This window comes from Pituophis catenifer, unplaced genomic scaffold, assembly GCF_029215685.1.
Source record: "Pituophis catenifer annectens isolate HBS135680 unplaced genomic scaffold, rPitCat1.0.hap2 SCAF_2, whole genome shotgun sequence".
Lineage (NCBI taxonomy): Eukaryota > Metazoa > Chordata > Lepidosauria > Squamata > Colubridae > Pituophis > Pituophis catenifer.
In genome coordinates this window covers 136890157-136952060 of record NW_027256882.1, presented here as the reverse complement: position 1 = coordinate 136952060, position 61904 = coordinate 136890157, and the positions used below count along the sequence as shown (strand labels likewise).

The 61904-nt window shown below is 41.8% G+C and overlaps 2 protein-coding genes across 2 annotated transcripts; both read left to right on the top strand.

Annotated features, from left to right (window-relative positions):
- The first annotated feature begins 1327 nt into the window (after positions 1 to 1327).
- Positions 1328 to 8175, top strand: MRPL12 (mitochondrial ribosomal protein L12). The gene is given in 6 exon segments (XM_070937656.1): positions 1328 to 1410; positions 1412 to 1500; positions 2539 to 2725; positions 2915 to 2989; positions 5716 to 5856; positions 7571 to 8175. Coding segments are annotated over 6 exon segments (672 nt in total). The 5' UTR covers positions 1328 to 1347; the 3' UTR covers positions 7688 to 8175.
- Positions 8176 to 10218: 2043 nt separating this feature from the next.
- On the top strand, positions 10219 to 28815 carry SLC25A10 (solute carrier family 25 member 10). Its single transcript, XM_070937655.1, is given in 13 exon segments — positions 10219 to 10257; positions 10259 to 10500; positions 10502 to 10634; positions 14688 to 14807; positions 15990 to 16104; positions 16193 to 16241; positions 16929 to 16970; positions 17334 to 17377; positions 19942 to 20012; positions 24599 to 24691; positions 26304 to 26381; positions 26625 to 26681; positions 27141 to 28815. Coding segments are annotated over 13 exon segments (1185 nt in total). The 3' UTR covers positions 27243 to 28815.
- Positions 28816 to 61904: the final 33089 nt, after the last annotated feature.

The following is a 61904-nucleotide window of genomic DNA, read 5'->3' as shown; positions in this document are numbered from 1 at the left end:
CTTGTGTTTTGAATGCTACCATTACTCTATAAGGAAGTGAATAAAAGATTCCTTCAGCCAATTCCTGACAACTTCATGTGATTCTTGACAATAATACAGAAGTGGTTTGTCGTTGCCTTTCTCAACTTTCCAGTTTAGCCTACAGCTTTAATCTACCCAAGTACTAACCAGGTCCAACCTTAGTTTTTTTCAAAGTCAGCGCTAGCTGGCTGCTGTTGGCAATGAAGAATCATTAGAAAGAATACTTTCTGCTAAGAAAACTTCCTGCTATGGAAAATAATTAGTTTAACTGTTTTTTAATGCTGTAATGAATGGACAGCGGCCATTAGTGCAATATTCTTACAAATCCCAATATATAAGTGTATCCATAAACAGGATATGCAATAAGGCAAAACTAATATTTATTTTTGTACCATGTTGGTGATAATTAGATGATAAAAATTACAAAACAATGTCTGGAGAAGGCAGACTGTGCTTCATGCCCTGATTTTTTTTTCTTGGTCTTCACCCAAATAGCATTTTGTGTATGAAACATAAACCTCTCTATATAACTTTTTTATCACTGTGTGCCAACAAGTACAGTAGGGTAACTCAAATGCAATGTGCTTCCAGAAATAAACCTTTGTTCCAAAGAAGACTGCTATAAGATGAACCGCAGGCAAACTGTGTGCCCACTTTCTCAAGATATTGTAACTGGTTTACTGCTAAACAAATCAAATAAAATAGAAATAAAATTCCCATCTACTTCACTATCTCGTGTCTCATTTGTTGACTTCACTGCCTCTAAATTAGTCCTGCATTGCGGAGCTGTTGAGAGGCTCACACAGTAAATCGTAAATTAGCCTTCCATCCTGTAGTGTAAACCCTTCGCGGAGCCTCACTCGTCCGCCTGCGCACTCAAACCCTAGCTTGGAGTTTTTTACAGCAACAGTAACAGAGTTGGAAGGGACCTTGGAGGCCATCTAGTCCAACCCCCTGCTCACGCAGGGAGACCTGTACTAGGGATTCGAGCCACCGACCTTTCTGATTGACAAGCTGAGTGTCACTGAGCCACCTAGTCAGGCTTTTTTTCCGCTTAAGCCTCCGAATTGCGGAATATTCTTTAGTTGCAAATATTACTTAGTTTCACTTTGTACGCCGAGCGTCGCAAGGTCAGCTGGGTAACTAAGTTTGGCTCTGTGGAAAACGGGCTTCCGGTTCCCGTAGTTATCCTTTCTGACATGGTACGCTAGACGGGCTTTGAATCGTCACATCCGCTCACCATCGAGACGCAAGGCTGTGTAAACGCTCTGTACATCACAGAGAGTCGAAGTCGGCGGAGATTGGACGTTTCGTTTAACCACAGAGATGCTCGGAGAGAGCGTCCCCGGCGCCCTTTGCGGTGTGCACGCTGCAGAAACAGGGGACCGTCGGTGTTTCCTTCCTGCCGCCTTTCGCAGCCGCCGATATGGCCATGTTTCCCGCGGCCGGACTCGGTACCGCTCTCCGACTGTTACTGCGGTACGTAGGCCTAGGCGACCGATGCCGCAAACGAAGGGGAAGCGGGTGGGGACGAACTAAGAGGCCTGAACGCCCAAATAAAGGTCATACGCCTGCCTCGCTTCTGCAAACGGAGCCCTTGCTTGGTGGTGCGCGTATAATTGCAGGGGGGGCAGCGGAGATTTCTTTGGCTCTCTCTAAACAACTCTTCAGCCCCCTCGATGCGTGGAGGGAGAATTTACTTTTTGATAAGTCTTGAAGCATCCCTGAAAGGTCAGCCCTGTTACCCCAACTTGCTAAGGGGGCAGAACCTGATGGTGGGTGGACTCCTGTAAGCTGGGGTGAGATCTGAACCAGAAACTTCGTGACTTGGGGCTCTGGCCAGTAGAGAATGGGTGTGTCCAGGTAATATCCATAAATAAGTCCTAATAGATCAATCAATGCTTGTTTGATATTGTTGCAAAAAATACTGAATTAAAGCAGGCCTATTTTGTCTGAGGAATCTCTTATCATCATGAATAAAAATGCACATTTAAAAATAAATTTACCCTCATTAATTCCTAATTATTAAAAATAGTCTGTCCTTCAACTTTGTCATGTTGAAGCATGCTAGCAGAACAGATTTAAGTTTTGTAAAATATATATATATATATCATGCAAAATTGAAAAATTTGACCTATGCTACAGTATATTATAGTTTATCTTTTGGTTGACTGTTTTAAACCACTTGAACTGTACCTTTTGCGGTCTGAAACTTAGTCATTATAAAGCTCCTACCATGTAATATTTCAGGCTATTGAAAATAGCCATTATTTCTGAAACTGAGCTATTTCTAAAATGGAATTTGTCAAAATTTGCTAATAAAATGGCTGGGGAAGACTTTTCTTTCTTTCCAATAGCATATGCACCAATTCATACTGTTGTTCTCCCCCAGCCATCTTGATTGGTCTTTCCTTGTTATCCGTCCATTCTTCATCTGTTCAACAGATATTTTTCATTTGCATGTACCTGTGTGTTGGGAAATGTGAACTGTAACTTTTGTTGTCTGATTTTCTACAGGCAGCATCGATCACAAGCTTGTGCTATCCGGATGCTGAAGACTACATGTTCAAAGTGTAGTGAAGTTTTAGCAAGTCCGCGTATGGATGATGCCCCAAAAGAATATTCACCAAAGATTCAGCAGCTAGTTCAGGACATAGCTAACCTGACTCTTCTGGAGATCTCTGACCTCAACGAGTTGCTAAAGGTACCATTTTTACATTAGAAACTGAGTGATTAATAGAGCAAAGATGAAAAAGTTGTAGTAGATGCTTCCTGTTGTTTGTAGCTTCTTTTTCCTTATAGAGATGGAGTGTGGTACTCTGGGTTATAATCCCTACTTCAGTATTACAAGTGATATAAAAGATGGATAAAAAGATGTTTTCTATGTTTACAGAAAACTCTCAAGATCCAAGATATTGGACTTATGCCAATGGCCGGGATGATGCCAGCAACACAGTTGGCAGCACCGGTAAGCTATCAGCCTTATATCTTGTCATTTACCTGAATCAAATGGTAATTGCTTTTGGACAAGGGTCTGAGTGCACCTGGTCAACAAATCCACATTGTTCTTGAAGAGGTGGTGATGAAACTTGCAAGCATGAAGATGAAAGGTGCAGACAGACTGCTTTCTTTACTTGGTATTTAAAAGAGCTGCTTCCATGGTATAATGAAAATAATAGCACAGTTAGTATTTGTAATGATATACAAATTGTAATAAGCTCCTAAACGATTGGCAGTATAGAATGGGGCAAAAAGATTTATAAAGGATGATCACAAGTTAAAGTCAGCTACTTCTGTATGCAGCTATAGTTTCAGTTAGCTGGATACTTTTCAGTCCTGAGGGTGATCCTAAATTAAGCGGGATAACAGACATTTTATTATAATGGACTTAGCAGCCATTTTTTCAGCTGTCCCTTTTAGATATTACTATGTCTCTATTGCTCACTTACTAGTTTCCTACATATTCTTGTATATTGTGATTTTCTATTAAAGTTAAGCTTTGCATCATTAAATATTGAATAAATATCTTTGTAGTGCCCCAATTATTCTGAGATTTGCTTCCTGACTAAAAGATTGTATAGATTTGAGTGAATCAAGTGAAAATATTTCTAAAGCTTTAAGAAATTCATCTCAAACTTAACTTTTCCAAGTGGCTGCTTAATTTTACTCCAAAGAAGTTCCCAAAACAATTGCCTTATAGCAGTTCTGGAAATCTGGCAGATTCAGTGGGTTATCTGTAGTAATTGTGAATAGATGCCTTTTAGAGGCTACTTCATTCTCCCCGCTGCCTCATATCACTCTCTTCAAGGTTGCTGTCTGATATTCTCTCCGTTTACCAAACAAAAAGGCACCATCTGCACTTCTTTTCCTTTTATTTTTTCTTTCACATTTTGAAAATATTTGGACTTATACTGGGGTGGGATGATGATAAAATTTTCAAAACATGAAGATGCAGTAAAAATTTGGCAAATATTAATCTACGCATGAATATTAAACCTGGATAAAACTATGGACTACAAAGCCTCCAGCAGACTTAGCATATATAAGAAGGAGCACACACTAGCTCCTGAATGAAATAATTCATTAACAATTTTGGGAAATATTTTAACCAGCTCCATAGAGAAGAAAGAAATGATCCTTAAAGTAAGGGGATTTTTCCAGAGAAAATAGCATGCAGGACATCCAACTTCTCAAAAAGGAAAATATATGTTTGCAATGTCTAGGTTAAGAAATTAAGAAAACAAGTTTTTTCAAGGATGGGGTTTTCTTATTCTATGCCCTTTCTTCCGTGACCTGACTCCCGAAAAGAAATCAATGAGTTTACTCTGTTTGGGAAAAAAACTTACTTCTTGCTAGTCAGAATTCATTTTGTAGCTCTTCTTTTGATTATTCCCATTGTGAGTTGTCATTTATGATTAAATTTAGGCAATTTGGTTGCAGAGCATAAAATCACTGATCAGTCAAACAAAAAAACAGTGTGCGATTTATTTCTTAATGTGGATGGGCAAATATGTTTTATTAGGTTTATCGGTGAAATGTGTATATCAAAGTTCTGGAGGAATGAGAAAAGGAACAGAAATAATAAAGATTTGTATTACTTGTTTAAAATATCCATTCCCACTTAGAAATTCAGAGGAATGTACTTGATATGCTGTGAGAGAGCATTTGATTAAAATAAGTTACAGAAGAATAAACAATATTATTGTCAATACATTCAGAGTAAAAAAAAAAAGAATCAGTATGCTAGTTACTAAGTGAAAAAGCTAAAACGCTAACAGGTAACTAAGGAAAGATGATGGTTAGCAATTATTTTGGCTCTCTTATCAGTGAAATGATGGATGAAGGGATAGGATTGAATTATGGGAAGTTGGCTATTAACTTCGAATGAGTTTAAATCTATACAATCAGAGGAATTCCATCTTAGGGTATTGGTAGCTAATGGTCCGGGCTGAACATTATACTAGCTTTAAAAATCCTAGAGAATAAGACATGTAACTGGAACAAAACAAATATTTTCTCTATGTTGAAAAAATGATCCAGCAAATTATGGACCAGTTAGTCTGAATACAATACCAGTATTTGGGAAGATACATTTTATTGGATAGTACCTTTATAGTGTAATGGCATGTAGGGATGACCTTTGGGGACATGTACTTTCAAACTTGCAAGATTGATGTCAGTTTTGCAAGATTGTCCAGGCAGGAAGCACACCACATGAACTATAATTGACAAAATACTATACTTCAGTTATTTTTATTAAATAAGTTAGATGAAGAACTGAATGCTTAATACACTTTCAGATCATACAAATTGGGGGCAGATAGCTAACACCCTAGAAGACATAAATGAAAATGCCCCCTTTTGATTCTATGATTATTAAGAAGAGATTATTGGATCTAGTCTAGTACTATGTTTTCTGTAATGGAAAGCTAAAAAAATTCTAAGACGTCCCCATGTAGAATATGAAAATAGTAACCATTTTCTATTTGTGCCTTTAGTTCCACTGTCAGTTTATAAAAACAAACAACACTGTTATAGTTCAGTGCTAGCTTTGGCCCCCCTCCCCCATCTAAATAAACCAAATGAAGTGCCTAAATAGTTTGATCCTTCCTTTACTGCTGTCTCCTTGGAGACAAAGGGGCAGGCACTACCTACTAATTGTCAATTTGTTTCTCTTTCCTCTTCATCGACTAGGCTGAAGAAGAAGAAGAAGAAGAGGTTGAAAAAGTAGAAAAGATCAATTTTACAGTGCGATTGACTGGGTTTAAAGCTGAAGACAAGGTGAAAGTTATCAAAGAACTAAAGAACCACATGGAGAACATAAACCTTGTCCAGGTAAAATGATTCTTTCCTATACTTGTTCAGATTATACTATTGAGGGGGAATATCTTTTTACTTGAAATGCTTGCAGAATACCTAGATGCTTAGAATGATGTGAGTGACAGTTCCCTGTATTGTAACTGTTCATTTAATAGAAATATATCTGCTGCTTTATGGAGCCTCAGGTGCCTTAAAGTGGTTTGCACTAATAATACAATTTCATTAAAACAATTAGGAAAATAAACAAAATAGTGATCAGCAAAATTAACATTGGATGGAAATATGCTTATTGCCTGCTTAAAAAACATCAACGAAGGACTGAATTATACATCTTGGAAGTAGGTTCCACAGCTAGATGCTGACACTAAAAATGCCATACCTTATGCTATTGATTCCCTTGATGACATAAACTAGTGGAAACTTTAGTGATTACAGTTAATTTCTTAGCAAGGTCTTGCAGGCAAACACTTTCCTTCAGATACTGTGGTCCCAAAAGATATAAAGCTTTATAGATAGAAATCAACATCTTACATTGTGCCTGAGAATGAATAAGAAGCTAATCCCAAAAAACAAGAGTTAGTATAATATGGTCAATAAGAGGGATATTCTAAAACATGTTACTTCCTTTAACTGCCTTAGTTCATTTCTAAACTTGATTTCCATAGAACTTCTATTGTAATTTTTTGATGTTGCCAGTTGGGAGCAAAAAGGGTAAGATTTGATGGAGAGTTAAAAAAAAAAAGATGTAGAATGAGTAAAATTAGGATCCTCAAATATAGTGGCAATTAGTGTGACACAGTCTGTCATCAATCATGCAACTCAGTGACATCTATTGAGAAAGCAGGGCTTAAAAAAAAGGCAGGTTGGCAGAAAGGTCACAGCAACGCAAACCCGGACCCCTTGGGTGTGAATGTATACAAAGGCACTAGACTTGCATTTCAACATCGCTTTCTCCTTCTTGCCTTTTTGACCTTGCATGCGTCTCCACCCTTCCTCCATGCAAATGAAGCTGGTAAAGCTCCAAAGACAATTTCCTCAGATCTTTGAATTCTGTTCATTAAACCCTAGAACCATAATTTAGGAAATGTTTCTTTGGAAAGATTTGGGGGCTGCGTTGTCTCCTCAAATTCAGGAGGTACCATAAGTAGAAAATATATAGAGATCAAGACTAGTATTAGCATACATATTCTAACAGCAGCAAGATTGGCTTTTGCACAAAAATGGAAAAACAAAGAGACCCCCACAGAAGAAGTGTTAGTTAAAATATTAATTTGTGCGGAAATGGACAGGCTGACTTTGGAACTTAAAGATAAGAACGAATCAGAGTATTATGAAATCTGGAACAAATTTTACTATTGGCTGGAAAGGAAGAGGAATGCTGGGATAAAGGACCATTGACGAGTAAAACGTTTAGAAGTGTTTATGCTAATTTGTTATGCTAGATAATCAAATTAGATATCAATATAACCTATATGGATGAAAGAATATATATATTTGAAATGTGATAATTAGTGTAAACATGTATAGAGATAAGGAAGTTTATCAATTATATGACAAAATTTGATGAAAACGTTTAAACCGGAGATATCACGCTATGTCCATTGTTTTTAATTTTATTATAAATAAACTTTTTAAATAAATAAATAAAAAAGGCTAGTATTAACTGAGGTTTCTCTTGAATGTTGTGCAATCCTTTTCATTTTCTGATTAAAGCCTTTCTATCTTGCAGGCAAAGAAGTTGGTGGAATCTCTTCCTCAAGATATCAAAGTAAATGTTCGTAAAGAAGAAGCAGAAAAGATTAAATCAGCTCTAGAGGCAGTTGGAGGCACAGTAGTTGTGGATTAAAGAATCTGCCTACCTGCCAAAGGACTTAAAGCAGAGCGGGGGAAGGACCCTCTGACTTGTGTCAGCCACTCCTGCTGACTGGTGGTGGAGTACTGTGCGGTTCCAGGAAAGTTGCTCTGCCCCATTTTTTTCTGCTGTGCAGTTTCCCATGGGGATGGCTCAGTGTGTAACAATTCTTTGGCACACCTTGCAGTCTGCTATGTGGTTAAAAACCTGTATTCATAACGAATATACGTGATGGATAACACCTGTAGAATATGTGTGATGATCCTTTCTTGCATGTTATAGGTGTTTTCACCCTCCAGCAGGTTCTTCAAGTTTGCATGGGTATTTGGACCGGTGTCCCTTAGTGGCAGATTTAATCATTTGTGGGAGGAAATGGGTGGGATCTTTGTAGATTTTGGGTCGTACTCTTAAGATCATCTTTTCAATAGAAGGTGTAAATGAAATCGATTCTCTTTTAATAAAGAAGGACAGCAGCTTGGAAATGTTAGCTTTTCCTGTTGTGACTTACTAGATTTAGTAGGAAAAAAATTTTTTTTCTTCCTGAAACATTTCCAAATCTGAGCAGGTTAAATTTAGGTAGGACAATACATTCTGCCAAGTTCCTTTGTTTATCCAATATCAGGGTAGATGGCTAGACCCCTGCCTTAGCCCCCTGATTGATGTCTGTTCTCTTCTGTGGGTGGCCCTTTTCCTCTCCCCTGCCCTTAGTCCCTTTTGGTATGATTTATATCAGCACGGCCTACAAGTATCTTTTCCTTGGCACTTGCTGTGTCTTGCGATACGGTAGTTTGCTGAATCTTGGCTCCTGTTTGAAGGTTTAATATAAGCCATTGTTCAGGTCAAAATGAATATTCTTAGTTTGGTTTAGATAGTTCACTCAATGGAACAAGATGTGGTTTTAGTCCAATGTCCATGTTGTTGCACTTTCATTTAAAGCCGAGCTAAAGTGAACCCTTGGCAGCCAAGATTGTCTAAAGGCAGCTTTTAAGGCACGCTGCTGAGGCTGATAGTTGGAATGCTGCTTTTGCAGTTTTAACTGTTCTCCAGCACCTGAGAATTCATAGAGGAGATTTAAAGTATGCAAATTTATGTGAGGCTTTAAAGACAGGAAGAATTTGAGACTTCTTTCTCTGTCATTTTTTCATCCTTTTCTCGAAGATAGCTTGGCAGTGGCTAATTTTTAAGAGTTGGGAAACAAATTTTACTGACCAATAAATTTATTGGGCATTTTCTACTATATTAATGCAATAAACAGTGCTAAATATTGCACCTCCTCCAAAATGTACCTACACAAATGTGTTTTCTGTGCTTGTACATCTCAAATATTTTCAAGATTGCTGAAGCCCTGTAAATAATATTGCCCTTTTACAGATGCAACTATGGAGACTTAGAACGAATTTCGGCAAATGAGCACACTTTTAGCAATTATTCTATCTGCAACAATCATTGGAAAGCAGCAAATACACCCTTCAAGACTGGAATGGTGATGATAAAGTATGGATGGAATGTTTCATCCTAAATATTATTTTCTGTTGTCTCTGATCAAGGCAGCAAGCTTACTCAGAACATGTAAAACTATCCATTTTTCTTAATGCATTTGAGGATGCTCTTAAAGCAATTTGGAATGGCATGCCTTCAGAAATTATGAGTGGTCCATTATTAAAGGTCTTTAAAAGATTGGACAACAATTTGTCTGAAATGGTACAGGATCTGCTTGAGAAGAGGGTTAGACTGGACCTCCAAGTCCCTTCCAACTCTTATTCTATTAATTGAGAGAGTGAGCAAGGTTTTGGGTTTTTGTTTTTTTTTCAAAGAAGGTAAAATTATAAATGGCATCCCTGGTTAAATTGAAGAATTAACACCCTGCTACTGGAAAAAAATAGAGCAATTGTGTGCAAAATGTTTCTAATGTGTATTGCTTCAAGTCTGAAACAGGTCAACATAATTTTGGAAGCATTTTGGACTTGAAACAGTTCTGAAATGATTGAGCCCATTTCAAAAGAATTGTTTCAGATGTAAAACGGTACAACTGTGGAAGTTTTGCACATCTTTATTCAGTACCAGCAGTAAATCATGCAAAATGAATGCCCTCTTAGGAGCCTTGAAGATGACTTTGCTGCAGGATATACAATGTTCAGATTGCTATGCCAAAGGCAATGCAGTAGGAGTTAGAAAAGCTATAGCCAGTAGATCTGAAGAACATCTGTCAAAGGAAGACTGATGTATACAGTACAACTATGTTAACTATCTAAAGGGAGCCAGCTTTGCAAGAGGGCAGCTTATATACACAAGAAAGATGGAATGGCAAGAAGAGGCTTTAAATTCAATAGTTTGGTGAAACAGCAATGCAATGCAAACTAAAGCTGAATTTTTAATTTCCTACCAAACATTCCCAGTAAAGGGAGGGGGAAGAAGACAGCAAGACTTGCTCCAAAACATACATATTTTATGGTACATTTTAGGATTACAAATCCTTAATCTATCTCATAACGTCATAAAATAGTCTTTAGGCGGCCGTCTTACAAATGTGCATAGGAAAAGGCGCTTTGCGGCTTGGTGAAAACGGTCTTCGGAGCCGCCTTAGACTTCAACGCCAATCCCAGAAATTCGAGTCCCTCTCGCGAAAGAGAAGCCCGGGCGGGAACCTGCACAGCCCGGGAAACACCTGGCCTCTCTTGCAAGCTGCGCACCTTTGGCCTCCCGGTTGCTCTTTTAAGCTCTCCCTCCTCCGTCGCTCACGGCGTTGCCCGTTTAAGGCCGCCTCATTCGGGTGTGCAGAGCAGAGGCTGGGCTTGCCGGATCCGAATAGGAGGGAGGGGAGGGATCGGCGAAAGCCAGTCTCGCCAGCAGGATGGCGGAGAAACGCGTGTCCCGCTGGTACTTCGGGGGCCTGGCCTCTTGTGGGGCGGCGTGCTGCACGCACCCGCTGGATTTACTCAAGGTGCGTCCTGGCAAGGGAGGGAAGCAGGGAAGGAGGACTCTTTCTTACTCGGCCGCTTGCTTATCCTGCAGCCGATGTACAGCAGGCTGCGGTAGGGCTAACTAAGGTCTTCCCGGCAGCTACTTCCTTGATCAGTCCAGGGCCCGGGAAGCCTGGTAGGAGCCTCTACCTGGGGCAAATGCGTGGTATGGCCGGAGGCGGATCTCCAACTGTTACCATGGCTGCAATGGTTGCCCAGCTGCCATTTTGGCGCCCTTTAGTCCTAGGAAGCGCTGCCTGACAATAAAGTCGAATATTTGTAGCTCGGGGTTGAGATGAGGGGGGTCCTTGGTGCTCCCTTGAGCTTGCTTGTTTCCTTGCAGACGTTTCATTACCCTAATTAGATAACGTCATCAGTGCTAGTAAGGAGGGCTGTTTGCTGTCAGTTTATATTCTACTGACTTGTCTGCGTTGCCTGCCTGCTTCCATTCATCTTTCTGCTGCCAAGAAATGTACAGAAATCCCTAATTGCCCGCCCGAAAGGCAGATGACCACAAGGAGAGCCAGACTGCCCCCCCCCCCTTGGCTTTGGTGTGATGCTGGGGCTGCCTCTTATTTGGCTATACAAGCTTTTCTTATAGGATTCTAGTCCAACAACTCTCAGGCAGTTGAAGCAAGAAAGTATTGCCCAATTTCATCGCTATTAAAGCATTGTGGGAAGTAGAAAAGCTACACAAATGTTAAAGAGGCCAGAAACACATTTCTTTGCCTTCTTTGCTTGACTTTGACGGAGAACTTGAAGGCACTTACAAATTCCTCTGAGGCTCCTTGGCCAAGACTTCCACTAGTGACTAGGACACTTCTGAAAGAACTTTTCAACTTTTCTGATCTAATTAATGTACAACAATATTTCTTCACAAAGCAACAGATCCTGATACTAATTTTAATGACTGCAAATTAATGACCGCAACTGAGCCCAAAATTTCTATTGCTAAGTGAGACATTTGTAAAGTGAGTTTTACCCCATTTTACAACCTTTCTTGCCACAGCTATTAAATGAATTACTGCAGTTGTTAAGTTAGCAACATAGTTGTTAAGTGAATCTGGCTTCCCCATGGACTTTGCTTGTCAGAAGGCCGCAAAAGGAGATCATGTAACACTGCAATTGTCATAAATGAGCCAGTTGCCAAGCGTTTGAATTTCGATCATGTAATCACAGGGATCTTGCAACAGTTTTAAGTGTAAAAAATGGTCAAGTCCTTTTTTCAGTGCCATTGTAATTTCAAACAGTCACTAAATGAACTGACGTAAATCGAGGACTACTATTTATTTTATTTTTTTAGTAATCCTCGATTATTTTTTTAGTTTGGAAACTTTATTGCTTGATTGTGAGTCATCTTTCTGTCTTTGCATACAAGCCTCAGTTCAGTCAATATACCAGAATTGCACCTGCAGCATTTCCCCTTGAAATACAGGTAGTCCTCCACTTAGAACAGCCACTAAGCGAACTGTTATAAGTTACAATGGCATGGAGAAATGTGTCTTATGACCGTTTTTCACAGTTACCACCTTTGCAGCATCCCCATGGTCCTGGGATCAAAATTCAGATGCTTGGCAACTGTTATGACGGTTGCTGTGTTCCAAGGCCACATGATCCAACTTTTGCGATCTTCTGACAAGCAAAGTCAATGGGGAAGTCAGATTCACTTAACAATCATGTGACTAACTTATCAATTGCGATTTGCTTAATAACTGTAGCAAGAAATGTCGTAAAAAGGGACAAAACTCACTTAACAAATGTCTCAATTAAGAACAGAAATCTTTAGCAGATGAGATGAATTTCAGAGCATGATAGTTTCTAGCCCTGTCCAAAACATTCTGCACTCCTATTCTTTCTACATGGCATTCTAAGAATGGTTGTTCTTAAGGCTGCCTGTTGCTGGATTTTTGGGCCATGCTTGCCAGAAATTCAGATAGTTGTAGCCCCAAAGCCTATGGAGGGCAACAGAACGCAGAAGACTGAGTGAACAACAAGTGGTATCCGTTGCAGAACATTAACCATGCTTGTAATAGCTCTGGTATATCCTTGGGACACTTATCAAGGTCAACCCATAGAAAAGAATAGAGGTGGCATAAATTGGTCAGGCTGCTCAATCTGTTAAAGGCAATTTGCTTTGGAACAGGTGCTTTGAGGGCTTTGCAAGTTTCCATATCCAGCCTCCAGAGCGTTTCCAGATCAAACCTGTTTTATAATCTCACTCATGCTTTTCTCTTCTCAGACATTTGGCACACTTAAATGTGGTCTATGTGGAGGAAAGTTTCCATTTGCTTGTCATTGCCTGGCTATTGGCACCTTCAAGTCAACACAAAGGTGCTAACTCCTGCAGAATTCCTCTTCCTCCTGCATGTGTTCCCTCTGTGACCTGCTGGCTAGCTGCTTGAGGAGCAAATTCCAATTTCATGCTTTACAATAGATCTTTGAACTATCATTAAAAAATTGGTACAATGCCCATCTTAGTCAGAGCTAACTTTTCATTGCCCTCCCCTGACAGCAGATACTTCTGTAGCTTCATCTAATATATATTCTCATCACAGGCTACTTCAAGACATTGATTAGTTAAAGACGATGTACTAGATATTACTCTTAATTGATGAACCACATTGATAGAAATCTGAGGGGGTTGCATTCAAGTGCCTGTTCCCAGCTATTCATTGGGCTTTTAGGACTCCTCTTATACTGGGTGGAATGGAAGAACGTTTGTGCTACTAGACTGAATGTTTGTGTTTTCTCCTGGCATCTCATACAGTACATTCCATATATTCGCCTCCTTGTCTTGTTCAGCTCTCCTCCTTCTACAGCAGGGGTCCTCAACCCCTGGGCCACAGCCCACTACCAGGCCGCAGCCTGTTCAAAACTGGGCCATGAGAGAGATTGGACAAGTGCGTGCACAGGCAAAGCTCTGCTCACAGATATGGAGTTGTGTGTATGCATGTGCTTGCGCCTGCCACTCGCATACACACACCATGCCGGTCCACCAAGCTGAAAAGTTTGGGAACTGCCGTTCTACAGGAGGAAGAGTAATCAGCAAGCCAAACAGCGCTACTATGTTGTTTGATTAACTTTGGGGGCCTTTCACCTAGAACTTCTGTGTGGTTGTATTATTATTAACTTGAGTTGCCCCATAGCAGCACAGACTAGAATAGTTATCTGGGAGCAACTTTTAAGTTGGATTTCCATGCTGCAGAACTGGATAGCTTAACAAGCTCTCAGTGTTGCCGAGTCCTGTGCAAACCTTGGGGTCTTTTGCACTGGCTGAAAGACGTGTTGTTTGCTTTTCACTATTAAAACATCCAAAGTTAACTGCCAATTAGATATACAGTGAGGAATGCAGGGCAGAGCTCTGTCAAAAGAAGAAGAAAGATGAAATTGGAATGGTTGTGGCTAAGAACTAGAACTTGGTGCTTCTGGCTAGATCAGGCATGTCCAACCCACAGGCTGGGTTGGACATGCCTGGACAGCTAGTAATATGGCCTCACAAGATGGTAAACTTTTAACACCATTACGTGATTTATATACATTAACTATAATATATATTTTAAATGCGGCCCAAGACAATCCCTCCTCACTCAGTGCTGTCCGGACAACCCAAAAGGTTGGACACCCATGGGATAGATATTTCCACTTGAGCGGTTAACAAACCCTATTAGAGAGGAAGGAAAGGAATCCAAATGTTTTTATCATAAATTTCTAGATCAAAGGTATTACCGGTGTTATTTCTTATGTGAAACTGGAAAGATCAGTCATAGCTACTGGGAATCTTTTGTCTTTAGGGCCAGGGCAAAACGTTCTCTCTAAGGATGAGCCAGCGGAATCCAGCCCTGTTACTCCTTGAGTACAAGGTTCAAAGTGAATGTTAATATGAGCTTGTGGGACCTTGTGATAGAGGGATAGAGGCAATCTTATGGGCTTCTTGCATCCAGAGTGTTTCAGTGCCTTCTTATTTGGCCTGGGATGCCCCTCAGCGAATGAGATCCAGAAAATGTGAACTTGACCTATCTGCCACTTCTGCTTAGGTTCATCTGCAAACTCAGCAGGAAGTGAAGATGCGCATGACAGGGATGGCGCTACGTGTGATTCGCAACGATGGTTTTCTAGCTCTCTACAATGGGCTCAGTGCCTCGCTTTGCCGACAAGTGAGTGTTTGGCTGCTGCTAAAATGGCTCACCTCATCATCTGCCATCCTGCTTGTTGTGTCCGGTGCCAGCTTCTTGCTTTCATCATTGGCAATGAGAATTCTGCACTTCTGTCCAGCATTTTCTCCTAAAAATCCATGTTGAGCATTCCGAGGACATTCAAGCTCCCAACCAAGCACTTATGAATTTTATGCACTCTCTGAAACTGTAGAATTGTAACAAAATGTCTGTAAAATACTAATGATGAAAATAGAATATTGTTGACTACCTACAGCCATATTGGTAGATCAGGCAAATGCTAAGTATGGAAATTTATGAAATAAACCTGTGTGTTTCTGGACTTTTAACAGAATATGTGCAGGTGGGAAACCTGTGTGTTTCCAGAGTTTAGTAGGTAATATGTGTAGATGGGAATAACTTGGAGTAGAAGCAATTAATTATTTCCACTTCATAATATTTTGACAGTGACAGCTTTTTCCTTCTGCACCTTAAGATCTTGGTTGGTTTTTTCACATACTACATAAATATCCTGCAGAGGCTGATTCTGCAGTCTAAATCAGTCATTCTGTATTAAGCCAGTTGTAATGCTGGCGTTTATGATTTTCATCATTAAGCAGGATCTGAGGGAAAAACTTCACTTGCAGTCACACTTGCCATATATTTTTACAAGCATGACAAACTTAGCCAGGGCAATTTTTTTTTTAACAATAATAATAAAAAACTGAAAGCAAATTTTTTTCATCTTTTAGTGGGGTATACCAAGGATGTTAGGGCACAGAAGTAGAACAGGCATGTCATACTTGCTTAATAAACTTAATTTGCTTATTTTTCTATTTACAAATAGCTAAATGTTATTGTTGCCCAATTTGGGCACTGCAGTTAGGAGGAACCAGCACAGGTAAAGGAGGAGGGGGAAGAGCTTGCATGTGGCCTGTGGACAATGGATATTTGTGATTCTGATGAGTAGATGTCCTAAAGGTGCTTTTTCAGGAGTCAGCTGGACTTTCTTATTTTTTCTTTGAAGACGTTTCGCTCCTCATCCAATGTTTTCAAAGAAAAAACAAAGTCCTGTTGACTCCTAAAAAAGCACCTTTGGGACAACCATGACCTGGGTGATTCAGAATCTCCATAGACTGATGAGCAGTTGCCACATCCTCTTGTGACTCTTTTCTGCTTCTTCAGATGACGTACTCTCTCACCCGCTTTGCCATCTATGAGACAGTGCGAGACAGCTTGAGCCAGGGTGCCCAGGGGCCATTGCCCTTCTACCAGAAGGTGCTGCTAGGTGCAGTAGGAGGTGAGCTGGAGCTTGGCAAGTACAGAAAGAAGGGTGAAGTCATATCAGGCTGGGCAGTGGTTTTTCATCTGCTGTCCTTTGGTTGCAGGATTTACCGGTGGATTCGTGGGGACCCCAGCTGATATGGTGAATGTCAGGTCAGTTTTTCTTTCTTCTCCTCCCCAAAACTCAGTTCTGGATCTTTAGGAGGATCCTAAATTAGTGGAGGGTAGAGAAGGATTTTATTTTGCCAAGAACAAGGCTACAATTTGGTGAAATCTGCACTCTTAGGATATTCTAGTGCAGGGCTGTCAAACTCGTGGCCTGTAGCAGTGGTAAAATCCAAATTTTTTTACTACCGGTTCTGTGGGTGTGGTTTGGTGGGCATGGTGTGGCTTGGTGGGTGTGGCTAGGTGGGTGTGGCAGGGGAAGGATACTGCAAAATCTCCATTCCCACCCCACTCCTGGGGGAAGGATATTGCAAAATCTCCATTCCCACCCTACTCTGGGGCCAGCCAAAGGTGGCATTTGCTGGTTCTCCGAACTACTCAAAATTTCCACTACCAGTTCTCCAAAACGTGTCAGAACCTGCTGGACTTCACCCCCAGCCTATAGGCCAGATGCATCATGCGCTGCCTACGCCCACACCCAGTTTAGCGAAGGGGGGGAAGTCGTGATTCGTCATATGACGACACTGTGATGACGCAGGTTTGACACTCCTGTTCAAGTGTCTCTACTTCTTAAGGTCGTTTTGAGCAAACAAAGCTATATTTGGTGGGGTGCTTGAAGAGAGAGGGTTTTTTTTTTTCCCCACATCTCAACACTGCTGTCATGTTCTTTTCCAGGATGCAGAATGACATTAAGCAGCCAGCACATCTGCGACGCAAGTGAGTATCAGAGCTGTATTAGATGCAAAAAGTGAACAAATATGGGAAGGCAAAGAAGAGCATTGGGGGAAGGAAGGGCTATGTGGCCTGTCTCTGTTCAAAAAAAACCCTCTTGAATATGCAGGAGCACAGAGGGACAAAATTGATCTTCAGATGTTCATTCTCTCAAGTCTAAGATCTCTTTTAAATTGGTGGCAATCTCACCACAGATGTCTAAATCCCATCTGTCAGAGTTATCAGACAGAAAATGGGATTAAAAGTCTTTAATCCCAGCTGGGGATTAAAGTAGCCAGCTGGGGTAGTGAGTGCCTGTCAGAATTACATGAATATTAATGAAAGCTGTTATCTCTTCCTGTTTTCCAGCTACTCCCATGCCTTGGATGGCCTGTATCGGGTGTTTCGTGAAGGTAAGAATGTAATCAGTGTACAGCCGAAATATATTGTGACTCTAGGACAGGGATGTCAAACTCGTGGCCCACGGAGCAGATGCGTCACACGCTGGCCATGCCCATCCCTGGTTTCGCGAAGGGGGGAAAAAGTTGTGATACATCATGTGACGACGTGACGACACGAGTTTGACACCCCTGCTCTAGGAGACCCTTGTTGAATTAAGCTTACTTGAAGGGGAAAAGAATCCCCTGAGCAGAACACTCTATAGTAGAATTTGTGGGCAACTAGTGGCCCTCCAGGGAGGGCTACATTATGGCTTCTGTGGGTCCTAGGCACTTTTGTCTTTGTCCCTTTCTCTAGAATAGGAGTGGGGAACTATAGCCCTTTTATGACTTGTGGACTTCAACTCCCAGAATTCCCGAGTCAGCCATATTGACTCAGGAACTCTGGGAGTCGAAGTCCACAACTCATAAAGGGGCCATAGTTCCCCATCTCTGCTCTAGAGAAATAATGCAGATAGTCCTCACTCTGATAATTGGAACCAGCAACTCTGTCGCCCAGAGTCCCTTGGGAGTTGGGCGGCAAAGAAATGCGACAAAATAAATAAATAAATAAATAAATCTGTCGCTAAGTGATCATAAAGCATGATGTCATCTGACTACATCAAGTTACAACAGCGGTTGTGGCAGTTCTGTTTGCTGTTGTTAAGCGAATCCTGCATGTTTGTTAAGCATGACACCATGTGATCACTATCTGAGACCTCCTGCCAGTTTTCCCACTGACTTTGCTTATCGGAAGCAGCAGTGAAGGTCACAAATGGTGATCACCTGACCACATCACACGGCGACTGTTTTAATGGCAAACTGGTTGCCAAGTGTCTGAATCATGATCATGTGACTGGGGGATGCTGTGATAGCCACAATGGTCTTGTAAGTATCTTTGTTCAACTCCATCAGATGATTGCTGAACGGTTGTTAAACAAGGACTACGTATTTAGTGTGATTTTTCAACATTTTCTGGCATACTTTTCTCTTATAACTTCTGATGATTTAATATCACAAATGTGAGAATTAAATTTTCTTGGTAGCATTTAATATATGATTAAGCTTTTAATTTGCATTCTATGCATATTTTATTTGTATTTTATGTATTTGTACTATGTATATCTTCAAGAGTGAAAGACGAGACATGAAATTTCTACTTCACTTTTATTCTTTCTGTGTTAAAAGGATTTTTTGTGAGCCTTAGGCACTGTGCCTCTTGTGCATAATGGGTAAGCAGGTCCATTTTCAGTAATCCAGCCAGTGGAGGTGGGTGCAGGAGCCCAGTATGTGGTTGTCGTGGTTGCTCCATCCTGGTGGTCTTATATCTTCTCTCTTTTCAATTGGAGGTTGATCCTTACGGATCAGTGATGCTTCTAGTTATAGGTTGTCCTCAAATTACAACCACAATGGCGTCCCAAATTTCTGTTGCTGAGCAAGACAGTTTGCTAATTGCATTTTGCCTCATTTCACGACCTATTTTGCCATAGTCATTGAGTGAATCACTGCAGTTGTCATTAAACGACATCTGGCTTCTCTCCCCCCCAACACCCCTTTGACTTTATTTGTTGGAAGCTGTCAGGAAAGGTTACAAATGGTGATAACAGGACCCCCGGGACAGTAAAACCATCATAAATAACATGCCGGTTGCCAAGCAACCATATTTTGATCACATGATCATGGGGGTGCTATGATGGTGATGAGTTTGAAAACTGATCACGAGTCAATTTTTTCAGTGCCATTGTAACTTCAAAAAGCCACTGAACGAATGGTTTATAAGTTGAGGACTACCTGTATAGGCAGAAGGCACCATGAAGTATTCTTGAGGCAGAGGCTTTTGAAGCAGGTCCTCGGCTTCCTCCTTGCCAGGTACAGAAGGTAAAAATCAAAGCCCTTCTTAAGATCCAGATTGTGGTTCTTGAGAACTGAGCAATCTTCCTCCAAACGCCTTCTGGGTGTTTGATTTGAACTGTCTGATTTATAGCCTGCGTAGTCCTAGATGACAGCTGGTGTCCCATCCAAATCTCACTTGGAAGCCAGAAGTGAGAGTAGCTTGTTTTGCTCAAGGATATTAGCTGTCAGTTAGAGTGCAATGAATGTGAAATTTATCAGGGTTATTTTTGAAATTGAACTCGTGGCAGAGCATATAAAATGCACTTGTATTAGCCAGAGCGTCTTTGCTACAGTTAGATTTAATCTGCAAGCATTTAATAGGATCTTCCCTTGATCTTCATCAGCAGATGTATTTGTTTGCCTCTTTCATTGTGGCTACGTACATTGAGGCATCTTTCTTTTCAGACACAGCCGTCTAACCTTTTTATAGCCATTATATCCAGTCTGGGATGTGTATTGCTGATTGGTTTATTCTGCTCTCCGGGTGTTTTCGTAAATATACTCTGCCATTCTTTTTCCTTGAGAGTAATAGAAGAATACCTGTTCTTGAGGGATGCCTTGTGGGGAGGAAGAGCTGCATCTGCACAGGATAAGCGGAAAACACTACTAAAATGGAATCTGTAAACACCAGGCTTTTGTCTTTGCAGAGGGTGTGAGGAAATTGTTCTCAGGAGGAACAATGGCATCCAGCAGAGGAGCCTTGGTTACTGTTGGACAGGTAAGAATCCAGAGTCAATGTTGCCTGTGAGCCTCTTCTGAACATAAATAAGTGTGTCCATCTAGGCCAAGAATGGACAGGTAGTCCTCAACTTACAACAGTTCGTTTAGTGACCATTCAAAATTACAACGGCACCGAAAAAAGTGACTAATGACCATTTTTCACAGTTATGACCTTTGCAGCATCCCCATGATCATGTGATCAAAATGCTTGGCAACTGATTCATATTTATGACAGTTGCAGTGTTCCAAGGTCATATGACCACCTTTTGCAAACTTCTGACGAGCAACTAATGTAACAGCTGCAGTGATTTACTTAACAACCAGAAAGAAAGGTCACACAATGGAGCAAAACTCATTTAACTACTGTCTTGCTTAAGAACAGAAATTTGGGGATCGGTTGTGGTCGTATGTTGAGGACTACCTGCAGATACACATTCATAAACATGAAGGATGTGCAAAATTCATGGACCTGAAACAGAATATTTGAGGGAACCTCAGAATACTCTGGTCCCCTTCCAGAGCGTGCCAGTCCAAGGGCAAGATCCAGTTTGGTCTAATGGTTAAGGCACCAGTTCTAGTCCCACCTTAGACATGAAAGCTGGTTGAGTGACCTTGGGCCAATCCTGCCCTCTGGGTCCAAACAAGGGTGGTTGTTATGGGGAAAATAGGAGGAAGCAGGAATATTAGGTATGCTCATCAGCTTGCGTTACTTATAAAAAATAATAAAGGTGAGATAAATATTGGTGGCTTTCAGAAAGAAATTTCCCAGGAGTGGCTCAAGATACTCTGAATATGGCATTAGATCTGGGGCACTTCGAACATGGGATTGATTCAGGAAGCTATGAAGTTGCCTTCGGAATAGATCACTTGACGAGCTAAATATTCCACCATTTTCATGCTGCCTCTGTCCAAACCGTTCAGTTGTACATAGCAAGAGCAATAGCCCTTAGACTTATATACCGCTTCACAGTGCTTTACAGCCCTCTCTAAGCAATTTACAGAGTCAGCGTATTGCCCCTAACAACTTGGGTCCTCATTTTACCCACCTCGGAAGGATGGAAGGCTGCGTCAGCCTTTGAGCCTGGTGAGATTTGAACTGCCAAATTGCAGTCAACCAGCAGTCAGCAGAAGTAGGCTGCAGTACTGCACTCTAACCACTGCACCATCTTAGCTAATGTACGTCTGTTTTTTAAAATGTTTAAAAAACATGTTTCTTTAAAGCCCACTATCCATAGAATCTTCTGGTTGTGTGCATGTGCCAGTTGTGCCCGTTCTAGATCAGGGGCACTACTCATGGTCACTTGTGCCTTGGTCACCTCTTGGTTAGACTACCACAATACACTCTACATGGGGCTACAGTATCTTCAGCTGGTGCAAAATGCAGTGTTGAGAGCAGTTACAGTCAGGTCCAGAAATATTGGGACATCGACACAATTCTAACATCTTTGGCTCTATACACCACCACAATGGAGTTGGAATGAAACAAACACAATGTCCGTTAACTGCAGACTGTCAGCTTTAATTTGAGGGTATGTACATCCAACTCAGGTGAACGGTGTAGGACTTACAGCAGTTTGCATATGTACCTCTCTCTTGTTAAGGGACCAAAAGTAATGGGACAGAATAATAATCATAAATCAAACTTTCCCTTCTTAATACTTGGTTGCAAATCCTTTGCAGTCAATCACAGCCTGAAGTCTGGAACGCATAGACATCACCAGACGCTGGGTTTCATCCCTGGTGATGCTCTGCCAGGCCTCTACTGCAACTGTCTTCAGTTCCTGCTTGTTCTTGGGGCATTTTCCCTTCAGTTTTGTCTTCAAAAGTGAAATGGATGCTCAATGGGATTCAGGTCAGGTGATTGACTTGGCCATTGCATAACATTCCACTTCTGTCCCTTCAAAAACTCTTTGGTTGCTTTTGCAGTATGCTTTGGGTCAGTGTCCATCTGCACTGTGAAGCGTCGTCCAATGAGTTCTGCAGCATTTGGCTGAATGTGAGCAGATAATATTGCCCGAAACACTTCAGAATTCATCCTGCTGCTTTTGTCAGCAGTCACATCATCAATAAATACAAGAGAACCAGTTCCATTGGCAGCCATACATGCCCACGCCATGACACTACCACCACCATGCTTCACTGATGAGGTGGTATGCTTAGGATCATGAGCAATTCCTTTCCTTCTCTATACTCTTCTCTTCCCATCACTCTGGTACAAGTTGATCTTGGTCTCATCTGTCCATAAGATCTTGTTCCAGTACTGTGAAGGCTTTGTTAGATGTTGTTTGGCAAACTCTAATCTAGCCTTCCTGTTTTTGAAGCTCACCAATGGTTTACATCTTGTGGTGAACCCTCTGTATTCACTCTGGTGAAGTCTTCTCTTGATTGTTGACTTTGACACAGATACACCTACCTCCTGGGGAGTATTCTTGATCTGGCCAACTGTTGTGAAGGGTGTTTTCTTCACCAGGGAAAGAATTCTTCGGTCATCCACCACACTTGTTTTCCATGGTCTCCCAGGTCTTTTGGTGTTGCTGAGCTCACCGGTGCATTCCTTCTTTTTGAGAATGTTTCAAACAGTTGTTTTGGCCACGCCTAATGTTCTTGCTATCTCTCTGATGGGTTTGTTTTGTTTCTTCAGCTTAATGATGGCTTGCTTCACTGATAGTGACAGCTCTTTGGATCTCATCTTGAGAGTTGACAGCAACAGATTCCAAATGCAAATAGCACACTTGAAATGAACTCTGGGCCTTTTATCTGCACATTGTAATTGGGGTAATGAGGGAATATCACACACCTGGCCATGGAACCGCTGAGAAACCAATTGTCCCTTTACTTTTGGTCCCTTAACAAGAGGGAGGCACATATACAAACTGCTGTAAGTCCTATACCGTTCACCTGAGTTGGATGTACATACCCTCAAATTAAAGCTGACAGTCTGCCGTTAACGCACATTGTGTTTGTTTCATTCCAACTCCATTGTGGTGGTGTATAGAGCCAAAGATGTTAGAATTGTGTCGATGTCCCAATATTTCTGGACCTGACTGTATGTGTATCTCTGGTAGAACAAACATCACTCCTCTGCTTTATGAGCTGCATTGGTTATCAGTGTGTTGCCAGGTGCTGGTGTGAACTTTTAAAGCCCTTCATGGCATGGGACCAGGTTATTTGAGAATCACCTGTTCCCTATTTCATCTGCCCATCTAATCAGATCCAGCAGAGAGAGCATGTTATAATTCCGTCACCTAGGGCAGTGGCCCCCAACGGGGCTTTGCTTATTTGCGCAGCCCAGTTTCTGGGGTTGGGGATAGGTGAACTATTGAGGTGGCTCCAGTTTTTTAAACAACTCTTCACCTACTATTCTTTGTATTAGTTTTTATACTTTTTAATGTATTTAATGTATGAGCCGTAGTGGTGCAGTGGTTAGAATGCAGTTCTGCAGGGCTAACTCACTGCTCACTCCAGGAGTTCAATTCTGACCGGCTCAAGGTTGACTCAGCCTTCCATCCTTCCAAGGTCAGTAAAATGAGGACCCAGATTGTTAGGGGCAATATGCTGACTCTGTAAACTGCTTAGAAAAGGCTGTAAGACACTGTGAAGTGGTATATAAATATAAATATAAGCGGTATATAAGTGTGAGTGCCATTGCTATTTATTAACTGTTTTTAGCTTTGTTATACGCTGTCCAGAGTCGCTTGTTTGTGAGATGGGTGGCTATATATAATTTGGTTTAATTGATTAATAAAACAAATACTCAATATTTGTGTTCTTGTGGATTTTAAATTGGCAGCTGGTCAGCCGTTATGTAGCCACTTTTAATCAAGCAAAGCTCTGTCTTATATTCTTATATTGTATAGAAGTTCTTACTAAATTCTGAGAGAATGGTATTCCATGGTGTCCAGAAATGAATAGCAAGGTGACTTCAGCTTTCCTACTTAGGATATTTAAAGTATTTTAAGCATCTTTCTTCTCTGCTTCTCATTCAAGAGGACAAAATTTAACCGACTGGCTATAATCCCTTGTATTCTGTCTGTGTTTCTGGGACTGCAAAAAAAAGTGGAGGCTGGAGAGGTTACAGAAGGAGGAAGGTTATTCTTTGAGGAGGATATGTAGTACTCCTTTTCTGTGGGGAATTAACTCTGTACGATGGCATCACCCTGGGGAAATTGCGAAGCCACAACAGGGTTAGGGAATGTAATCTCAACAGCTCAGGCACACTTTGGCGTGATTTAGATGTTTAACAACTGCAGACCTCTGGCACCTTTATTTTTATGGTAGTCCCAGTGGGAAAGGAGAGGCTGATCACAGATCCATTACGGCAGGATTGTCAAACTCTCGTCAGATGCGTCATGTGCTGGCCACGCCCACGCCCGGTTTAGCAAAGGGGAAAAAAGTCCTGTTATGTCACATGACGACATGAGTTTGACACCCCTGCATTAAGAGCTCCAAACTAAAAACCCATGAACTCCTAACCTGATCTATCTGATCCCTTGGGGTTTAGCAGAAGTTTGAGCCCGTCTGCTTAATTTCCAAATCTGCTCATGACGCTCACAAACAGCCTTATTGTTTTCCGTTTCTTTGCAGCTCGCTTGCTATGACCAGGCAAAGCAGTTGGTTCTTGGGACCGGTTTACTCGCTGACAATATTTTTACTCATTTCCTGGCCAGTTTTATTGCCGTATGTATATATCCGTGTTGGTGCAAAGTGAGCTAAGGGTGTGTATTTGTGTGCCTTTATAAGAGTTTTTGCTACTTACGCTAATGTTCAAGGGTTGCTCTGCCAGTTCCTTGAAAAGGTGGAGTACAGCCTATTTCCCAGAGCTGCCAAGGCTGGGAGTAGGCTGGATTGCTGCATATATCCAGGTTTTCTCTGCATGTTCTGGGCACCTTGTCCCTGCATTTTAATTTTAAGAGGGAAATGTCTGTTGATTAAGAAAAATCACATTGTAAGGTTAAAGTGGTAGATGAATATCAGCACACAGGTGGTGGCTCACCAAGGCAAATAAAACACAGATGCATTTGGCATTGCTACTCTACCCACCCCCCTTATCTGATGCTTCAAAAAATATGCAAGATCTAAACGTCACACTTGATGGGAGACTTTGGCATTATGGATCAAAAACTATTCTGATTTACATAGACCCAAAGTCCTCGTTATTTTAAGCAGCTGCTAAAGTGCACCTGAGTTATCCACATAGTTTGCAAAGCTATGTTTTGTTTTGTTTAAGCGGGCTTTATTAAATGAACTATTGTCTGGATTTACATTATGCTCTAAAGCTAGACAAGAAATTGGCAAGCCAAGGCCCATTTTTTCAGGCTTTGGAGCACCCCCCCCACCTTCCCAGATTTCTGAAAACAAAGGATATTTTTTGCTATTTTAGCTAGAAAACAGGTGAAAATTAACAGTGTTTTAACTATCGTCCTTCACCAGCCAAGGGTGCTCATCTGTGCCAGAATTCATGGTTTATTTTCCGATTGATAAAGGCAAAGGAAAGGTCATTAAAAGGGAAGAGTATCTTCTAGATACAATGCCATATACTTTACATAAGAAATGGGGTTTACAGATGACTTCAAAGACAAGAAGATTAGCTGTTAGGGAGGCTGTCCCAGGCAATGAGGTCAGATTAACAGGAGGCTCTAGAGCAGGGGTGTCAAACTCACTATGACACGTTGTCATGTAATGTATCACAACTTTTTCCCCCTTCACTAAAACGGGGGTGACCGTGGCCAATGTGTGATGTATCCGTGAGTTTGACACCCGTGCTCTAGAGCAGGGTTTTTCAAATTGACAATTCAATTGTCAATTTGGGACTTCAATTCCCAGAATTCCTTAGCCAGCATATTGGCTGAGGAAATCTGCGAGTTGAAGTCCACACATCGTCAAGTTGCCAAGTTTGAAAAACCCTACTCCAGGGGGAAAACAAAGTTTCTGATTCTTCTATAAAAGATCATGCAATAACTCCAGAAGCTCTAACTTGCTTGGGATGATGCAAGTTGTAGTTGAACACATCTGAAAGAGGTGAAGTTAGAGAAGACTTATTTTCCATTTTAAGCCTGTCTAACTGATTGTCTTTTAGTTTCATACAACTGGATGGCTGTAATGGCCTGCCTAAGTGAAAAGACTTTTCCCATTTCTAATGGGGCAGGAGAGATGTGGTGCATTGTGCATACCCATCTGATATACAATAAGTTATATTCAGTTCCAGATAGAGCACAAGCCATTCTCCCCCATGCAACATCTCAGATCAGTCTGAATCTGTTTTTGTCATCCTCCTTTTTCTGAACTGTAGGGAGGATGTGCTACATTCCTGTGTCAACCCTTGGATGTGCTAAAAACACGACTTATGAATTCCCAAGGCGAATATCGGGTGAGTGATTGGTTTGCCGTGATTGCCAGCTTTCTGATTCGTTAGAGAGCAGGTGCTCACATTAAACACCAGTGGCTAGGCATTGCTGTCTTTGCCACTTGGCGTCACAGCCCTGTGATTTCAGCATTGTTCTGTTCTTGAATTTCATTAAAAAGCTAAGAGATGAAACCTTGTGAGGATCTGGGTGGGTTCTGGAGCTGGAGTCAAATCCGCATGCACTGAGTTCTTCCCATTTTGTTTCAGGGTGTCATGCATTGTGCAGTGGAAACGGCCAAGCTTGGGCCATTGGCTTTTTATAAGGTAATATGGGAGAGATGGGAGCCAGAGTGAGTAATCATGGCATATAGATCAAACAGGAGCAGAAGAATTTGCTTAGAATTTCTCATATTCCCATGCATTCCTGTCCCACAAGTGCTGGCCTCCATCCTGTTTCTGTCTGATTGTTTACCTTAATCAAAACGTGCAAGGTGGCCTCCATCTTTTCTCTCCAGTGCTTAGCCATTGGTGGCAACTAGCCTGAGGCTAAGATCTCCCCTTATTGGTTTAGGGCTGCTGCCCAGTTATAAACAAGACACAGGGGAGCAGAATATGCAATATGTACTTTGTTTTAGCAATGAGTTCTCGTCTGTCATATGCTGTTTGATTCCTAGTCCTACCTTGCCTTCTTATATCAATGTGTATTGGAGAAGGCTACTGTATGCAGCTGAAACTCCACAGTGGCCAAAGCTGATTTCCCCCTCCCCCCTTTTTCTCTTCTAGGGCCTTGTTCCTGCCGGCATTCGCTTGGTCCCTCATACTGTGCTCACTTTTGTCTTCCTGGAGCAACTACGCAAATACTTTGGGATTAAAGTATTGACCTAAGGGAGAAGAGACCTGTTAAGAGTTAAAAAAAGATGGGGAACAGGGACTACAGAGTTCCAGAATTGTTGGGTGTCATATTCTTTCCCTCCTTGAGGGGCAGGTACCCCCTTCAGTGCCAGGGCACTGTCTGACATCTCACAGAAAGTCCTTGTTTGGCATCTGCTCTTGGCCAGCTCTTCAATATGGTTTGGTGCCTACTAGTGGAGTAGCCCACTAGGATTTTCAGTGACCAGTCCCAAATACCTCTCTTCTCTGCCCATCAGCACCCAGGACCTTTTCAGTGTTGAAGGCTTGCTGATATCACAGCATTCCTCATCAACTCCCAACCTCTCTGTCTCCTTGCCATAATAGCCAGCATTCCAACAGCCATGTCTGATTTTTTTTCTTATTAATATGCTTTTCTTTTGTGCTGTCAACAGGCATGTGCCTCATTCAGAAGCCCCCCCCACACACACAAACACACAATGTTGAAAACATTGTTCTCCTAGTCTCATGTATAGCCATACCCTTCCCATCTGTGTGAGGATTCCTTTCTCCCCAAGCGGAAGGGTGTTGGCCTTTATGTGGGAGGGAGATCCTTCATCACAAGTTTGTTTCACTTCTAAATGTTACAGTTAGGGGCTGGAAAGGGGTTCTGGTGACTGCCAAGGGCAGTTGATAGCAATATCAGGCAGGCAGGGGCCTTGACATAGCGGGATCTCCAATTATTATTCAATAATGTGGAGAGAACAATGCTTTTCTCACTCTGTCCTGCCTGCTCCCTTTCTCCTACCTCAGTCTTCTTTTACCCTTAGAGCTGCAGTCCAAGGAACAAGCGGTCCTCTGTGTTTATTTCCTGGGATTGTGGCATTGGGCAAGTGATGTCCTTCCACACACCCCAGTCCGTAGCCAGTCTAATATCACTCTTCTCCTTCAATTGCCTCCTTAAGCTTGTTCAACCAAAGCCTTCTGAAGCCAAAGGGCCTTATACTGATGAGAGGGTGCCTTGGAAACTCCTATCTAAGAGGGAACAGGTTTTCTGAATGCATGTAGATCTCCCCCCCATCCTGTGAATGGGCAGTGCAGCTGCCCACTTAAAGTTCAGAGATGGGAGGTAAAACTGGAGAGGCCTTGTGAGGTCCTTGGAAGAATAAAAAAAAGGAGCCTAGCAAATGGGATCCTTTTTGTCCCTGTGGGATATGGGCTTCGGTGTCAAGTCAGAAGGCCACCAATTTTTTATAGTAACTACAATATATTTGTTTGTTGAGCTTTTATCCTGAGCCTTTCTGGTACCACTGGAAGAAGCATCAAAGGCTGTGGAATCTTCCCCGATTGCCTTGCTCTTACTGTGACAGCATCTAGATCCTACTGTAACATTGATGTATTCTTTGTTTTTCTGTCTCGGAGCCTGTTTAATGAAAAAAATTTGGGGCATCTATTGATTTTATCCTCCACTAACCTGTGGAAGGGCTGCTGGCTACATTCAGTGTGCCATTCAGAGGGTGGGGAGTGGGGGTGTGATTATTGCCAATTCCAAGAATCGGAGCCAGTGATCAGCACTTTAGGAATCATGAAAATAAAGTGATTGTGCAAAGCAGGTGTTATTTATTTCTGGATTGCCAAATAATCTTACATGCTGCAATGTTGCGTTCATTCCAGAATTGAAGCTGCAAATACATGGAGCAATAATTATACAATTGTAGAGAGAAATGGGTGGTGAAACTGGATTGGCGACATGGATTAATTTTCCACAGGAATTCGTTTTCAAAACTGCAGAAATATTTTGCGAATTTGTCTTTCTGAATGATTTTTAATATTTCGATCACCAATAATTTCACTGAAATTTCACCATAGTTGTAAGAGATGGCCTGACAGTAGTGTTACTAATTAAAGACCGGGATATGTGGAATCGTATAATTTATCTACTGTCCCATTTAACAAATGACCAGTTAGTCAATAATTGAGAAAGATGGCACAAAAATTTACCCAAGCAGTTAAAGCAACTGTTTTACATGGGGTAGTAAAAAGAAATAGAAGGCAGGAGCTTATTACGAATGGTATATAGCAAAACCTTACAAGATCCTGGTAGCAGGAGTGAAATCCACTTACCTTTGCTAACGGTTCGCAAATGTGAGAGAGAGCGCTACGCATGCACATGCCTCTTCCATCCATGCACAGAGCCTTCTAAGCTTTCCTTCTCAGAATTTTTCTGTGATTAAAGGAGAAGTTGATGAAATCCCTACATTGGGTAAGGCAAAGTTTAATTCTTCAGGCTCAGAGAATCACCAATCTTGGCTTTGAATTTGAGCTGCTAGCTCTGCTCGGTGACAGACAGAGGCCAGAATTACTGAGCAGTTCCTTAAATGAGTCCTGAAAAGATAGGGTGGGGGGGTACTGGTAATTCCCAAGCTGTGCTCCTCAGTCATGATATGCATGCCTGAATGGTGTACAGTCCACAGCTACCACATAGCTAGAAACTTTTGCCATGCTATGGGCCGCCTCCTGTGTGGCCTGCCTCACAGATGAGCCCGGCAGACGCTGCCAATTAAACCTGGAGTGAAAGCTCATGTTGGTGGAGTTTAATGATCCTTGGCATAGCATTTTGTTCGAAGTGTAGCTGCTTTGGGCAGTGATCCAGTGTCCAGAGGTAGAAATATCCTGTAGGACAATGTTTTCCAATCCTGGCAACTTTGAGATGTCTGTACTCCAATTCCGGAGTTGAAGTCCAGACATTTAAAGTTGCCAGGATTAGAAATTCCACTGTAGGATCTGTTAGTGACTGAGGCATCCTGAGGAGTAGAAAGGGGTCTAAGGAGTCATGTTTCCTTTGCAACTATCACTGAAAAAGCCTCTGACTGTTTTGGGGGTCAGAAAGTACTTTGGTTGCATTGGTTCTGTCACCTTGAATGTTTGGTCTCTTTGAATACAAAGGAGGATACAAAGAAAATACAATCCCTCTATTGTATTCACAAAAGAGGGAAGGGGGACTTCCTCACCCTGCCCATCTTGGCACGCCAATACTGAATTGATGGATTGTGCATCTAACACTGGAGCTGTTGAGATGGTGCAGCCACTCTTGCCACTCAGCAGATGGAGCTCAAGCATTGATGGCTCCCTCCAGTGTTAGCCCTGGAGAGGAAACGTGTGGCACATGGTTTTGTTTTCAATTTTCAAGCATTTTTTTGTACATACGTATTGTGGTCCGGATCAGGCCAACTCTGGTTGCAACATGATAGAGGGAAGCTTCCACAGTTCAATGTTCCCTACAGAAATTTAGCTCTACAGGGAAATATGAAGGGATTGTAGTTATCAGAGATCGCCAAGTGTACATGGTACAGCTGTGTTTTCCCAAGAATTTGGATCATTCCTACATAGTGAAAATGAATCATGCTTTAATCTAACATTTTGTGAGAACTTCTTGTTAGTTTATGGTCAGTGCGTTTTGAATACAGAAAATTTGAGCTGAGGAAACCGGTTTTAATATGGATAAAACCCTAGTTCAGGGCAGTGGTGGGATTCAGCCAGTTCGCACCACTTCAGGAGAACCGATTATTAAATTTCCGAGCAGTTTGGTGAACTGGTTGTTGGAAGAAATCATTAGAACAGAGAACCAGTTGTTAAATTAGTTGAATCCCACCACTGGTTCAGGGGTGTCAAACTCAAGGCTCGGGGGCTGGATCTGGCCTGCAGGTACTTAGATCTGGCCCGTGTGGCTGCCCTGGAAACAGCAAAGGATCGGCCCATGGTGCTTCTGCCAGCGATCTGTAACCCTCTGCCAGTAAAAATGGAGCTCGGGAGGGTGGCCCTCCCAAGCTCAGTTTTCACTGGCAGAGGGTTGCAGGAGGCCGTGGCAGCCGAAAATGGAGCTCGGGAGCTTGTTTTCACTGGCAGAGCGCTTGGCCACCACAGGTGCCCACAACAGGAATGATGTCGAGTTGGCCACGCCCATTCCAGCCAGAGCCCCCCTCACAACGCTGATGCGGCCCTCAATGAAATTGAGTTTGACACCCTTCCTTAGTTTATTCTGTAGATAAATTATAGTTAAATCATGGGTAAGTGTATCATGCAAAGCACAGCCTATATGCAGCTACAGTGTGCTGGGTAAGTGTATACAGTTGGCCCCTACATACAATTCTGCATTGAACACTCCAGTGTTGCTAAAATCTGAGCCCTATTTGGCTCAGCAGTCTACTTTATCTAAAACATGATATGACAATGAGTGTTTCTTCCTCAGCAGCTCTCAGTTCTTAAGATGGGCCAAGCAATGTGGGACGGAACCAGAGAAAGCTGATCCTGCTCACCCCATTCACCCAACCCCATTAGTGGCCCCCCACAACTCTTGAATATTCTAAATCTGGAATGAAACATCACTTCAGTTTTTGAAGTCTTTCAGCTTGGCACCGAAATATCTTTTAAAATATTCCTTAGGGGGCTTTCTATTAATTATTAATGTTATGGGATTAATATGGATCTGATCCTTTGTGGGTGTTTAAATTGGATTTTAGATTCTGCTCACTGTTGAAATCCCATTATAAATTAAGCTGAAAGAAAACAAAAATACAAGATTACCTAGTTCACATACCTATTATAGCTAAACCACAATGCAAGTTTCCTGGTAATCCTCAACATACGAATACTTATTTAGCAGGCATTCAAAGTGAAGGTTTGAATGGCACTGAAAAAAGTGACTTCTGACTGATCCTCACACAACTGTTGCAGCATTCCCACGATCACTTGACTGAAATTCAGGCGCTTAGCAACCAGCATGTAGCTACGATAGCTCCAGTTTCCAGAGTCATATTTGTGATTGTCATTTGCAACTTTCCCAGTTGGCTTCTGACAAAATAAATGGGGGAAGCTGGATTTGCTTAACAATTGCAAGATTCTCATAACAACTACTTGAAAACCATGACAAAAAAGGTGGTAAAACTGGGAGTGACTCAGTTAACAACCTCCTTGCTTAGGAATAGAAATTCTGGTCCCAATTGGGGTTGTAAGTTGAGAACTACCTGTATGGTGAAACATGCTGATAAAAGAATTTGAATCTAGCTCTAAGGGATCAAGTGGCAAAAAAAAATAAAAGTCAAATTCCAACCCTTCTCAAAATATCTCTGCTTTCGTGGCCATTTCAGTATGGATTTAATTCAGAAACTGCCATATAAAGACCTGGAAGAGAAAGGGATTTTCCGTCACACTCAGATTGCCATTATGAACATTTCTTCCAGGTCAATATAACTCTATAAGTAGTAGCCTTATGGAGGAGATACATCTCATACATCTAATTTAATTTCTGAATTTATTGTGGACAGGGGTGATAGTGGAATGCATGCTGAAAACAGAGATGGGGGAGGCTTAATGTGTGTTACTATGAAAGGTTGGAGGATGAGACATTTTTTTGAGCCCTGATTTGAAACTCTCCGACAGTGGAGAAATGGATATTCTCTTTGCTAAATTTCCCTTTGCTATAAGATATTTCAGATTTGGATCTTGTTTTGTGTTGAAATGCCATAAGAATTGCAGATGATACACACTATGCATGGCTCAGGGGTGGGTTCTACTTACCTTTACTACTGGTTTGCAACAGGAGCACCCAAATGCATGCTTCTGCACATGTGCAGATCATCACTTACGGCATCCGGGTGGGTGGGAGGAGCCTCCCGCCGCTTTTACTACCAGTTCTAAAGAACCAGACAGAACCGGGAGCAACCCACCACTGGCATGGCTGGTAATAAAGTGACATCGCTGGGAGGAGTGGGAAAGCTGAACTATTCAACATTTTTGGGTGGGATAAAAAGAGACAAAGTGGCTGCATTAAGCTTTGGTGGCTGTTCATAATTGGCAGTTTTGTCTGCTCTTCAGTGGGGACTGTCTGGACATGAGACTGAAAAACTAGATCTGGGGGGGTGGGGGTGGAGTGGGCCCCCTGGTGCAACTCTCGTTCTGTCATCCCAGCATTCAACTTTATTTTGTTTCAGATTCGTTAGCCTAAATAACTTAAATGAAGGTATCCGACTTTGTTGGAAACTGCCCCAGTCTTTTCCAACATGGGTACTTATTCCTATTTCAAGCCAGCTTATGTACTTAGTTAAATCTGATTGTAAAACTTTCAAGTTGATATAAAGAACAGTGTCTTTTTCTGATCCATTATAACAAATGTTCCTTCATGTACAAACATATTTATGATCTGCTTTTCAATATAAATAGTAAAGTCTCTGTGTGTGTGTATATGTAGATCTCTCTTTCTCTTTTTCTCTCCCTCCCCCCCATATAAAACCAGCTGACATGCACATTGCAGGGCACATGGTAATGACATACTGCCAGGCACTAATGGACAGGATCCAAATTGTCAACGTTTCAACTGCATGGTATGGAAAATTAAGTGGTACAAATGAGAGTTCTGTAGTCAAGTTAGAATTCCATCATTCAAATCCCTAATGAGCTGTGAAACTAGAGGTCCTTGCTCATCATCTCTCTTCCTAACTTGGCCCACAGAGGTATAGAAAGACTAATCACCTGAAGTTTTCTAGGGAAAATATTAATAACTTAATAAAACTTATATTTATTGGATTGGCATGAAAGATGCCCCAGAGTTCATGCAGCTCTTTTAAAATTGAATAAGTGTACAGTGTCAAGTTTTGTTTTGTTTTTCAAACAATGGGATAGGTTTTCCAAGTGAGGAATGAAGACACAGATGTTGTTGTTACTGTTTTGTTGTTACATTCCTTAGATTTATTGCTGAATTCTTCACCAAAGTGGCTCCCAAAGCAGATATCAGCTTGCTGGAAAGTTTTGTGAGTGCACCAAACCAGACAGTGTGATGCCCTTTTAGAGTTTCTTTGGCTTGAAGCCGGCACCCCAACACAGTAGGGGAGAGAAAATGGACAAGATGTCACTGGCCAGCAACTGCTAATTGGGTGATAGCAGGCAGCCATGTTCTTCAAAGCAGAACACAACTCATTTCTGTGAGCTATTGTCATTGGGCCCTTAAGCTCTCCTACCCTCAGTTTCAGGAGATTTTAAACACAATCTGTCACTTATTTGTTTCTAGAAAAGAAAACAGCTAGGAGAAGGTGGAAGAGAAACACAACAAAGCTTTTTAAAACTGAAGAAATGGTCTGTCTCTTATGACCCTGTCCAGAAGTTATGATAGGCTTTGGAAATTTTTCTTTTTGATGTCTTGGGAGATGAGTTAGTTGACTACCAATGGTACAGCACCTTTTCCGTGGCTGCACTTCCAGATATCTTTCTCTCCTTAATATGTTTCTGCAGAGCCATCTTTTGGGCATTAGGGCAAATTTTCCTTCTTCAGTTATTTATAAACTGCAATGCTCTCCTTGCCTAACCAGTTGAATTCAGGAGGATGTAAAAGTTTAAAGGATTTCATGAGTTTGGATCCTTCTAATTTATGAAATCTTGATCTTTGGTTCACTAAAGAAAACCTGCTAAAATATCTTATAGTTTTATAATTTTTCCCCTTGTACAGAATGCTATTTATTTGTTATACTGTAAGCCCAACAAATAATTTTTAAAATTCCTGAATTACTGGAATTTCAATTTGTCGGGTGAAATGGCATATTGACAGTAACAGAAATACCTCAGAATAATGATTCAGTGTGTGTTTAACTCTGTACATTGAACTCAGTAGGGTTTTTGTTTTTGTTTTAGAAGACTTACATAAGATTCACTGATTGAGAAATGTGGGTGATAGTCATTAGTTCCAACAACTTTTAGAAGTCCGTATTATATCTTTTGAGATTTAATATTGAGGGAAGAGATTGATAGACAATTGCTACCTGTAATATTTAAAATGGATCCTCAAAAATAATATCCAATTGACTATGGACAAAAAGAAAAAATACTCTTGTGACATATTAAAAACAAATAATTTAGTTGGGGTAGAATATGAATGAGGATTGACACATGGCCACAAAAAAAGGAGATACATTTAGGTTATATTGTTTTCAAATGACAAGAAGTAATAGTACTGCGTACTATGTTCTCCTTTAATCAAGTCCTAGCCTGAATACTGGGACCATGTCAGCCCTACAAAGTAGACCAAATCAGGAAATCAACTCCATAGAAGACTAGAATTATATTTCATTGCAATAAGCTATAATACCAAAATCTCTCAAAATCTGCCTGCGATTCTTCTTCCCTCCCTCTTATACCCTAGGGCCATGATGGTGAACCTATGCCACAGGTGGCACGTGTAGCCATATTGGTGGGCACGCGAGCTCAGCTCCGTCCCACCAGAAGTCGTCAAATGGGCCATTTCCGGCCTCCGGAGAGCCTCCAGGTGGGGTGTGGAAGGCCGTTTTCACCCTCCCTAAGCTCTTAGAAAGGCTCTGGAGACTGGGAAGAGTGAAAAACGGGCCCACTGTGCCATAATGTGCCAGGAGTGAGGGGGAATAGGGGGGCGTGCGTGCGTGCATGCACAGGGGTGGGGCACATAGAATTATGGGTGTGGGCAGGGGGTAAATCTTGAGTCTCTCTATAATACTCTCTGGCTTCTCAGGGCTGAACTCATGTTTCTTCTACCTCTGATGTTTCCCTAATGGCTTCCAGATTCCTTCTCCAACCAGGGAACCTCCCTGGTTCCCTACTATCCAGTTCAAGATACTGCCATTCAAGAGGGATTCAAGCAAAATAGATCAGGTTGAAAGAAGAACTGAATGATTAGGAAATGGAAATTGCCTTCTGAAGAGCCATAAGGAAACAGGAGATAAAGTAGAAAAGATGAGAGAGGGTATGATAACACTTTTAAATATCTGAAGACTGTCACAGGGAAGAAAACATGGTATATTGTTCCAGAGTGCAGGACACAAAATAATAGATTTAAGCTCCAGGAAGACAAATCCTGTTCAAATACCAAGGAGAAAAATCACTAATCCTAAATTCAAGAGTGGAACTACCACCCAAAAAGATGCTAGGCTCCCCTTGATTGGATGCATTATATATAAATTAACAGCCACCAGTGAGTCATGTTGTAATTTGGATTCCTATGCTGAGCAAAGGGTTGGACTTGATGGCTAAACGGCCTCTTCGAAATCTATAATTCTGTGATTTAAAATTTATCATGACAGAAACTTTCATGAAATAACACTCCTTTCATCAGATGAAACCAAAGAAGAGAAGCCTCATCCATAAAATATTATGCCATAATGAATGGTCTTCAAGGAACCATAAGGCTTTTGCGGTAATGTCATCACTGCCACAAATTAACACATGCTTTAAAATGTTGTGTTTCTAGCCTGTTACATTTAGGAGCCTCTCGGGGCTTCTGGATGACCACATCTGGAAATGGACAGCTGAACTGATGGACCTTTGATCCAGCAAAGCAATTTACTTAAATGTCATTGGGCAAATAAAAGAGAGCAAAGCTTGCCAGCTAGCTCATTGAAAGAAGATCCCAGTGAATGGCTTTCCCTAACATTTTACATCTCTGGGAGGAAGCATTCAGCTAGCTTTGTTAGATGATCAAAGAACTTATTAGGCTTCCACATAAAATGTTCAGCTGCAGAACCAGGAGAATGTCTGCCCAACCTCTCCATTTACTCAAGGTTCAAGAATGCAACAGCCGAAATTAGGGTTGCTTAGACTGCCACTACAGGGATGCGGTGGCTCAGTGGCTAAGAGGCTGAGCTTGTCGATCGAAAGGTCGGCAGTTCAGCGGTTCAAATCCCTAGTGCCGCGTAATGGGGCCAGCTCCCGTTACTTGTCCCAGCTTCTGCCAACCTAGCAGTTCGAAAGCTCATAAAAAATGCAAGTAGAAAAATAGGGACCACCTTTGGTGGGAAGGTAACAGCGTCCCATGCGCCTTTGGTATTTAGTCATGCCGGCCACAGGGACATCTTCGGATAGCGTTGGCTCTTCAGCTTTGAAACGGAGATGAGCATTGCCCCCTAGAGTCGGGAACAACTACCACATATGTGCAAGGGGAACCTTTACCTTTACCTTAGACTGCCACTGCCATTGTGAGTGGAAGGCTATTCTTTAGTATTTCCAGTTGAAAATGATAATTGAATGTCATGAAACCAGTGGTGGGTTTCAAATTTTTTTACTACCGGTTCTGTGGGTGTGGCTTGGTGGGCATGGCAGGGGAAGGATACTGTAAAATCTCCATTTCCACCCCACTCCAGGGGAAGGTTACTGCAAAATTCCCATTTCCTCCCAATCAGCTGGGACTTGGGAGGCAGAGAATAGATGGGGGTGGGGCCAGTCAGAACTTTTACTACCAGTTCTCCAAACTACTCAAAATTTCTGCTATCGGTTCTCCAGAACTGGTCAGAACCTGCTGGAACCCACCTCTGCATGAGACCCCTTCTAGTTCAGCATCATGAAAAAAAGTAAGCATCTTCTCTATATCATCACCCTGTCTGCCTTAATGTTTTTTGGATAAATAAAAGATAATGTCACTACCTACCAAGTGAAAGAAGGGGGGGGGAACAGGACCAGAGGAGAAGCTCAAAATGGCATTGGAGCCTCTCTCAGGCCTCCTGAATTTGGTAGTGCTGTTGGATTGGCCTCAAACATACCTAATAGTCCAGATACTCCTGGAATAAAAGGAATTGTTGCCACCCATGATCAGAGCCTAGCAATAGGTAGTCCTCAAAGATAAAAAGAAAGCCTAGCAAGAATAGGGCAAGGACTTCAAATCTATCAAATTCAATTGATGTGGAATAGATACGCAAAAACAAACTGATAATTCATTCATTGCAAAAACCTGTCAAAGAAAAGATAAAATGCACCCACATTTGATCCTGCATTCCCCAATGGTGCAAGTACTGGGGGAGAATACTGTGGTGATACACCTCTGATGAAAGCAAATTATCTATACATCTCTAATGCAGAAATTTACTACAATTGTCTTCAATTGTCTAATTCAGATCCCTATGAAAGTTTACTAGAGTTATTTAACATAATATCCAACTATATCATAACTTTATTATAAGGATATGCAATGAAAGAGGACTAGTTCCCTGAGCTTTGTGATGAAGCGTTGGAAATGTAGCTACCCTGTTTCCCCGAAAATAAGACCCAATCGGAAAATAAGTCCTAGCATGATTTTTCAGGCTGCTCGTAATATAAGCCCTACCCCCAAAATAAGCCCCAGTTAACACTGTCAGCCAGATGGATGCATTTAGTATCGTATTTCCCCCAAAATAAGACCTAACTAGAAAATAAGTCCTAATGTGTCCTGGAGCAAAAATTAATATAAGACCTGGTCTTATTTTTGGTGAAACACGGTAGGTAGGTATGTAGTCAGATGGATACATAGATGGAGAGAGGGTAAGAGATGCATGATGCTTCTGTGTAGTGCTCCTTCCAGATCCAAGGTAAAAATGTGCTACATGCAACCCAGCCACTTATTTCTTCTCAGTCATCCAATATGACATCCACAAATTCAGTAGTAATTATTTTGCTGTAGATACATATTGTTATGATCTTGCAATATACTTATTTACTTTATTTGCAGATTCCTTCAGTCAGGATTTCCCACTCTTGTGCTCTCCAGATGTGTTGGGATTCAGTTTTTAACATTCCTCTTCTACCATCTAGGCTGGCTAGGAATTTTCAGAGTTGCAATTCCCAAATTATTAATATAGTGTTAACTGGGGAAGGTGGGCTTGGATGAATCTTCCTCAACTGGCACACTTGAAATGAGTATAATTCTTCCCCTCCCCCTTTTTTATACTGGTTTTATGCATTTCAAAATCACAATTCTTACCACCAGAGTACGAAAACAAATAGGTAACATTAAGTATCCTTTATAAGGCAAAATACTATCAGAAAACAGCATTTGACACATAATATTTGATGGCATCTATCGTGTAGGTCACTTCCATCTGATTCAGAGGGAGATCACAAACAATGGCCTATATATTTTTTTTCTAAAGTACTCCTAGAGCAGTGATGGCTAACCGTTTTTTCCTTGTGTGCCAAAAGCATGTGCATGTGCACTATCGTGCGTGTGCACATGCCCACACCCATAATGCAATACCCCTCCTGCACGCCCTGCCCCCTGTACATGCACGCGCGACCCCCCCGCACATGCACATGTGATCCCCACTCCCTCCCCTTTGCATGCACGCATGACTTTTGGCCTCACATTCCAAAACAGCACGGGGGATGGGGGCAGACCCTCGTCTCCCAAAACAGCTGGGAGAGGAAAAAAAGCCTTGCCTCCCAAAACGGCTGGTAGGGGGAAAAAGCCTCCCAAAACAGCTGGGAGGGGAAAAAGCCTCCCAAAACAGCTGGGAGAGGAAAAAAAGCCTTGCCTCCCAAAACAGCTGGTAGGGGGAAAAAGCCTCCCAAAACAGCTGGGAGAGGAAAAAAAGCCTTGCCTCCCAAAACAGCTGGTAGGGGGGGAAAGGCTCCCAAAACAGCTGGTAGGGGGGAAAAGGCTCCCAAAACGGCTGGTAGGGGGAAAAAGCCTCCCAAAACAGCTGGGAGAGGAAAAAAAGCCTTGCCTCCCAAAACAGCTGGTAGGGGGGGAAAGGCTCCCAAAACAGCTGGTAGGGGGGAAAAGGCTCCCAAAACGGCTGGTAGGGGGAAAAAGCCTCCCAAAACAGCTGGGAGGGGAAAAAGCCTCCCAAAACAGCTGGGAGAGGAAAAAAAGCCTTGCCTCCCAAAACAGCTTGGAGGGGGAAAAGGCCTCCCAAAACAGCTGGTAGGGGGGAAAGGGCTCCCAAAACAGCTGGTAGGGGAAAAAGCCTCCCAAAACAGCTGGGAGAGGAAAAAAAGCCTTGCCTCCCAAAACAGCTGGTGGGGGGGGGAAGGCTCCCAAAACAGCTGGGAGGGGAAAAAGCCTCCCAAAACAGCTGGGAGAGGAAAAAAAGCCTTGCCTCCCAAAACAGCTGGTAGGGGGGAAAGGCTCCCAAAACAGCTGGTAGGGGGGAAAAGGCTCCCAAAACAGCTGGGAGGGGAAAAAAAAGCCTTGCCTCCCAAAACAGCTTGGAGGGGGAAAAGGCCTCCCAAAACAGCTGGGAGGAGGGGGAAAGCCTCCCAAAAACAGCGCTGGGGGGGAATCTCCGGAGATCTGGGAAGGCACAGGCAGCAGAAAGTGAGGAGAAAGGTAGGTCCCTGCGCATGCGCGCACATCTCCAGCTTGCAGGGCAGACCCAAAAATCAGCTGGCCAGCGGGAAGCGTGCGCACATGCGCAGTGGAGCTGAGCTGGGCGACGGCTCGTGTGCCCGCAGAGAGGCCCCAGGTGCCACCTATGGCACGTGTGCCATAGGTTTGCCATCATGGTCCTAGAGCAAAGCTTTCAGGGAATTCAGAACTTGATGTTTACCCACAAACACAGAGCCCAGCCTTCAATGTTACATTTGACATACCTTTCCTCCTCTGTGCCCTAAGCTGTGTGAAGGCTCAGCAGAATAACTTAAAACATGACCACAATGACATCATTATAATTCTTGGTCATGGTGTGACACTTCTGACCTGTTGGCCAGGAAGCCAGATTTTCTCCCCCCCCCCGGGGCCTTCCCTTCACGGTCATGCAGGGCAGCCAGGCAGGTGCTTTGAAATGAGCCAGTTCAGGGCTCATTTGCCACTGAAATCTAAGAGCTAATCAGCTGATGTAGCACCACAGTTAATGCATCTTCTCTTCCTCAAAGGCTGGTAGAAAAAAAGGGCAGCTCTTGAAAACATGCATTTTAAAAAGGTCTCAATTAGCTTCCTTTTGCAGGGGAGGGGAAGGAAAAGTGCTGAAACCTGTCTCTGAATAGGGTGAGTTGTCAGCATAGAACACAGAATCATAGGCCTTGAAGAGACCCCAGAAGTCTTCTAGACCAACCCCCAGATCAAGGCAGGAGACCTGGTGAAATGGTCGTCCAGTCTGTTTTTGAAAACCACCAGTGATGAAACACCCACAACTCCTGGAGGCAAACTGTTCCATTAATTGGTTTTACTGTTAGAAAATTTATCCTTACTTCTAGGTTGGATCTCTCTTTAACCAGCTTCCACTCACTAACTCCTTGTCGTTCCCTCAGGTGCTTTGGAAAATAAGTCAATCTCCTCCTCTCTGTGACAGCCTGCCAAGTACTGGAAGACAGTTATCATGTCCCTCTCAATCCTTTCCTTCAATAAGCTAGAGACATACCTCCCTCCCTCAAACCTTCATCATAGGATTTAGCCTCCAGACTCTTTATCATCTTTGTTGCTCTTCTCTGCAACTTTCCAGGGTCTCACTTAACAATTGCAGGATTCACATAAGAATTGTTGGCAAAAAGATAACAAAATGAGGTGCAACTCGCTTAACAACTGCCTTGCTTAGCAACATAAATTTTGGGCTTTTAAGCCAAGGACTACCTGCATTGCTGTTGGCAACACAATAACAGCTGCAAAATAACACTTTGCAGTAGTTATTAAAAGCATACTGGAAATGCTACTACAGGCTACTACTGGAAATGCTTCTACTTAATAGCATTTAAAAACTAAGGAGCTGCCAATATTTCCTTCCAAAACTAAGAAAACCCCCCTACTTTTTTCCATTATGCCTTCTTCCTTGCCCACAATGGATTTCAGGCTCCCAAAATGTTAAGTGCAGCATCTGGCCATCAAAAAGTCCTTTCACCGAACTTTCATTATTTTGCCCTTGGGCTAAAATAGTAAAAGCCACAGAATTAAAGTAGAGTTTGGCCAGAGAAGCAGCCTATCTGTTTTGTACAATTTTGATAAGTCATTGGCACAATGCTTCTACACCCAGCTCTTTGGGATAAAAAAAACTTAAGGGTGGGATATGAGACTAACTAGAGTATAATGCCTGTATCAGCCCAAACTGGCAAAAAAAAAAAATGCTCCTATGATTATTATCCAACATAATGGATGTTACTCCAATATTATCCAACATAACAGGTTTTACCATTTGCAGCTACTGCTGGGTGCTGTCTGTTTCGGAGGGGAAACACCACTTGTAAGACTAGCGCAGCTTAAGGATGATTAAGGCTGGCTCACTCATAGTCTGGGGTTGCAGTGAAGGTAATATCATAGATCAGGGTTAAAAAATAAAGAGAGTGCTGATAGGCATGTTTGTTTCATGGTTTGGTACAAGTGGGAAAAGGCCCTAAGCCTGATTAGTTTAGCCTCTAATTTAATTTAGCTAATGTAGCAACTAAGAGCCTGTTTAGTGTAAGGCGTCAAATTAGAAACCAGGAGACTGTGAGTTCTAGTCCCACCTTAGGCATGAAGCCAGCTGGGTGTCCTTGGGCCAGTTATTCTGTCTCAGCCCTAGGAAAGAGGCAATGGCAAACCACTTCTGAAACCTTACCAAGGAAATTGCAGGAACTGGTCCAGGAAGTTTCCAGGAGTGAAAATTGACTTGAAGAGACAGGTAGGGAGGGAAGGAGGGAGAGAGAGAGAGAGTGGGAGGGAGAGAGACTAATTGGACTATACAGATGAAAAAGAAAAAGATGGAGAAGAAAAAGTTCTCATATTTGAGTCTGGCCTCTATATTTCTGATGTATCGCCCTCAACACAGGATATATCCTTTGAAAAAAGACAGATGTCATCTGATGGAAGATAAGAAACACATGTATATCTGCCCTCATTTTATCTATATACCATTTTGACCACTAATAATTTCTTTTTTTTTTTAATTGAAAAGTTTTAGAGACATTTCCCCTTCCCCCTCCCTCCTCCCCTTCCAACCTTCCCCTCCCCCCCTCCCCCCCAAAGGAGCTGCCGTCGAAGCCTGCGGTGCCATCGGAAGTTGACCACTAATAATTTCTGTTCTGGGTTTTTTCAATTTCCATTCACTCTTAGTAGCATTTTTTTTTCTTTTAAGGCACAATGGCTTGCCATAAAGAAGGCTATGAAGGAAGGCAGCTCAGCCTGCAACAATATTCAAACAGCTGGAAGGTCACTTAGATGTGTCCAGAGTATTTAAAAACTTCTGCTCAATATGGAAACACAGGTATCTCTAGCTATCTCACAGCATTGGACTAAGATGATCCCAGAGGCCTGACCTCACCAGCAGTGAGAGCTGACTATCCTGCTCTAGTTGATTGTAGCATATGTGGAGGTTGATTCCTGGGACTGATTCAATGAAAATCTGGCTTCCTTGAGAGCCAGTTTTGGTCTAGTCTAGTGGTTAAGGCACCAGGCTAGAAACCAGGTGATTGTGAGTTGAAATCCTACCTTAGCCATAAAAGCCATCTGGGTGACCTTGGGCCAGTCACTCTCTCTCAGCCCAACTCACTTCACAGTGTTGTTGTGGGAAAAATAAGATGAAGAAAGAGTATTAGGTATATTTGTCGCCTTGAGTTATTTGTAAAAATAAAAAAGATGGGATACAAATAAATAATTGGCAAAATGAGGTCAATGCTGTTGGTCTGTTCCCATCAGTAGTTGCTAGTGGTTTCTTAGAGCCATTTGCAGATAATGTAGCAGTTGTGAACAGGAATAGAAAGAAAAACCACCTCAGAGCATATTTTTCAATCAATGTACAAAGTAAAGAGAAGACAACAAAGCAAAAAACAGACAACTGAATGGAGATCTATGCATCCTTGGAATTTAAGTCTGACTGTAATAGGTTGCTGTTTAGCAATTAGTGTAATTGCAGAATTACTGATCTGGAACCAAGGCAGAATGTGTTGTGACCTTGCTCAAAATCTATCACATAGATTTAACTTCTAGCCTAAATATCCTAGTAACAACATAGTCCCTCATGCCATATCAGCAGTCAGCATTGGCATTACTGCACCAAATATATTAGAACATGAGTCTTATTAGATGAAGCTTAAGGATGTCCTACCAGATGTTTTCCATAACAGCCAACCAGATGGTTTGAAACGCCTACAAACAAAACATGAAGTTAATAGCCCTTCTTTTGCATTTACCTCCTTTTCGCCTTACCCCAGCATTTATATGGGTGATTTCAGGGAGCTGTTGTTTTTAAAAGGTTCTTATTTCTTTTCAAGCCATTGATGATAATACCACATTCAAATCTTGTGACATTTCGGTAATTGTTCTGTGTGGTTTTGAGTGAAACAGTTTTCATTATTCTGAATATTGGCAATTTAACTGGATTGCACTGAGCTAAAGTCTAGGAGAATTTTATGTAAAAGCTCTCAAAGTTAATCTGCTTTATACATATTCCAATTTCTTCATAGTGTTGGATACCTTTTTCTGTGCCTTTTCCAGAAATGCACAGAATTCAAATATACTCATATCACACATTTATTATTAAATATTGTTTGTTTATAACAAGTCCTTTTAAGTTGTGAATGTACATAACAAATTATTTATATAATGCCACAATTTTAACACAAAACAAACAAATCTGTCCTTTTCCTGAAAATAATACAATAATAGATTTTTGCCCATCTCAGCAATATCTAAGATATCTAGTAAGAGACTCAAATTTTAATATTTAACCTCTTACCCTTGAATTGATCCTACTGACTTGAATATAAAGCTGAAAGACCAACAATGCCATCAAATATAAAGGTTTCTTACATTATTTTGTTAATATTTCATTTGCATTTATTTTGATAGTGTACTGTAGTATGTGAGAAATCACATAACCTGAGAGAACCATTACATTACATGCTGGGACTGCTTACAGCAACTAAAGTATTTCAAAATACTAAACAGGATGTACAATCTACCTAGATAGAACATGAATGACAATCCCTACAAAATCCCAGGGTTACAGAAGTTAACATCCTGGAAGAATATAATGGCAAATGACATCCACATTGTTGCTATGTAAGTTATGCAAGTATAAAGTCACTAAAATTGAGCTTGACTTGAGGACTACTACCTTATAATTTCTTTTTTTACTTCTCATAGAAACCCCTATATTAAGTTGCAATGTTCATCAACATCTCCCACATAAATTCTCTTCCTGCCTCCCTCCCTTCCCTCTCTCTCATGCATAATTCCTATTGCTTAAGAAAATATGAGTTGGACTATATTACCAGTACTGTTCATTATTTGGAATTCCTTATCTACAACTCATGGGGAAATTATCTGGAAGACCCTTTATAATTTTTCCAGATGGGCATGAAATTTATCCTTTTCATTACTGTTGCTCAGAGCTGATTTGTTCAATGAGATACGGTAACACTCCAATATATCTTTCCTGGTAATCACTAACAATTCAGTTCTTGTCAGTAACCTCATTTTCTGCATAACCTAATATGCTAATCAGATATTACTAACCTGACCACAATTTCATTGTATGTACAACTTTCCTGGAGCACAATCTGTTGATTTCTGTTTTAGCAGTCTAGAAATTGCAATTTGCAAAAAGATTGGCTCTTGCCCCAAAGAATTTATAATCCTTAATTCAACACAATGGAGACGTCAAACAAAAGGGAACCAGAATTTTTTTTAATGTAATAACCAAGGTTGTTTTAAATTGAGGAGACCGACAGTCATCTAAAAAATTAAATAGTCCCAAAAGATTATTAATGCGAAAGTTCCCTAGATATTATAGAAACATAAATGAATAACTACCACGTTGCCAGTAAGAGCAATATGCTAAGATGTAAATCAGACTATAGACATTTGGATTTTTTAAAATATTTTGATCAGTTGATATAGATTTGGTCAACATATTCCTTTACATACTTATTCCTTTTCCGTTTGTTTTAATTCTTCCTATTCCTTCTTCCATAAAGCAAAGGAAACAATTTCTGGATCTAATAACAAAGAATGTAGTATTGTTGGTTCAATTTTTTAAAACTCATGCATTTTTCCCTCCCTTTATTACATTTTGTACAGAGAGATACTATAAATGTCTTGCTTGGAAATATTGGCACTTGGTGGGCTAATGCCTCTCACAGGTCTAGTTAACTTTGCTGTATTTAAACAGATTGGCAATTTAACACATTTCTCCAAGAGAACTTCTTCCAGTTTGTGAACCTGGTCTTTCATAGATAGAATAATCCTATCCAAAACAGGCCAATTAATCTACATACACCATGACTGAACTAAGGCAATATTCATAGAGAGTACTTTAGAAGTAGTTTCCTTGGTGTCTGAGGATCAAGAATGACAGATCTTGTCATTTTCTGCCTCAGTGCTCTATATATTCTTTGACACACTGGCAACTACCATTGACTCCTCTGTTTTGGATTATACTGACCTGTAAAAGTCCTGTTCTCCAATTTCTTGATTGTTATTCAAGAATATTGACTTTTATGCTCTCAAGTGTCATACTCCCCCTCCCTTTTATTCAATGTGTCCAATTTTAGAGACTCACTGCCTGGACATATCCCTGCAGTTTTTTTGGTGATGTTTGGTAACATATGGTTTCTGTAACCTTTCATAAAAAAGAATTTGAGAATTCAAAGTACAACCTGAAAAAAAAATAAAGATGTTTAAAGAAAATATTTTAAGGGGATAATAAATTGTAGAAGTAACATATTACCAAAGGGTTGATGAGGCAGATTTCCCTTGTAAGAAGCCATGCTGATTCTTCCTTGCATGAATTTTTCTTTCTTCTATACATTTACTTATTCTAGCTTTAGTTATATTTTCCAAAAGTTTAACCAATTTAACTAGTCTGTAAAGTGTTGGCTTTCCCACACCCATTTCTTTATAAACAACTGGATTATGCAAACATTTCTTCCTCTCAGATTGAATTTCAAGGGAGATATGTCTTTGCATTATAATCATAAATGGATGGTATATAGAGCACCAGAGGTCTCCAAACTTTGCAACTTTCAGAGTGGATAGGGAATGGGGATTTTGCAGTATCCTTCCCCTGCCACACCCACTAAGCCACACCACACCACACCCACCAAGCCATGCCCACAGAACCGTTAGTATAAAAATTTGGATTTCACCACTGGTCCATTTGCAGTTATGAGGGTGATGAAAAACTAGCTTTGTGACCAATCTTTGCATTTACAATCTTCACAGGTCAGTAAAGCAAAGGAAAGCTAAAATACTGTAAGCAGTCAGTGTCACTTAATAACCGCTTTGCTTAATGACCAAACTGTTGGCTTTGCTTAATGACCAAACAGGTGGTTCCAATTGTGATTGCTAAGTGAGACTACCTATATGGGGATTATTTACATGATCAATAAAACATTGCAAAATAAAGTATCCTCAGATAGGCGGCCTTTTTTAAAAAAAAATATCTGAAATTCATATACTGAATCACACACAAATAGTATCCAGTTATTGGAAATCAAATATCGATTATGCACGAAAACAAAGTTGGGATATGATGCTGAACAGAGCTGGGGGTAGTTAGTGGGTTTTCTCCAAGTGTGCAAGCCACATTCTTGGTTTTCTAAGCTTGGATTTAGGAGTAGGACTTCCTGTAGGTTGTGAATCTGACAGGGGAAGGATTCCTCCATTACTTCCCACCTACTATTCATCCATTAAAAGGGGAGTTATTGCTTCTAACTGTCTTGCCTCCGGAACGAGAGACACCTTCTGTCTTTCTCCAAGACCTTTTCTGATCACTCCCGCGTCCGCGCACACGGGTTAGAAAGTTGAAGCACGCCACGCGGGGGAGACTTGTGTGCTCCTGCCCAGGCAAACCCGAAAGAGGCGGGGAGCCTCGGCATGCCCCCGTTACTCACGCGGGAGTTTCACGCATGCAGCAGCCCCCTCAGTCGGATGAGGCGGATCAGGTGAGAGGCCCCCTTCGTAGTCTTGGCGCCTCCAACCTCGCTTCTCCCTTAACGGCCGAGGGGGACTCCGGCGCCGCAGAGCAGGCGGAGGAGTTGTTCAAAGACCTCGAGGGGTGAGCTATAGCTTGTGGAGCTGGAGAAAGAGAGGCGAAGGAGCCGCTGAAACAGCCGCTGGGGTCTCTGCCGGACGTCCGGAGGAGGGCTTGGAGTCTCTCCGGCTCCCTGCCCACACCTGCCGTCGAGAGAAGCGACGCGATCCATGCTACCTGCCCCGCCCCGGTTACCCCGAGGAGCCAGTCGGTCCCCTCCCCCGACCCGCTGAGTGGCTGCTGCGGCGAGTCGCGGCTCTGATAAAAGTTTTTGAGAGAAACCGAGCTTGACAATCGACGGCGAGGGGAGGGCGGGAGCAGAACGAAGCTTGCCGGCCCCGCAACCCTTTGCCTTGGGATGCGCCCTAGAGGCGCCGAAAACAGACGCCAACCCGGTAGGTCCGCGCCGGGAGACAGGGGGGAAACGGCGGCGTCCTTCTTGGGTCAGGAACTGGGGGTCGTCCGTTGGAGCCCGGTCGGTTCGAAGGTCCCTGAGACTCCCGGGGTGAGGGTGAGGGTGAGGGTGAGGGTAGAGTGGGGACAAAAGTCCCGAAATGAGTTTTTCGGGGATTTCGTCGCGGCAGTTCGTGGAAGGGAGCCTTCGCGGCTGCATTTGGGAGTCCGCTCGGCTCTCGTGCCAGGGCTAAGAGGGAGCGAGCTGTGCACACGCGCGGCCGGCAGCCTTTTCTCGCCTCCATCCCTACCTCGGGTGGTTTGTGCGCTCTCCGGTTGGAGGGTCGCTTTGGGGAGCAAAGGGAGTCCGGTCTCATCCGGGATCACCCATGCGGACAAAACGGGACAACCCCGCCGGGTGCAGAGGGTAAGTATGGTTGAGGAATAAACACGAGCGAATTCTGGAAACTTTCAATGAGGGAGCTCCCAAATATTCCCCGCTTCAAAGGCGCTCCTCTTTGGGAGTGGGGCAACTTAGGTAGAAAATTCCCGACCCAACGCTGTTCAGGTGTGTCCTAAGGGTCGGGGGCTCAGTAGTAAGTATTTTTACCCGCTGCCAGGAATTGTAACTTCTTTCTTAGTAAGAGCGAGCTTCCTCCATCTTGCGCCCGGCCTGGAACCGGGCAGTGGAGTTCTCCCAGCATTATGGGTCTGTTACTATTTTCCTGTTGACAATTTGGAAAGGGCAGATATCCATCTATGAGATTGGTATTATTTATTCCTTATGTCTATATGGCTGTATCAACAGGTGCTGTTGAACAATATACCAATAAGTAGAAACAATTTGGATTCTTTTATAAGTTAGGATGTGTCTAATGTACATATAGACATAATTACATTTGATTTACAGAGAGAGAATGAATGAGCCTCCACTGTAAATTCAGCTCAGAACTTTATGGCTTTTAAAAACCTAGCAAATGGATACGGTCTGACTTTCGGTGAGCTGCAACTCACTTCACCCGGTGCTTTCGCTGCTGCAGTTTCTGCACCTGTTTTCTATCCTCGCCCCATATTGTTTCTGCAGGCTCTGCTGTGTCTTGTTACTTTAGTAGTACTCCAATGCTGGCTGCCCTCAGCCTTTGGTCTCCTGTCTGTGGCCTGGCCTGGCTTAGTTCATTAATTACCTAACACTTGGCAGAACTTCCACTTAATTAATACTAATGACAATCTGCTGCATGTGCAGAAGAAAAGGTGGCTGCGGCGAGAGCGTGCCCAGTGCTTGAGCAAACAATATTTAGCAAAGAGAGTGTCCCATGTGAACTCTTACACAAAGATGGGAATAGGGAAAGTGGAGGAGGGGGGATTAACCATCTCCCTTCTAATCAAGGAGCAACATCCAGTTTAGGTTACGGAAAAGGGTTAGTGCAGTGGACACTGTTATTGTCCATTTCAGATGATTCAGTCTAAAATTTCTAGATACATGATGTAATCTCACAACATCCCCTGGTAAAATTAAGAAGGATCCTAGGATAGAATCGTTGAGGTGTTTGGGTTCACATTCAAATTAGAGGTGTTAGAAATAATTTTGCAGTGGCAATAAATTCCTGGCCCATCTAAAGATTGGTGTTTGAGAGTGGATCTTCTGCTGGGTTTACTGTCAATATTATTCTTATCAATATACCATTTCATACAAAACTTCCTAATGTGTCAGGAGTATCACATAATAATTTTTGGTACTCTTTGCAGCAAGATCATGGAATGACAGCAAAATCCTAACCAAGTTGGTAGCTGATGTTTTTTGGCACTGTTGGGTTAGCTGTTCTGCTCTGGTGACATCCTTAGTGAGAACAAGGCTGGAGTTTATGGGGATCTGATCATAGGGATATTTCAGTGTATTATTTCTTCATTGTCAGGTAAAATCAAGACTTAACAGCAAGTTTATCAACTTTTTGAGCCTTTGCATGAAGAGCAGGCTTTTTTTTTTTTGCCCCCAGAATTAGTTCTGACCTCTGAACTTTAGTCCAGACAAGAGTTAGAAGGTTTAGGTCATAAGCCTATATTTTTGCTAGACTTGTTTTCTTCTTTTCAACTGTGACAACATTTTCATTCTTTTTAGCAAATTCTTAGAAAAGCTGCCTTTGAGCCAATAGTTCCCTTTTAATCTATTGTTTGATTCTCTAATATGAAATGGAGCACTGACATGACCTTAAAATGCCTTGAAAGACTTTTTCCTATTTCTCAAAAATCCAGTTTCCAGTCCCTGCCCTTCTGTCCCAATATAGTATGGCCTGGACATTTTGTGTCTGCATTTATGTTATACACCAATGTCTTTCAAAAGGGAAAGATAGAACAAAATTGTGGAAAGGTCTAGAGTGTTAATGATAAAGCTGTACAGTAATACACAGCAAATAAATTATACAGTAATATAAGTATTCATATTATTTGTGAAAAAAGTATATTAGATTAATCTGATAGGTATGCCACTTTTTAAAGGACTTTTAATTATTTGAAAACTGTTATATTTGACATAGAGAACAGTTAGCACCAGGGCTTCCACATCTGGGATGTAACAAGTTAGAATTTTCTCTCTATATATATATTCTAGTAGCATCTGGATTTTACAGTCCATATCAGTAGCCCTAATAGCCCAAAGAATATATCTGTACTGTGTTAACATCCCACAGTAGGAATCAGCCTTCCCAATCTGGTGCCTTGCCAGTACACTAGACTATAACTCCCATTCTCCATAGCCAGTTTTGCATTCTAGTTCTCTGTAACTCATAGCTTTAAATGGGTAAGAGGAGATGCATGTATCAAAACTGCAGAAAAAGAGGCTGCAGAAGACGGTTACAGACAGATTCCAAGCTGCACGTTGCCACTGAAATTATAAACATTTCTTCTTATCTCTTCTCTAACTTGAACTGCTCTATCTCTGCTTTACATGCTCCTTTTTACTGAAAGATGTCTAATACGGTTTGTAAATTTCCCATAATCTTTGTTTTCCTTATCTTGAGTATAATTCATTAAAACCTCCATGACTTGGAAGTTGGAAGAGATCACTACTGTTTTTGTTGTAAACATAGCGAAGAATCTGTTCTGCGCACGTACAGAATGATCCCGGTTGTAACAGAGAAAGGTTATGCATTATGAGGTCATCCATGTTCTCATTTAATATAACTGAACTCGTATTAGAACATTGTTGTTATGATACTTCCTCATGTCCCAATTAGCATGAACCTGAGAGTAAACCTGGGAATTAGGGATGAAACAGAATTAGCTTTTCTGTTCTCTGCCTGACTCTTAAGTATTTAATACTGACTCCCAGTATTTAATTTATAATTAATTACATTTTTTTTATAATTAAATACTGAATTTAATCAGATCTGGAAACTTTCACTGGTTCTTTCTGTATGTGCTTAGTGATAAAGTTTTCTAATTTTTAAAAAACACGAACCCCATCTATTGAAGTATATATGAGATATGATACAGTAGTTCTCCTTATTAGAGGCAGTTTATTGCATCTGCGCTGAGTTTTAGAGATAGTTAAATGGTTGTGCAGCTGCTCCACTGTGTGGCCAAATCAAGATTATTAATCCCCTAGTATTTCCACAGTATTCATGATATTTTACCCTGCCATCAAAAATGCTTGATCATTGGTCTTACACCATCATAATAAAATCTTAGCTTGGGCTGGAAAACTTTGCTTGTCTTAAAAAGCATAGTTACCTGACTTCACCACTGTTCCATTACACGCTGAGAAGAAGGAGCAGATTCATTCAATTCAGAAACAGGCATACTTCCCAACATTGCATTAGAATCTGCGGCCTGATCAGAACAAGTTGCAACTCAAAGGAAGTACTGAACAATCTTTTTATATGTTTACTTAGAAGAAAGTAACCCTTTGTGCAGTGGGGCTTCCAGCAAAACATGCCTGTGATTCCAATTGAGCAGAGCAATCCTATATTTAGAGCATTTTGTGGTTCCACCACTAGAAAAAGCACAGGGGCTCCTTTGCTTATACACCTGCAGAACATAGTAAGTGTAATAGAAGCACCAGAGGATGTCCTTCTTGTATCTTTCCTGTTGTTGTTTTCCCTCAGGGGGGAAAAATGTTTCATTTGGTTTGGCACATTGTGAGAGGTTAGAAGTCTTTGGCTGTGTCCCTAACCACAGCCTATTTGGTGCATTCTGGGCTCTTACTAAGGTCGGGACAGCCAGCTATTAAGTCTCAGGACAGTCAGCTATTAAGTCTAGGTGGGAGTAGGAGAAATATTAGTTTCCCCCTATGAAATTGAGGATAAAAACAAAGTACTCTATGCCACTGAGAACAGCATTTAAAGTCCCAACCCAGTTCTTCAGCTGGGTTGGCTGTGATTATAGGAACTCTAGTTAAGCAGATAAGGAGCGTGCAGTACTCTAGGCTCAAGAGACAGAGAGCAATTCCACTTTCGTGTTTGTATATGGAGATCCAAAGATAATGATGAAAGAGAGGAAGGGGGGGTTTCTTCCATTGCTTTTTCATATTTATTTTTTATCTTTACACTTTTCATACCATCAGTTGCAAGTAAAGAGATATCTATACATCAATTCCAAAGCTGGCATTCATTACCCTTAATTTGAAAGCATTTGGTGAGAATGCAAATGTTATCATACTTACAAATCCAAGCTTGCCGTTGATCTTCCTTGAATGCCTGTAAGACATCACACCCTTGTTGTCAGAGAATCCAAGGGGTTCTGCAGTGATTGGGAAGAAAATTGTGACTTCAACCTCTCTCCCCTTCAGAGAAAGATCTGGTGGTCCTATAGGATATCATTTGAGAAGGCTTTTAATGGGTAATTGTTTCTCAAAAATGTTCCAGTATTTGTGGGAGCAACATTTTTACTACTGAGGTCCACTGTCCTTTGCAATAATACTAACCAATAAAATTAATCCTAAATCTTATTTGGAGTTCCTCACAAAATCTGATTAGGGAGTTGCTGCTTTCAATGCCCCACAAGAAAAAAAATCAAACTCTTCCCAAATTACACTGACCCGGGATGCAGCAAGAAGAAAGTTGTAAGGGGGAGGAGAGAAAATCTAATGAACATTCTGTCCCACTGCAGCTTCTGAAAAGCTTGGCTGTGTGCCACAGTGGACTGGGCTTAAAAAACAGATAGGGTTGCCACGTTCTTGTTTCCTGTCTGTCTGTCTACCTGTCTCATTCAATCTGTTTTATGTAGCAGACTAGGAGAGACTGGTTTTATCAGAGGTTTCATTTGTTTGCTTAGGCCAAGGGTCACACAAAATTTGAAGTTACCAAATGGCCCGCTCTCTCACTAAGATCTAGTTTTTTTTCCCTTTGACAAATTGAATGAATTAATATTGACAAGTATTTATTTTTTACATTTCTACTTCTTCAAGTAGAACTAAGAGGTACAGTACATATGATTCATCTCTCTTTTTATATACCTAACATCTGTGATGTAAACTACAAGTAATCCTTGTTTAATGATTGCCTTAGTTAGCAGCCATTCACAACAGTGATGAAAATAGAACTTTATACCAATCCTCACATTTTTGACCTTCACAGGTCTGTAAATCAAAGGAAAGCTGAAGTAAGTTCATAAGCACAGTTGTGGTTACATGTTTATGGAAATTCTCAGCCATCCAGGTCATGGTTTTCTCAATGGTGCTTTTTCCAAAAAAGTTGGACTTTGTTTTTCAAAACTAAGTCCAGTTGCCTTTTAGAAAAAGCACCTTTGGGACAGTTGTGGTTACGTTTGGCTTAACAACCAAATTGCTGTTCTCAATTTTGGTCACTAAACAAGAATTAACTGAAATAGAATTAACTGCACAAGTAAGCTTCCTGACTGGGTATTTTTGTACCAGAATCTTCCAGGCTGCATCCTTACTTTTAGCTGTGCTTCTTATAGATGCGGCAGATAAAGTTTAGCCCCAAATTGTCTACTTTTGTGCAGTGAATAACAACATACTTTAGGATTTGAGCCCTAACATTGACAAATACACTCTGGAGCTTACTTGCAACAAACCTAGTGGCACACCTGCTTTGGATATGTACTTCTTCTTCATTGGTGGGGATAGCCAACTGGTTACTTTTGATTGCTATCCCTTTCTTTGTCAAAGGCCCAAGGAGCGACTGCTGAGCTACTGCCACAGGGCTACATGGTTCCCTGGAAAGCCTTGGAGCAATGGGAGGCCCCAAGCAGGGTCCTTTGGATCCCATCTCATCCTCTCCACAGTGCCCTTTGTGCCTCAGTTCCAGGCTGGGTTGTGTCAACAGAGTGATTGCAAAGAGTTCTGTTTGAACAGGCCTTACTCACCATGAGACTTTGCAGCTTGGGAAGCAGCCTCAGAATAACAACTCCTGTTGTGTCACCAATCCCTGACCTACCCGGTTGGATGACAGCCACCATCAGCACTTCCTCCAATAAAGTCAAACCGATGGGACTAGTTTTGCATCGGAATGACAGAGTTGTGACTTCCCCTTTCTATCTCTGATGGTTTCCTCCCATCTGATAAGATTACAGTAAGGGCTGTAAGATTAGTGCTTTGGTTTAGAAAAAGATTCGGTAGCAGTCTTTGAACACGAGCATGTGCAAATGTGTCACCTCCCTACCCTACCCCCATGAGTGCTGGTGACTATAGCTCTTCTTAATGGGAATATTGTCTTCCCTAGGCAAAATAGCAGTGGATCTTCTCTCCATTCCACCGAGTTGTTGATTTTGAGGGGGGGGAAAAGAAAAAGCAACGGGAACTGGAGTGCAATATAATATTCGGACAAAAGCTATGTGACCCATGAGCTCAGGGAACTGCCAAGATGTGCACCATCCAGGCATCCTTCTGCAACTCATGACGTTGGAGCCAGTGCTCACTACAGGATACCTGGCTGGGATAGCTGGCCAGGCCTTGGCACGCGAACTCTCGTTAACCAGCTCTTCACCAGCTGTGCTGGCCAGTCTACCCGTGTTCTTCAGCCTCAGCAAGCTGTCTTGTTGGAAAGGTGCAGCTGGTTCTTCAGCAGCTAAATCAATCATTGATCCTGAACTCATAGAATTGGAAGGTTCCAAAAAACTCAGATCAGAATCGACAGGCCTTCAGCGATGTTCCATATCTTGATCTTAAATATGGACCAGACTGAGTTGATCTAGAGACAAGATTCCCACAGTGTATAAGATCAGAAGAAAAGTTACTTGTGCTATAAAACAGGCGAACAGAATTGGAATTGGAGACTAAAACTGTGATAGTACCAAGCACCATTCAGATGAGAAGTTACCGTTAGCAACCTTCCCCTACTTTAACACCTTCCATATGCATGGACTTCATAGGATTCCTTCAGCAAAATGACCATTACTTTGAATTTAGGGAGTTAAAAGCTCACATATCTGGAGGAGCCTAGATTGGGAAATACAGTGTGTACAGGGTCTCCCCTCTGACTCTTCATTACAGTGATCAATGTGGGCAAATTCCAAACTCAATTAATTCTTATTCTTGGACTCCCATCATATATCCAGGAAATATACTCTTGGTTTGCATAAGTGGGATAAAATAGTAGAGCAGAAAAGCTAGAATCTAGGAAGAGCATCTCTTCTGGAGAATATCTCAGTATCACTTTTTCACTGCCTTCCTATTCTCTGTAGTTGCTAAAGCAACATCAGCCATTTGTGCTAGCATTTTAAAAAGACGCAGGCATATGAGAAGTTTGTTCCTCCATCCCAAAATAGATACTATTATCCATCTGCATTTGCTCTCTGTCCAGATTGTCTTTTTTTATCCTATTTTGCTTCCAGCCGAGTGCCAGCTTTTCCCATCTTCCACAGTCAGGCAGTTTTCCATCATTGTATTACAATATAAGGTAGGGACTGATAAGTGATTATGAAGAAGCTCCTCCCCCTACATTACCTTCCAAATAACAGAGCCCATTGGAATGAGTTGTTAAAATCTGAAAATTTCAGACAACCCTAAAGAGCTCCTATGAAACCTATGAAATGCCATTAGCATCATGGTAAAAATTATTGCGAAAAAGATTGCCTAGTGTCTGTCTTCTTTGGGCTAATCATTCCCGCATCCTGACATCTGGGTAATACTGAAAAATGAAACCATTAGATTTTCTGTGGCTATTTTACGCACAGATATAGGAAAAGGACTGGGTCGAAGAGATTGCCCATCTGGCCATGGGGTTGTAGAGCTGTCTCAATTGATCCGTTGTCATTTTTTCAGCCTGTTGTTTTCATCCAGCAACCTGCCAGCAAGACTAGTGAAGGAGAAAGAAAATCAGAATTAAGGAGCAAGAGCTGAGGTGGAAAAGCAAGTGAGAAAAGCAGAGAGAGGGCAGCTGTTGAACACCTGCCAATGATGGATCTAATGAACTTCCCCTTAAGGAGGTTAGCTAAAGGTATTGGATCTCTACTATTGGGAAAAAGCCAACCCCACACACCTCATCGCATCAGTTCCTCCTCAGGGCTTCCCTTCGTTCCCAGCCAAGCAAGGAAGCCCCTGCTGGGTTGGATTGTAGCTTCCATGCCAACCCAGCCATGGAGTATGTGCCATTAACGCACTAGGGGCTAATCCCTTAGCGTCTTAACAAGAGAGGACACACCCCCTTCCTCCTAGTCCTACAATCTTTATCTTGAGTGCTGAAGATCAAGTGTTAAGTGAAACGTTGGCGCCTGTGTGTCGTTGCATGTGTGTTTGCATATATGTGAGAAAGAGCAAGAGAAGAATCAAAGTGGGAAGCAGCTCTGATCTTGTCTGCAAGTGCTGTCGTCCTTCCATAGCATGGGTAATGGTGGATGGTGCAGTACAGCTAGTCCTCGACTTACAATAGTTCATTTAGTGACCATTCAAAGATACAGCATCACTGAAAAAAGTGACTTATGACAATTTTCCACACTTGAAACTAATGGTGGGATTAGCTGGTTCACAGCAGTTCGGTAGAATCGATACCTAATTTTTTGCTGAGTTTGGCGAACCGGTTAGACCTCCTTCCAGGTGGAGGGGGGAACCTCCCCAAAAGTCCAAGAGAGGAGCGACGGAAACTGATCATGTCACTCAGGCAAAAACTGTCTCGGGTGGCGGGGCCGGGGCCTGAGAATAAGGTGGCAGCCCAGGGCCAAAGCACCGGCAGAGCGCCAGAGGGTCAGTGAAGGTTCTGAAGCAGATGGGTGTCCTGCCTGAAACGTCCATGCTGGCTGCCCCTTCCTGGCCAGAGCTGGAATGCCATCACGTTTAAGTGCCGGTAGATGCCAGCCTTTCCTCCAGCGAGCCTGGGAAACTCCTGGAGAGGGACAAGCCTGTTTCAGTGCCTGGTGCCCAGATGCCCTCGCTTCCTCCAAGCATTTCTTTGCCTTCCTGATTTCCAGCTATGTTGTGTTTTTTTGTTGCATTTCTCGCTGTCGTGTGCAGAGAACAAAAGTTTGTGGGACTAAAAAAAAAAAAGTTCAATCAATTCCAACTTCTCACACAAAAAAAATGATCTCGTGAAGTTGGAATTGATTGATTGAACTTTTTTTTTAAAAGTCCCACAAACTTTTGTTTCCCTCACACAACAGCGAGAAACATGACGGTGCTGCGTTGCAATGGAGAAATGGGCAATGGAGCAGCTGGCACGAGAGAACAAGGAGGTTGCTTTCCTTCTTTCTTCTTCCTCTCCTCCTTCTTCCCTTGTGCCGACTGCTCCATTTCCTGTTTCTCCATTGCAGCACAACACCCAGGATCCACTTTGGGGGGTAATTTAGTAACCGGTTCATCCAGGGTCAGATTGGCCGTCGCGGAAGGCTCATCCTGCATGTGCAGCGCGTTGGAGGACAGGGTTGGGCCACGCCTCCCACGACGGCCAACCTGACCCTGGGCAAACCGGTTGTTAAATTATTTGAATCCCATCACTGTTTACAACCGTTATAGTGTCCCCATGGTCTTGTGATTTACATTTGGATGCTTGACAACTGACTCACATTTATGACAGTTGCAGTGTCCAAGAGTCATATAATAATCTTTTGTGACCTTCTGACAAGCAGAGACAATGAGGGAACCAGATTCACTTAAGAACCATGTTATTAATTCAACAATTTCACTGATTCACTTAACAAATGTGGCAAGAAAAGTCGTAAAATGTGTCAAAACTCATTTAACAAATTTCTCACTTAACAACATAAATTCTGGGCTCAATTGTCGTACATTGAGGACTATCTGTAGTTCACTTAGTGACCAAAGTTATGATTTTTTTTCACACTTGCATCCGTTGCAGCATCCCCACAGTCAGGTGATCAAAATTCAAACACTTGAAACTGACTCATATAGATGACGGCTGCAGTGTCCCAGGGTCATATGATCACCTTTTGAGACCTTCCAACAAGACAACCCTAACGGCTTCCTGCAACACTCTGCCAGCCAAAACAGGGCACGCGGGGCCCCCGTGCCCCATTTTCGGTCTGGACAACCAAAACATTTTGGCCAGCAGGGTGCTGCAGGAAGCATCCATCCCGTCTCTCCCCCCATCCTCCGGCTGGCCCGCAGAGGAGAACTACAATGCTGATCCAGCCCCTGAAGAAATCCAGTTTGACACCCTGCTATAGGCCTTTTATAAAGACATGAAGACTTGGTTGTTTGCCCAGGTTTGGGGCCCCAAGTGTGTAAAGAGGCCAATTTCCTGACTAACATCCGTAGTAACCGTTTTACTTCGTGCCATGGATATTTATTCTGTACTGTTTCAATAGTTTTAATAGTTTTTACATCTTATGATGTATGCTGCCCAGAGTCCCTTGATTAGAGAGAAATCTATAGAAATCAAGTAAATAAATATGTACTCAGAGGAGGGCTATAAGATGAAAATTTTTATTTTTCCATTATCTCTTTGCAAAGGTCTGTTCCAAAGAATTGACTAGAATGGCTGTTCTGTGTGCACCTATGTTTAAGTAAGCAACATTGACATTCAGGGTAAACATGAATGGGATCAAGCTGTACTTATGTTACTGAAAGAGGGGAGAGTGATATCCTCTTAAATCTGAACCACACTTCTTAATAAAATAAATATGAACCTACAAATATCAAAGACAGCTGACTCTGAAATTGAAGCATCCAGCAAAGAAGATACTGATCTGTATATTCTGTCTGTCTGTCTATCTGACTGACTGTATCTCTCTCCCTCTCCCTCTCTCCCTCCCTCCCTCCCCCCTTGTCTGTCTGCCCGTCCATCCGTCCGTCCATCCATCCATTTATCTATCTATCTTTTATCTATCTATCCATCCATCCAATCTATCTTTTATCTCTCACCCTATTCTTTATGGCATGCAAAGGTGACAAATCATGAAAGGTTTAATTCAACTGACAGTCACAAGAACCAATGGCATTTACTAGAGAGTCCTTAAAAAACCCAAATGAAAAGCTGCTAATATTTAAGATAAGTGTTAATTAAAACTAGTCTGTAATCATAAGATTAATAAACACTTTGATAACAACTTGGCAGAAAAATCCTATGTAGGATGTGAAACCCCACCACCAAAATAATAGCAATGGCATAACATTTTGCCACAGACGGAAAAACTTATTAAAACACAAATTATGAAATTACAGAATAAATTACAAGAACAGCATTAAATCAGTGATAAACCCTTTTAAACTCAATAAAAGGTTACTTCTGGAAAGTCATGTGTAGGATTGTACTGCTCATGTACCATTTCTGATTGCCATTCTATATTCTGTTGCTATGGAGCATGGAGTTAATTTGGAGTTTTTACTCTCTTCATTTCTTCTCTGTTATCATTTTTTAAAATAATTGTTTTTCCAGGATCCTAAGGTCTCCCTTTTGTTATCAGTGATGGAATTCACCCTCTGTCCAAAGAAGTGGCAGAGGTTACATTTTTACCACTGTAATGGACAGTGGTAAAAATGGACTTCTACTCTATAGAAAAATCTAGTAATACAAAATATATTAAATAATGATACTAACTCACATTCCAGGTTATATCCCTCTAGCAGGCAGCAGCCAATAGAGTGAGAATAGAAAAAGTTGAGTGTGATGATACCATACCATTACACCATTCTTGTATTACTAAAAGGTTATGGGGTAGTGAAAGAAGATGTATAAAATAGCCATAGATTCCCATTTCTTGCTGTAGCCTTATTTCTGCATTACTCTAGGATAGTTCTGAAAAATACTATATGGCGATTAATGGAGAAAAGGTCTCTCCTTGACTTTAAACCAGCGAACTAAAATGGAACTTCAATGTACAGCAATAATAACACCATATATTTGTCCACCAAATGTTTTAAGTCAGGACTGGACTGCCATTTTCAGGGTCAGAGCTGCACTTTAGTATCTTCAAAATCTTTGGATTCCTGAAAATTGCAGGAGGGGTCATACAGATGCTGTGATTAGGCCATTTTTTTTCAAGAAGAAATTAAGACAAAAAAAGTCTTAAGTCTTAACGTGCTTATATTGCCCCGTAATAAACATGTTTATTATACTCCTTCCTCCAATCAAAAGTTCGATAGCACTACCAAAAATCAGTGGTTTCTATGTCCAATTTTGGCCAGGGTAATTTGGTGACACTCTTGAGGAGTGCAAATTGGGATTCACCATGCCCCATTTGTGTGGCTTTGAAATGCTGTCCTAAGCCAAGAATGAGAAACCCAACAGCTTGGAGCTAGTGATTTCAGCTACTCCAAAATATACCCTTGGTACGCAGAATCTCTTCTAGGAGAGAGGAATGCTGCCTTTGTTTCTTTCCTGTAACCAAATCATTTTAAATGCCACAAATTGTACAGGGATTCCTGCTTGTTAAGTTTGATTCTGGGGCAGAGGTGAAATCTACTTACCTTCCCTACTGTTTGGAAGCACACGCGCCCTGCACGTGTGCTCGCTTCACTTACGCTCACGCAAACTTCACATGCATGCGCAGACCCTCTGTGCATGCGCAAACCCTTCTGCGCATGCACAGAGGGTAAAAAACAGGTTACTTCCTGGTTAAAACCAAGTAACGATGACCGGATAGGTGGGTGGAGCCTCATGCTGACGTCGCTACCAGTTCTCCGAACCACCCGCCACCATCGCTACTGGTTCGGCCAAACCGGTCAGAACCAGTAGCATTTCACCCCTGTTCTGGGGCTTATTTTTGGAACTGTAAATGGCTCTAGACAAAGATGAAAATAGAGAGACATCCTGAAGGAGCTGAGATAAATCTTAATATGAGTAGTATGTAATAGTAGCAGCAAAGAATAATTCTATATTGATAACATCCCATTCCCTCCACAGAAGATTGATTGATTGATTGATTGATTGATTGATTGATTGATTGATTGATTGATTGGTTCGATTTATATGCCACCCTTCTCCGGAGACTCAGGGCGGCTTACAATGCATTAAGCAATAGCCTTCATACTTTTGTATATACCTGCTTAGTAGGGCTTTCGGCCCCTCCTAAGCGGTGTTCTTTTTTATACAAAGTCAGCTTATTGCTCCCACAATCCAGGTCCTCATTTTACCTACCTCAGAAGGATGGAAGGCTGAGTCAACCTTGAGCCATTATTTCCTTAATGTAAGACCTAAGATCTACTGGGTCCATTCTAGCTCCTTCTGACACAAAAAGTATTGCTTTCTATATATAT